This window comes from Rhineura floridana, chromosome 1 (genome assembly GCF_030035675.1).
Source record: "Rhineura floridana isolate rRhiFlo1 chromosome 1, rRhiFlo1.hap2, whole genome shotgun sequence".
Lineage (NCBI taxonomy): Eukaryota > Metazoa > Chordata > Lepidosauria > Squamata > Rhineuridae > Rhineura > Rhineura floridana.
The window spans coordinates 168,633,817-168,705,905 of NC_084480.1; the positions used below are offsets into that span (position 1 = coordinate 168,633,817).

The 72,089-nt window shown below is 44.2% G+C and overlaps 1 protein-coding gene across 7 annotated transcripts; it reads left to right on the forward strand.

Moving 5' to 3' along the window:
* Window positions 1–27,913: 27,913 nt before the first annotated feature.
* Window positions 27,914–54,390, forward strand: LOC133364462 (protein FAM78B). 7 transcript variants are annotated; one of them, XM_061585062.1, is made up of 4 exons: window positions 28,434–28,510; window positions 29,441–29,500; window positions 32,803–32,965; window positions 44,562–54,390. In XM_061585062.1, the coding sequence occupies exons 2-4, from the start codon at window positions 29,455–29,457 to the stop codon at window positions 45,082–45,084; spliced, it is 732 nt and encodes a 243-aa protein (XP_061441046.1). In that variant the 5' UTR covers window positions 28,434–28,510; window positions 29,441–29,454; the 3' UTR covers window positions 45,085–54,390. The 7 variants fall into 7 exon arrangements, with proteins under 7 accessions (XP_061441029.1, XP_061441046.1, XP_061441067.1 ...); XM_061585083.1 differs by lacking the exon at window positions 29,441–29,500 and having other exon boundaries at window positions 28,435–28,510; window positions 32,808–32,965; XM_061585034.1 differs by lacking the exon at window positions 28,434–28,510 and having other exon boundaries at window positions 28,529–29,500.
* The last annotated feature ends 17,699 nt before the right edge of the window (window positions 54,391–72,089 follow it).

The following is a 72,089-nucleotide window of genomic DNA, read 5'->3' on the forward strand; positions in this document are numbered from 1 at the left end:
ACTGATTAAGCTTCACATAAGCAGCTGTATATTTGGAAACAAAAGCAGCAAGTTAGTCAAAGAGACCAAACCCCATGTCTTTGTCAGAGTCTTCCAATTCTTTCATAGCATGTCATTGGGCTCTGATCCAGAACACCTGAGGAATCGGGCATCCTCTCCATGAGCAGGGGTCTGGAAGAGTTGTGGTCATGCTGCAGATGGCATGGTGCCTCTAGCTCTGGGACACACCACTGTCTCTGTAGGCACATGGTGGGTCTGAAGTGAGGGGTTAGGGTTAGGAGTTGTTCCTTCAACCTGTGGCCTTTTTGAGTGGGTATCTCCTCAAGTGGTAGTCTCGGGAGAGTTATTGGTCTCTGCTGTTTCCCTTGGAACTCTGTCAGTACTGGGGTCAGCAAGAGAGCCCTCCTCTTCTGAGGTGTCATGCAGTTAAAGGCTGGTCCTGCTAGGAAAGTGATGAGAGCTCTTTGCTGCAGAGGGGTGGTGCCCCATCAGCTTAGGTCAGGTGCACCAGTTTCATGCTCTGGTAATATATAGGATTGGCTGTTGAGGCTGCCTTTGAAAACTGTTTGGAAACTTCAGCTGTTACCTGGGGATGGGCCAGTGCAAACATCTTACTGTTTGAAATAAATTCACTGGCCTCTGGTCAATTTCCAAACACAATTCAAAGGGCTGGTGCTTCTCTTTAAAGTCCTACACAGCTTAGGACTCACATACCTGAAGGAAAGTCTACTCCCTTACTAATCTGCTCATCTATTGAGGTAATCTTTGTCAACTCTTCTCCAGGTGCCCCCACCATCTGAGATGAAGCAGGTGGCAATCAGAGAGTGAATCTTCTCAGTGGTGACACCCTGCTTGGGTAGTTTCCTCTCAAGACAGGCCCACCAGGTGCCAACATTTGTATCTTGTTGGCGATGGGCAATTATGTTTTTCTTAGCTGAGACTTTTGAATGTATTTTTTCTTTCTAAACATATGCTTTAACTTGTTTTTGTAAACTACCCTGGAAGGTAGCATATACTGTAACATATACTACTGACAGTCAGCATATAACTTTTTAAATTAAAAAAAAATGGGTTGTGAAGGGCTTGTTGAACCCCAGCCATGGATCCCTGGAAAGCAAGCCAACCATTTGCTGTGATGTTCTTGCTGATTTCGTTGCTTGCATTTTAGACCCATTTGGATCAACCAGCAGCATCACTGACAACCAGCCTCCCTACAGCAGCTGTGCTGCCATGCAACTGCAGGGCAATGCAGAGTGAATGGTGACTACGATTAGGGGCATAGGAAGCTGCCTTATACTGAATCAGACCATTGGCACATCTAGCTCAGTACCGTCTACACTGACTGACAGCAGCTCTCCAGGGTTTCAGGCAGGAGGCTCTCCCAGCCTTACCTGGAGATTCTGGGGGTTATTATTATTATTTATCACATTTGTATACCGCCCCATAGCCGAAGCTCTCTGGGCGGTTTACAACAATTAAATTGAACCTGGAACCTTCTGTATGCAAGACAGATGCTCTACCACTGAGCTATCGCCCTTCCCTTGCAAGGACTAGTATGGAAGGCTGTAGGGAAATGTAGGATGTCCAGCACTCCACTTCAGGCATGCTTGAAGGAAACTGAATATCTGGATCCATTTCAGTCTGGCTTTAGACCTGGTCAAGGCACTGAAACTGCCTTGGTCACCCTAGTTGATGACATTTGTCCGGAGAAAGATGGGGGAGTGCAACCCTGTTCTTCTTGATCTCTTGATGGCTTTTGATACCATTGACCACAGTATCCGTCTGGAGCAGCTCATGGAGGTCAGGACTGTGGGCACTGTACTTTAGTGGTTCTGATCTTACCTCCAGGGATGTTTCCAGAAAGTAGTTATGGGAGACTAATGTTCGACACCTTGGAGCTTTCCTGTGGTGTCCTGCACAATTCTATCTTCTTCCCCATGCTATTTAACATCTATAGGAAGCCACTGGGAGCTGTCATCAGGAATTTTGGAGTGAAGTGTAACCAATATGCAGATGAGCCCCAGGTCTACCTGTTCCATCTCAATTGGGTGAGGCAGTTGAGGTGTTTGGAGACAGTGATGGACTGGCTGTGGGCCAACAAACTGAAACTGAATCCTGAAAAGACAGAGGTGTTATGTGTTCCACGTTCTTGAATCCAGGAGATGGGAAGACAGCTTGTTCTGGATGGGGTTGCACTCCCCTGAAAGGAACAGGTTTGTAGTCTCGGATTACTCCTGGACCCAATGTTGTCACTTGAGGCCCAGGTGGCCTCAGTAGCTAGGAGTGCTTATTTCCAGCTATGGCTGGTTTGCCAACTATGGCCCCTTCTGGACAGAGATGACATGGCCACAGTACTCCATGCTCTGGTAACGTCCAGACTAGATTATTGCAGTGCACTGTATGCAGGGCTGCCCTTGAAGATGACTTTGAAACTTCAACTGGTCCAAAATGCAGCAGCCAGATTACTAGCTAGGGTTGCTTTTAGAACTCATCTAACCCTGTGCTAAAACAGTTGCACAGGTTTCCATTTTATTTCTGGGTCCAATTTAAGGTGCTCACACTAGTATTTAAAGACCTATATGACTTAGCCCCCAAACATTTGAGAGACCACCTCCTTCCCTACAGACCCTCTCAGGTGTTAAGATCAGTAGAGAGGGCCCTCAGAAGTTCAGGGGATGGTAGCCCAGGAGAGGGCATAAAGTTAAGGAATTTCCTCCCCACAGAGGTGTGTCTGGGTGTAGGCATCTTTACCGTACAGTCATCAGCGAATGCTGAAGACACACCTCTTTACCCTGGCCTTTGACACTTGAGGTGTATGTTTTCAGGACCCACCCTATTCCTGTGACTGTAATGCATTTTAATTGTTTTAACATTGAATTTTAAACTGTTGTAACCTACCCTGGGATCTGCTGGTGAAGGGCAGGTGGTCATCATCATCATCATCATCATCATCCAGCACTCCCTTCCTTCCTTTTACAGGATGGGCAGAAAGAGGAGGTAAAGGAAGCAGCAGTAGGGGCTGGCAACTGGAAGGGAGGAGCCTAAGTCCTCACCAGCTACAGGAGACAGGTGGGATAAAACTCATGCCCAACTGCCCTGAACAGTGGTGTTGCTTCAAGCATGGCAGTCACTTCCATGGCCAGAGACTCCCCTACTTGACCACAAAGGTGAAGGAACCACAGTCTGACACTTCATCAAACCCTGACAATAAACACTCTGAGTCAGCCTTTCCCAACCAGTGTGCCTCCAGATGTTGTTGGACCACAACTCCCATGAGCCTTAGCCAGCATTGCCAATGGTCAGGAAAGATGGGAGTTGTGGTCCAACTACATCTGGAGGCACACTGGTTGGGTAAGGCTGCTCTGAGTGATATTCCATGCTAGTCCTACTCAGAGTAGACCCATTGAAGTTAATGGACATGGCTAACTTAGGTTCATTAATTACAATGGGTCTACTCTGAGTAGGACTTATTTGAATATAACCCTTTATTTGTTCTGTTTAGACTCTTGGGATGAATGAGAAAACAATCCAGTACCTTTGTTATTGCCCTTTCCAACAAGGGACAGTAGTTGGCAACACTTTGCCAAAGGCTGCCACCACCCCTGCAAGGTGAGACCCCAAAGTCTCAAGCTTCATTGAAAACTTCCAGGTCACCCTCTCTGTGGCACACCTCTGTCAGTGAGGTATGCCAAGGGGCATAACAGGACTGTGAAAACCATGCTTGTCCATTATGGCTGGTGAAAGCCCTTTGGGTACAGCTTTGTGAGTTCTTGGTCAAAATTGTAAATACTTCTTTCAGAGAGGATAAGAGAGTGAAGGAAATGGTGAAGGAAGGTCAGCCTAACCCTATCAGTTTTGAACAGTCTCTAATTTTTCATTTCTAATGTACTGCAATGTCTTGTGGTTGAACAACTCCATATATTCTTGAATGACATATAAGGGTACAAAGCTAAGCACCTAGGTTAGAGAGACGGGTGCCACAGGAGAAACCAGGGTGCTTACGAACCCCACACTTATATAGGAAAGACACTGGAGCAGGATATCCTAGGCTTCTGATATCTATATATACTGCACAGAGTATGGAAAACAAGAGTTTGAGCTTGTAGTACACTGATGACTAGGTCACTGCCTGGTTTGAGTCCCCGCCCCTCTGTTGGCAAAATGCCCTGGGGGGCACACCTCTCCACCACTTCACAAGAAGAAAGAAAACAAAACTAAGTCCAACAACAAACTAACCCTAACAAAGGCCCAAGAGGGGCATTCTTCTTGCACATGGGGGAAGAATCTGGGGATTCAATGGGTGAAGATGCTGGCATGCCCTGTCCTGGATCAGCTGTGTGGGTTTTCTTCCCCTCTTCCTAAATACTCTGCAGCCTCTATTCTACTTTCTAGTCTTCTTGTTGTAAAATGCTTGTGTAGGAAAGTCATTACTGGTGAAAATTTGTACTTGGATGATGCAAGGCAGCACACTGGACTGGGACCCATGGGACCCATAGTCAGAAAGTAGGTATCTCACTGGAGAACCTCCTTTAAAAGTTTTTGGGTGTTGCTTCAAGGCCTCAGCCCCAGCTTGGTGGGGAGGCTGATGTGGCCACCACACTCCGAGGTTGCATGAGGTTCCTCTCAGGAGTGGTTTGTGCTAGCAGGTAGGAGAAAGGAGGATTGCACAACTTACTTTCCCAGCAGGTGGTTGGGATGGACCATCAGCCAGTAAATGGACTTGATGATCAGTCCCCTCTCATATGCCATGCCATACTCTGTGAGTTGTAACCAATAAAAGTTGTGGCCATTTTAACATTATGGCCACTGTAGTTACATGCTTCCCAGCACCACACCTTGATAGTCACTGCAGACACAGCACAATACAATACAGTACAGCCAGTGCTAGTAACAGTGCACAATGCTAGTCCTAGCATTTTATAGCTATTTGGTGTATCTATGAGGCCATTCCTCATGAAACATCCCTGTATAAGTACAGTGAGGAGTTTTTAAACCTTTTGACCTGCGTTCGAATGCTTCCGCTCCAGATATTTACTATAAGCTGTTAGTGGCATGAGTTGATGGATGAGCAACAGGTGGCAATTGGTTTAAAAAACCGCTGAGGTTGGTTTCAGCCCAGGTATGGAAACACTTGATGAAAATAATTCATTACTGGCATCTTACTCCAGTGTCATGAATAATTTTGCTCTCTTTCCCCCCTCTCCCAAAAGCTGAGTTGCTTGAGCTGCTAAAATAGCATTTAATGGCAGATGCATTAATTGATTAAATTGTAACTAGGACCATCCAGGAACCTTATTTGTTCTCTCTGTAATGAGAGACCATTACTGTAGAAGTCTCTCAGTTGATGCAGTCCAGCCCTGCATTTTCCCACCCTCCCAGTTCAAGAGATTGTCTGCTTGTTGGAACAGGGAATGGTTTCGCCATGGTCACAGGCAAGAGATTGGTGGAGATAATTTTTTAGACCATCCTTTCCATACCTACGAGGTCGCTGCAAACAGGGATTTGGAGACAGAGGGCACGAGTCTCGGCAAGAATGCCAAAGCCCCATATGCAGAGTTCAGCAAATTCCATACGTACCCATAAGGTTTGTCCCTCTGATTATGCACAAAGGTCTGAAGTTATTGCATTTAAAATGTTACATAATATGCATCCCAGTGGGGAACGCTTAAGCCACCGTTCTGAACATTTCCATACGGAATTTTAGCACAGACCTGGCCCCCTTTCTCACAGTGCATAAATTTGTTAAGTATCCGGTGCCATATTTTAAACTGCTTGGGTGGTATTATAACTGGTAACTCCTGAAACAAAAAAGGAACATTGGCAACACTGTCATTTTACAACATTGTTGTGCCCAGCCAGGACAAACTGCATCACTTCCAATATGTTCCTATTTTATTTGTTTTGGCAATGGGTCAAAATTTGCTTTTTTCAGGTAACACAAATTTGGGGGGATAAACAGCCCCAGGTATTTTAACTTCTTGGGGCATATTATGAATCCTGTTAACTTGTGGATAGCATTTTACAGACAAGGCTCAACTCCAGCATACATGATTGATGATTTGGCTTTGTTAATCTGTAGGCCCGCCATCCTTTCAAATCTGTCCAACTCTGTTAAGGTTTCTGGTTTTCCAGGTTTGTCAGCAGCAGGGCTACATCATCAGCAAACAAACTAACTCTGTGATGGTTATCCTTTACCTGTATCACACCCCTATTTCTGGAATTCGCTTGCAGCAAACTAGCCAACAGATCTATAGACAAGGTGAACAAAAGTGAGGCCTGTAGACAGCTTTGTTTCACATCTGGTTTGAGCATTTTTTTTATTATTTTTTGCATCCTGGTGTAACAGATTGAGTCAATCTTTTCCTTCGGTTTCCCTGGCTTAGGGAAGATCACTAGTTTAGAGTGGTGCCAAGAGCCCAGAATTTCCCCTCCATTCAAAATTTCATTAAATAAGTTTGTCAAGTGAGGCACTAAAAATTCACAATTTTTATTTAAAACAAATAAAGCCATCAATGATGGGAACTTTGTGATTTTTAAGTTTTTAATGACCTGGAACACCTCTTCACCACTTATTGCTTGATTCCTATGGCCATAATTCAGTGGGGCCATCTCTACATTTCATAAATATTCTTCTGTATCATGAGGGGATGAGTCATCTGATTTATAGAATGTGGCATAGAATGTCCTGAAAGCTCACAATTCTTCTTTTTGTTAAAGCATATTTTACCTTGTCAGTCCCAAATGCTAATCACCCTTCTTTTATCAATTTTTTTCTTAATTCTATTTGCCAATAATTTGGAGGTTTTGTCCCCAAATGCATAAAACTTCAAAATTTTAGATACCTTTAGCTCCTCTAATTCTATTCTTTTCTAAGTTGAGCTCTCAAAATGTCTAACAACCCATGCTGCTTATGCCTTTGCTCTAAGAGTGCTGTTTCATACATAAGATGACCCCATTTTTAATTGCTCAGTCCCTTGATAGCGACAGCTTCATTAATGCATACAACTCACGTGACAGTTTTCATTGCCTCCCATACCACTGGAGCAAGCAGTCCATCTGTTGTTGTTGTTGTTGTTAATAATAATAATAATAATAATAATTATTTATTTATTTATTTATTTTATTGCACTTTTAAACCGCCCTATAGCAACAGGCTCTCAGGGTGGTGTACAATATGATAAAACCACATTTAAAACCAGCGAATGTGGATAAAACATGTAAATATAAAAACACATTAAACCAGATTAAGACAAAAATAGAACATACAACTAATTAACTATAACATTAAAATTAAACACAAAACCAAAACTAAAACTAAAACTAAAATGCCTGAGCAAAGAGGTAGGTCTTTACCTGGCGCCGAAAAGATATCAAAGAAGGCGCCAGGCGTATCTCGTCAGGGAGGGCATTCCATAATTCGGGGGCCACCACCGAGAAGGCCCTAGATCTCGTTGTTGCTCTCCGGGCCTCCTTGTGAGTTGGAACCCGGAGAAGGGCCTTCGACGTCGAGCGCAGCGAACGGGTAGGTTCGTAGTGGGAGAGGCGCTCCATCAGGTATTGCGGTCCGGTGCCGTTAAGGGCTTTATAGGTAAGAACCAACACTTTGAATCTGGCCCGGAAACGTATTGGTAGCCAGTGCAGTTTGGCCAGGACAGGTGTTATATGATCAGATCTTTTAGTCCGAGTGAGGATTCTGGCCGCACCATTCTGCACCAGCTGAAGTTTCCGAACCGTCTTCAAAGGTAACCCTACGTAGAGTGCATTACAGTAATCCAGTCTAGAGGTTACCAGAGCATGGATAACTGAGGCAAGGTTCTCCCTGTCCAGATAGGGTCATAGTTGGGCTACCAGCCGAAGCTGGTAGAACGCATTCCGTGCCACCGAGGCTACCTGAGCCTCCAGAGACAGGAGCGGATCTAATAAGATCCCCAAACTACGGACCTGCTCCTTTAGGGGGAGTGTAACCCCATCTAGAGTAGGTCGGACATCAACCATCTGGTCAGAGAACCCCCCCACCAGCAGCATCTCAGTCTTGTCAGGATTGAGTCTCAGTTTATTAGCTCTCATCCAGACCATTATCGCGACCAGGCAGCGGTCTAGCGGTCTGTTGAATTGAGCTCAAAGTAAGAACTCAAGATAGAAACACACTCACTGTTTTGCCAGTTCCAGTGCGTCTCCACCTCTCTTTTCTGAAAATGGGGGCACATGACGCTAGTCAAACTTGGCCCTTTTTACTGTAAAACCTGGTGGGATCAGCTTGAGTGCATTTTTAAAAATTCATCTTCAAAGAGATTTTGCAACTGATTGGCAGATCAACCCATTCCTCCTCCCGGTGTGGTCAATGGAAATGCTTTGCTCTGATGACTAGCGAATTCATAGCCTTTGTTTCTTAGCTATGGACCACTCAGAACAGCATGGGAGGAAAGTGCCAGCAGGAAGTAGGTTGTACATTCTCCAGGACCCTCAGTTTTACACATACTGGGCATGATCAGAAACTCCCATGAAACCAGTTCCCACCTCCACCACTTCCTGTGCCCCAGTTGAAGATATAAAAATATAATCACTGTAAGGGTAGGTGGTGCAGGGTCTGGAGGAGAAAAAAAGTGTAATCACACATTGCCGGATGAATCAGTCTTCACCATGTATCAATTAGATTTTTTTCCACTCATCAACTTAAATGTATGCTGTCTGAAGTAGTGTTGGATTGATTCATCAGGCTAACCATGGAGCAGATGACTTTTGCCTGTTCCTGATGGAAAAAGGTCTCCGGTCTCTGAAACATCCTCTTCTCCATGGAGTTTTGCAGTCTGTACTTCTTTTGCCAAAATGTGTCAGTATTATCATCAGAACTGTCGGTGTCAGTCTAATGCGTCTGTCCACTAGAAGGAAGTTCAGTAAATAGAGGATTTTTCAAGCCTCTTTGTGCATGGTAGCCCAATGCACCATGTTGTCCACTGTCACTACAAGCTGGTGTGTGTTTTAGGAGCATTCAAAGTCGAGTACGACTTATGATGACCCTATGAATCAGTGTCCTCCAATAGCATCTGTTGTAAACTACCCTGTTCAGATCTTGTACGTTCAGGTCTGTGGCTTCCTTCATGGAATCAATCCATCTCTTGTTTGGTCTTCCTCTTTTTCTACTCCCTTCTGTTTTTCCCAGCATTATTGTCTTTTGTAATGAATTATGTCTTCTCATGATGTGTCCAAAGTATGATAACCTCCGTTTCATCATTTTAGCTTCTAATGATACTTCTGGTTTAATTTGTTCTAACACCCAGTTATTTGTCTTTTTCGCGGTCCATGGTATCTGCAAAACTTTCCTCCAACACCACATTTCAAATGAGTTGATTCTTCGTTTATCCATTTTTTTCACTGTCCAACTTTCACATCCGTACATAGAGATTCGGAATACTATGGTCTGAATGATCCTGAGTTTGATATTCAGTGATACATCTTTGCATTTGAAGATCTTTTCTAGTTCTCTCATAGCTGCCCTCCTCAGTCCTAGCCTTCTTCTGATTTCTTGACTATTGTCTCCCTTTTGGTTAATGATTGTGCCGAGGTATTGATAATCCTTGACAAGTTCAATGTCCTCATTGTCAACTTTAAAGTTACATAAATCTTCTGTTGTCATTACTTTAGTCTTCTTGACATTCAGCTGTAGTACTTTCCTCTTTTTCATCAGCATTTGTTTCAGATCATTACTAGTTTCTGCTAGCAGTATAGTATCGTCTGCATATCTTAAATATTGATATTTCTCCCTCCAATTTTCACACCTCCTTCATCTTGATCCAAACCCGCTTTCCGTATGATATGTTCCACATAAACAAACAGGGTGATAAAATACACCCCTGTCTCACACCCTTTCCGATTGGGAACCAATCAGTTTCTCCATATTCTGCCCTAACAGTCGCCTTTTGTCCAGACTATAGGTTGCACATCAGGAGAATCAGGTGCTGTGGCACCCCCATTTCTTTAAAGCATTACACAGTTTTTTATGACCTACACAGTCAAAGGCTTTGCTGTAATCTATAAAGCAAAGAGTCATTTCCTTCTGAAATTCCTTGGTCCATTCCATTATCCAACGTATGTTTGCGATATGATCCCTGTTACCTCTTCCCTTTCTAAATCCAGCTTGGACGTCTGACATTTCTCGCTCCGTATATGGTAAGAGCTGTTGTAGAATCTTGAGCATTACTTTACCTGCAAGGGATATTAAGGCAATAGTTCGATAATTACTGCATTCCCTGGGATTCCCTTTGTTTGTTTGTTTGTTTGTTTATTTGATTTATATCCTGCCCTTCCTCCCAGCAGGAGCCCAGGGTGGCAAACAAAGCGCTAAAAACACTTTAAAACATCATAAAAACAGACCTTAAAATACATTATTTCTTTGGAATTAGGATGTATATTGAACGCTTCCAGGTTGTGGGCCATTGTATTATTTTCCATATTTGTTGACAAATTTTTGTTAAAATTTGGACAGATTCCGTCTCAGTAACTTATAGCAACTCTACTGGTATGCCGTCTATTCCTGGTGATTTATTTCTTCCAAGTATTTTAAGAGCAGCTTCCATCTCACATTCTGAAATTTCTGGTTCTTCATCATACAGTTCCTCTGTGAATGAATCTGTCATTCTTGCATCTCTTTTATATAATTCTTCAGTGTATTGCTTCCATCTCCCTTTTATTTTATCTCAGTCAGTCAATGTGTTTCCCTGTTGATTATTCAACATCCCTACTTGTGGTTTGAATTTCCCTTTGATTTCTCTAATATTTGGAAGAGGGCTCTTGTTCTACCTTTTTTATTATCCTCTTCTATTACTGTACAATAATTATTGTAGTAGTTCTCTTTGTCCCTATGTACTAGCTGCTGTGTTATTGCATTTAGGTTGTAACTGTGTTTTTCTCCTTTTGCTTTTGCTTTCCTTCTCTCTTTAACCATTTAAAGAGTTTTATCAATCACCCAGTGAGATCTTTCTCTCTTTTTAATTAGAGGTATTGTCTTTTTGCATTCTTCTCTGATAATGTCTCTGATTTCACTCCATAGTTCTTCTGGTTCTCTATCACCTAGGTTTAAAGCCTCAAATCTGTTCCTTATTTGATCTATATATTCTTCTGGGATGTTATTTAGATTATGTTTTGGCATTATGATTGCTTTGTTGTTGTTCTTTAGCATTACTCTGATTTCCGATATGACCAGTTCATGATCTGTACCACCATCTGCTCTTGGTCTTGTTTTCACAGAAAGCATAGAACTTCTCCATCTTCTGCTTCCAATTATATAATCAATTTGATTCCTATATTAACCATTTGGTGAGGTCCATGTGTACAGTAGTCTTTTTGGTTGCTCAAAAAATGTATTTGCAAGAAACAAATTATTGGCTTCACACAATTCAATAAGTCTTTCTCCTGCTTCATTTCTATCTCCTAAGCCCCATTTCCCCACAATTCCTAGTTCTTCTCTGTTCCATACTTTTGCATTCCAGTCCCCCATGATTATCAGAACATCTTGTTTTGGTGTGTGAACAATTTCTTCCTGTACTTCTGCATAAAATCTCTCCATTTCCTCTTCTTCTGCGTTTGCCATTGGAGCATAGACTTGTATGATGGTTATGTTGACAGGTTTCCCATTAAATCTCATTGATATAATTTGCTCAGACCTTGTGTTACAGCTTCTAACTGCTTTTGCTACATCACTTCTCACTATTAAAGCAACCCTGTTTCTTCTTAATTTATCATTTCCTGCATACCATATTTTGTAGTTGCCTGACTGAAAGTGTCCCATTCCCATCCTTTTTAATGCACTCAGCCCCACCAATATTGGAGCCCCATTTTCCTACTTTTTTCCATTTATGCTTGTATTCCCATTCAGGTTTTTTCTATGCTGTGCAATTGTTTCAAAATGGCTTCCTTTGTGGAAAGGAATGTATGCATTACTCAGCTGTGGCCTGGGACTATTCCTAAAAAAATGGACTGCCTTCAAGTTGATCCCAGCTTATGGTGACCCTATGAATAGAGTTTTAATGGTAAGCGGTATTCAGAGGGGATTTACCATTGCCTCCCTCTGAGGCTGAGAGGCAGTGACTGGCCCAAGGTCACCCAGTGAGCTTCATGGCTGTGTGGGGATTCGAACCCTGGTCTCCCAGGTTGTAGTTCAACACTCTAACCACTACACCACACTGGCTCTCTGACTGTTCCTAAAGGCCTTTTCAAAATCTGCTCCCTCAGGCTGCAACTTTGGTAGATTTGTCTGAAATAGGTAACTGGGAATATTTCCTCCTTCCAAAACCTCTACTATCCTTCTCACCTTAACATTCCAACTGTCATAAATGTTCTCCAGCCACATCTGAATGTCCTTTAATTTCTCAGTGTTACTTGTCTGTTTCACACTAAGGTCCACAGCTTCACTTGCTATTTGAGATACATCTGTTATTAAAGTTTCTGTCTGTTCAGTTCAAGTTTCAATGTCAAGTCCTGGCTACACCTATCTAGCCAGGCTGTCATTTCTGTTAACAAAAAGCCTGCTATCACTTCATCATTTTTTAACATCTTTGCTGTCTTGGCTGCCATAATGGGGCCTTCTTCTTCTTCTGACAGCTTGAAGGTCACTAGCTAATCACTCTTTGCTGCATACTCTTTCCATAGTTTAAAAATAGTTCAAGGTTTTAAAGAGTTTTGACAGGTGGATTCGTTGCGATTAGTGTGGCGATTCATGGAAGACAAAGTTTTCTCCACCTTTTTATCCCTGCATTCTGCTGTTAAAAGCTTTGAAAATGTATTATCACATTAGTATCCCACTATTCCTCCAAGGAGCTCAAGGTGGTATCCGTTTTTTATCCCCATTTTATCCTCACAACAACTTTGTGAGGTAGGTTAGGCTAAGAGACAGTGACTCAGCTTCATGGTTGAGTGGGGATTTGAATCCTGGTGTCCCAGGCTGGTGTCTAACACTCTAGCACCACTGTAATTTCTCCTCTCCTCCACTCATACTTAACTTTCATCTTATCCCCTCCCTGCAAACTACCATTTCTGTCATCCCTCTTTTTTGTTTGTTTGTTTAAAAGGTTACCTCCTCCGACTCTTTTCCCTTAGAGGAGAGAGATCTCCCCCCTCTGAATCTCTCTGACTCTCATCCATCTTCATTCACCATGCATGGAACCATTGGTGCTGACACCTGGTCCAACCCAAAGTTTAGAGCTCAGCCAGCAGGCTCCATACAATCATTCCTCCTCGTTTCCACAAAGGAAAAGGGTAGAGATACATCTACTATTGTGCCAGTTCCAGTTCGTCTCTACCTCTGTTTTCTGAAAACAGGGTCACATGACACTAGTCAAATCCCACCCCTTTTTTATCTAAAACCTGGTCAGATAAGCTCTAGTTTGGTTGTTTTCTTTCTAATTCAGCTTCAGACAGATTTTGCAACTGATTGGTAGGTCAACTCATTGCCCCTCTGAGTGTGGCCAATGTATATGCTTTGCTGTAGGTTCAGGCAGACACAGTGATTGGCCCAACATTTGGCTGTGGGTGGTCCTGAAAGGTCTGAAGCCAGCAGTTGGGAAGGAAGATGTGTCGAGCTGAGGGCAGAGTCCCTTCAAAACACAGCCAGAAAGATCTGAGCATGGAAAGGGTTGCTCTTATGAATTCCCATTGATTAACACTGGTCACAAAATGCCTTTTTAATAAAAACTGCAAATCTGTTACACAACCATTAGACAAAAGCACATACTAGACATTCCCCTTGACCTAACACAACAACCCATTTCCCAAAAGACACAGTAAAAATGGAGAAATCTTTCTGGGGAAAAACACCCCAGCAAAGTTTATGGAAGAAAAATACACACACCCTGTCAATTTGACTCATTCAAAATAAGCCATTTCTTATCCTTTGTTCCCAAAATGTGGCATTGGTCATCCTCAATCTTACCTCTCCTACACTGCAAGTTTCAGATCAGTCCACTGAATTTCCAAATATAAGTCATAGGACTTACTGTCCCCAGTTTATTGTTATAAGAGTTGAATTCAGTTCAACCAACTCACCCTTGATATACAGCCATGACTGTAGCCCCATAATGAAATGTTTACTTTCCATATGCAACGCACTAACCAGAAGATGCCACCTATGAAATACCATGCCCTGTGTTAGTAACCTAGGATCAAGAGTTCAGGCTGGAGCAGGTGCAAAAGAGGACGACTACAAATCTTAGCCAGATCGTTTGTCTCTACATTGTAGCCTAATACTTCAGCTATTATGCAAGTTCTTAAGACAACATTGACTAGCCAGTCTCATTTCTTAGTTTATTTTATTTCTTAGCTTATTTCTAGATTTCCCACAGTTAGTGAAAACTAGGGCATCAGGACCTCTATCTGGTCATCAGTATGTACAAATATCACCAGAAAAGCTGTCTACTAGGAGTACTTCCAGATTCCCTTGCTGTGGTTTATGTGTACATACATAGTAAGTAGCAAGAAAATGCAGGACCAACCTGGCCTTAGAATCCTACTTCTGAGACATCTTGTGCTTCTCTCCACTATAGATGTGACTCACATAACAGACATCTTTTTGTGCCTATGCACTGATGCTCTCTGGATCCAAAAGATGCGTACTGTAGTCCAGCACTTGGAACAATGCCACAGTTGGGTTGCTGGCATCACACAGTCCATGGTTTTTGAGGTATACGGTACCAAAAAATGCTTCCCTCTGCTCCTGCCACTTCAAGATAAGCAGCAAGGAAAAAAAATACAAACTTGATGGCATATTCCTCCTAGGGTAGCCATAAATGACTAAGCAAAATGATCCTGCTTCTATAGCCTGCAATTAAGCACTTGACATTGGGATGACTCAAAGGGAAAGAATTAGGTCTCTGTGTATAATTGCAGCACTTGCCATTGCACTAAATACAACAAATGCTAGAGGGACTTTGGGGAAAGTAGATCTTTTGGCTACAAACCTACAAGAGGGTGTATTCGGTCCCCTGCCCATCCTTCTTCTGAGGAAGTCAGGATGGCATATATTGGGGGGAGGATTCCATTTTATACTCACAACAACCCTGGGAGGTAGACTAGGCTGATAGTAATTTGCCCATTTAGCCCATTTTGCTCACTGGAAACCCCAGTGAGCTTCAGAGATGAGGGCAGAACTATATGTTACTTTTGACATGGGACTGTCACCAAAAATGGTAGTGGCATGCTGAATTTTCTCTGTATGTTTGGGAGCAATTTCCAATGTGATAATCAACATATTGCTTGATTCCCTGCTCCTGCTCCATATCATTGGATGGAAAAGTAATGATGTCACAACAATGTGAGTAAAGAGGAGAACTTAATATGGGAGCAGTGCCATTTTCAATGTCAGCTTCATGTTAAGAGTAACATGTATTTCAGCCCTAAGCATCAGTTTGAACCCAGGTCTTCTTGGTCAAAGTTTGGCAGCCTGTTGACTACACCACTCTAGCACTGTAAGTAAATATGACTGGCACCTCAATCAATAACACATACATTTATTTACACATAAATGTGCTTTGGATTGCAGCACCATCCTACAATTGTTGTTTTTAGACAGCATGGTAAAAAGTGTAAAAATACATGTTGAGAGAAATTGTACACATGGGAATAATAACTAATGAGACAGCATTAAAGAGAATGGCATATCGACTTCAATACACCCATTCTACTCCATATCTGGCTCCCTACCTGAGCTGATATTATTCCATGGAATTTCATGGAGAGAAGCTGGCTCTTTCAGGTCAGCTCAGAATTGCATAGTTTCTATGAAAGTCATGAGCCTCTCACAAGAGGTCACGGGATGTGCACATAGCAAGATACTTTTTGGATGTAATGCACCGCACTAACTAGGTAACAGGGAGTTTAGGTACTGGAAGAATGGGGTAGAAATAACATTATTGCCATGGTTAGATCATTGTATTTTAAAGGCACAGATTCCTGCCCTCCAACATCTCTGTCAAGATGGCCATTTTGGTTGGTCCTCCTCTGAAGACTTAGAACTTTAGAAACAGTTGGAAACATTACAGAGACTTCCCAGGAGGATCCCTCCGCCTGTGCTGCCTCTGAGACGGGCTCCCGTTTTGGATGAAACTTATCCAGTTTTAAATTCAGTCAGAAGGGTTTTTTCTGACTGGGGATGATTTCTTCCGGATAAGGAAGAAGCGTGAGATCTGCCACATAGTTTTGTTTCGATTGTTGGAGCCTAGAATTCGTCAGAATTGTCTGTCTTCCAGCAGTTCAGACAGAGCGAGGATTTTATGCTAGCTCAGCTGGATAAGTGACCCGTTTTTTTTTAACGGACTAGCAGGCAAATCTCCTGTCTACATTTATCATTTTCTTATCTATATAGCTAAAGAGATTTGTCAAAGTAACAGCAATTAAGATAACCTAGATGAGGTAAGACTTTCCTTCTTTATTTACGGAACTAAGGGGGAAGAAAATATAAATAGCTTATCTTTTTTTTAATTGCAAAAAGCTGACATGGAAAATTGCGTTTTAAAGATTACAACGGATGAGAGCTTTCTGATTGGGAGAGATAAGAAATCTTTTTGATTTACAAGACTTTTGTGTAATATATATAAGGGACTATTTTTTCTGATCTACTTTTGTTGTTGTTGTTGTTGACGAATCTGCTTATTCTCTCTGCTACTAGTTATTTGAACGCTGTGAACTAAAAGCTGTTTTTGCACTTCTGGACATTTAAGAGATAAGGACTGTCTAGCGTGTGACGTTAGTTGGTTGGAAAGATTAACTCCTTTGTAACTGGATAAAGAAATAAACTGCTCTTTGCTTGGGACATTGAAAATTGAAGGAGTTTTGTTCTTTTGGTTTTAAGAATGGCAATTAAGAAGATCATGGATGTACAAGAAGGGACTTTATTTCTAGACATGCTTCAGAAAATAATGGATGGGATTAACTCAATAAAACAAGAACTGAGAAATAATAGACAAGCGTGGAGAACTGAATTTCATGAAATGAGACAGGAGCTGAAAGAAACTCAGGATTCTATGAGAAAGGAGAATAAAGATAGATCTGGAAAACAAAAAAAGGATGAAAGAGAAATTAAAGGCAAGGTTCAATCTATGGAGATTGGCTTAAATATGGACATGAAAAAAGATTTGGATTTCCTGGTTGTGACGGATCCTGGAGATAAATATTACAGTTTGGAATACAGTGCTGTTTCTGAAGGAATTGAAGAGATTGGAGATAAAGATATTATCGGTTCAAAAAAATTCCTGGACTGGAAGGATTTGATGGAACTTGAAATGGAGAAAGTTAATAGAATTAATCCCTGTTTTGTGTCAATGGAAAAACCTTCAAGAAATGTACTAGTGTATCATGTGGAAAAGAGGAGCAGAGATGCGGCTTTGAAACAATACTTCAGTGTTACGTTTGGATTTGATGGTAAGAAAATATCTGTGATGGAGGAAATTCCTATCAGACTTTTATTATATGACTATGACAGCAAGATTTTTGGGTGCGTAAAGATGGAAGATGGACCCAATATGGATAATGACAGAAGAGCGATTTGAAACTACTGGACTCAGTAGATTTGATGAGTTGGATTAATTGACATGTTTATTTAGAAAAAAAATTGATTGACATATATCTCAAGGATTGGAAACTTCTCTTTGACTTTTTGTGGAAGATTAAAATGGTATGTTGTTAATGAGATTTGAAACCAACTAAGATAACTGCTGGAGGAAGGTGATTTTATAATCTATTAAGAGGTCTGTTATATATTATAGATTTATAGTTGAATTATAGTGTTTTGAAATTACTGGATTTAGTAGATTTGATGAGCTGGATTAATTGGCATGTTTATTTAGAAAAAAAAATTGATTGATATATATCTCAAGGATTGGAAACTTCTCTTTGACTTTTTGTGGAATATTAAAATGATATGATGTTAATGAGATTTGAAACCAACTAAGATAACCTCTGGAGGAAGGTGATTTTATAATCTATTAAGAGATAGGTTTGTTATATATTATAGATTTATAGCTGAACTATGACAAATCGGAAGTCAATATTTATATATATATGTATTTTTTTTGTATTGTATTAGTTATTGATTTGTGTTGTTTTCTTTTTGTATTATTTTGGTTTTGAAAATTAGAATAAAAATTAATTGGAAAAAAAAAAAAGAAACAGTTGGAAACATTACCACTGACTTCAACTGCAATTCCTTTGACGGGATGAGAGTCAATACCAAACATTCTTTTCTGCTGATTTGCCACTGTGAATGTCTTGGTTTCCAGATCTATTTATTTAAATTATTTATTAGCCCTGGTGTGTGATGCAGTAAGGGAGACAAGAGCATATGATGACAGACTGATTGTAGCATAGATCATTCTCTACCTCGGCAACGGTAGTGGCAAAGTCATGTCAACAAAGTGCAATCAGGTGATAAATGGCCATTGAAACATCTTTGCCCACTGAGAAGTTTGCTTCTCCATCCACTTTCCAGTTTTTTTAAAAAAACTCAGATTCAGTTTGACTTGAGAGAAGTGACTTGAGATCTGTCAATAACACATAATCATGAATGAAGGATCATAAAGAACTACTATAAAATCCTAAGCAATGGCCTCAGAAATCATAAAATGTAAATGTACTGCCTTCAAGTTGATTCCAACTTATGGCGACCCTATGAATAGGGTTTTCATGAGGCTGAGAGGCAGTGACCGGCCCAAGGTTACCCAGTGAGCTTCATGGCTATGTGGGGATTTGAACCCTGGTCTCCCAGGTTGTAGTCCAACATCTTAACCACTATACAACACTGGCTCTCATTCAGAAATCATAAGATTACCTTAAGAAAAATATATTCCTGCAGGTCCTCATTGGCCACAACATGGGAAAACAAAGTAATGTATTACTGATAACTTATATCCTTTATAACTGGACAGGGTCAGGAAGGAGATACTGTAGGGAGATTGTAACATTTCACTAGGGCTAGCCAGCAGATATTCTGGAATACACTCCCATCATCCCTGATCATTGGCCAAACTGGGTAAGGCTCATGTGAGTCATAGTTCACAACATCTGGAGGCCACAAAGTTGGCTATCCCTGGGTTAGGGAACAGTGGACACAGGTTTTCCATGTGCTATATGCACCATTAGTGGCTAATGTTAAGATAGCCCTACTTAATGTTTCTAAAGACTGTACTGCAGGCAGGGAACTTGTTGGCTCCTTTATACTTGTGGCCAAACAGGAAATCTCAGTGCATTGGAAACAACAGCTGATGTTACGCATAAATCAAAGACGTTGGAAGTTAGCTTCAATGAACCAATTGACAGAATAAATCTACACATCAAATAACACTATACATAAAAGAGTGCTTTACTGAATCCTGGTGTCCTCTCATGTTACAAGCTAATTAGAATCACATCTCTCAAGTGAATTTCTAAAGGTCATACATTGTTCTGGTCAGACATGTTAGCTCATGAACACCTGATAACTTTAGATATGGCCTTTGTTTTGCTAGCTATTAGCTCATTGGTCTCCTTGATGTTGTCCTTGTGTCTTTTATTCTTTGATGCTGTACCTGTGCCTCTTATTCTTTGGTTGATGGATGGGCCTGGATTATCCTTCTCCCTAGTTTCTGCAGTCCTAAGGCACCTGGCAGTTGGAACCGATGGTTTTTTTTTGGGGGGGGGGTCAGGGAGAGAGAAACAAGCACCCTACAGCTGCTCCTTCTCTGGGTGATGGATTGAGCCAGGTAGGTGTTCCACCTATCCTAGGAGTTATCTTCTTGTGGCCTTGCTCCCTGGGTAGTGAGCATGTTTCCTTTCAGCTCTGCAGTTGCACTCAACTGGCAGCTGGAACTGAGTGCTCTGACTAGGAAAACATCTGGATGGCAGGTGTTTTATCATTAACTGACCAGGCATTCAGCAGCAGAACTTTCTGACCCAGGGGCTGTTGTTCGGTATTATAAAAATACACACAGAAATAGGAACTAATTTGGTGGGTCCTATTTCTTAGCAGAGTTGTAAAAATACAAGCAGCAGAATGAGAATGTAAACCAGCCCCACCTTTCTCTATATAAATAACAACAGACACAATCCTTTAGGTAACAGAAAAGAATATTTACTTACGACCTTTCATATGTTAGGAACATAGGCTCTATAGCTTAGAAGAAATAAAAAATAGTCTCAGTCCATCTTGGTCTTTATATTGATGCACTCAGCAGAGAGCATCTTGCCATGCGGCCTCTCTCAAAGGAAGGAAGATCAGCAATGGAGAATATTCAAAAATCCCCCAGGACAAAGGAGGAGGAAGCCAGGTAACTAAACCCCACCCATTAGGAAGTTACATCATGGTAAACAGGTACATGGGATATTTCCCAAATATCCCTTAAAGTGACCATGCAATATTTGCCTATTCCAACACTCCTCCTCGAATTTGCATGCATTAATCTAACAAGCCCATCTTGACACGAAGTCTCTGGAAACAGTCTCTTCGTAATGGCTTTGTCAAGATGTCAGCTGTCATCTCTGCAGTTGGACAGTAGTTCATCTTGATGAATCCTTTCTCTGTCAACTCACGTACAATATGATATTTTATAGCTATATGTTTAGTACGTAGACTGATTCTCTCAGTCTGAGAAAGTCTAATACAACTTTGGTTGTCTTCCATCACGTGGATAAGTCTGTGCACCCTTATTCCAAGGTCCTTTAGTAGTCTGTTGAGCCAAATGGCTTCTTTGCAGGCTTCTGCAGCATCTATATACTCAGATTCTGTGGAAGAAAATGCTATTATGTCTTGCTTGTGACTAGCCCAGGAGATAGGTCCATCTCCATACATAAACAGAAAGCCACTAGTTGGAGTCTGAGCTATCTCCAGCCCAGTCTGCATCAGTGTAACACACAAGCTTTGGATCACTATTAGCTGGCAATCTCAGCTTAAAGTCCATAGTCCCTGTCAAGTATCTAGCCACCCTTTTGACAGCAACCCAGTCCTTTTGTGTGGGTGTGCTAGTTTTCCTACATAGGATCCCTACTGCACTTGCTATGTCAGGTCTGGTGTTGGTGGTCAAGTACAAAAGCTTCCCTATTGCTGTTCTGTACTTGTTATTATTTGGTAAAGGTTCACCTACATCATTGTCTTTAAGAAAGTCTGGTGCCATAGGCGCTGCTACAGGATAGGCATCCTTGAGTTCTAGAGTCTCTAAAAGATCAACAATCTTTTGTTTTTGGTTGAGTAGGTAGGAGCCATCTGCTTCCCTTTCAATCTGGATGCCTAGGTAGTATGTTGCAGTGCCTAGCTCTCTGATTTCAACTTCTTTGTTCAAATGATGTACAACTTCTCTGTAGTCTTGATCTCTTCGCGTCACCACAATCATCGACATAAATCAGAATATAAGTCAAATGTCCATCTTTGCTTCTGGTGTACAGGCATTGGTTTACATCGCCTTGCTTGAAGCCTAGCTCCTTGAGCATTTTATCCAGTTTCTCGCTCCAGGCCCTTGCAGCTTGCTTGAGTCCATACAGGCCCTTTTTAAGCTTGCATACAAGATGTGCTTGCTTCTGGTTCACAAAACCTGGAGGTTGTTGCATGTACAACTCCTCTGTTATTTCTCCATGCAGAAAGGCAGTCTTGACATCGAGGTGTCTGACGTGCATCTGTTTGGAGGCTGCCACACTTAGTAGCATTCTTATTGTACTGTGTCGGACAACAGGAGCGAAAGTAGAATCATAGTCCTCTCCATATTTCTGCAGGAAACCTTTGGCAACTAGTCTTGCCTTGTAGTGTTCAATTTCTCCTCCTGCATCTTGCTTCACCTTTCTTGCCTGGTGGAAGCTCTGTCAGGGTCCAAGTCTTATTCCTGTGCAGTGCATCCATCTCCTCCTGAGCGGCCTTTCTCCACTGAGTGGCCTCGGATGCTGGCATCTGCTTGATCTCCTCCCAAGTCAATGGTTCTCTGGGTAGCACCGACTTTGTGAGGTAGGACAGGCGTAGAGGTGGTACACCTTTGTTGGTTCGCGATGAGGATCTGGGAGCTTGTTCTGGGATCTGTTCTGGCTCTACAGCATCTTCCAGTCCAGTCATCTCATCATTCTCATCTGCGTCTGTACCTCTCTCAGCTTCATCATCACTTTCTGAAATCTCTGCCTCTTCCTCTTGTTCAAGGCTTGGGTCAGATTGTGCAGACATCTGTGATGTCACTGGTATTTCGTATGTGGGTACTGGCATATCTATAAGAGATTGGACGTGGTGTCCTTGCTCTTTTGAGAAATCTAGCACAGTCCCTCTTTTGTCAGCTCTGCTTCGTTCATCGAAGTAGACATGTCTTGTGCTGACTTCACCTGTCTTTAGGTTCATAACTCTGTAGCCTTTGCTACCAGGAGCATATCCTATCAAAATAGTCTGTTCTGTTCTAGCATCTAGCTTCTGCCTCTTTTGTTTTGCTATGTAGGCAAAAGCAATGCTTCCAAACACTCTGATATGTGCCAGGTTTGGAATCCTGCCATGCCACAATTGGAATGGTGTGTGTGTGGTGCCCTTGGTTGGCAATCTGTTCTGGTTATACGTTGCAGCCACGATTGCGTCACCCCACAGCCTTTTGGGTAGATCAGCGTCAGCAAGCATGCATTTTGTCATTTCCAGAAGAGATCCAAGTCTCCTTTCAGAAATCCCATTCTGCCCTGGAGTATGACTGACAGTCTTCCTCTGCAAAATGCCTTGTTCCTCCAGGAAACTTTGTGTTTGGTGTGATATAAACGCACCACTGTTGTCCGTCTGTAGAGATTTCTGCTTCCTTTCAAATTTTGTGGACACCATGGAGATGTATTTCTTCAGCATCTCATGTGTTTGACTCTTGTCCTTCAATAAGTAAGTCACACAGTACCTTGAAAAATCATCCACAAAAATTAGAACATATCTATTCTGCCCAAGTGAGGGCACATTAAATGGTCCACAGAGGTCACTGTGTATGAGATCTAGCACCTTGGTGCTTCTCTTTTCAGTCCTTGGTGGAAATGAGGGCCTAACACCCTTTTCCTCAATGCAATTTACGCACCTGCTTGCTTTATCATGGTTCTGTTGGTTTACCTTGATACCTGTGGCAAGGTTCTGCTTTTGTACATAAGAACATAAGAAGAGCCTGCTCGATCAGGCCAGTGGCCCATCTAGTCCAGCATCCTGTTCTCACAGTGGCCAACCAGGTGCCTGGGGGAAGCCCGCAAGCAGGACCCGAGTGCAAGAACACTCTCCCCTCCTGAGGCTTCCGGCAACTGGTTTTCAGAAGCATGCTGCCTCTGACTAGGGTGGCACAGCACAGCCATTATGGCTAGTAGCCATTGATAGCCCTGTCCTCCATGAATTTGTCTAATCTTCTTTTAAAGCCATCCAAGCTAGTGGCCATTACTGCATCTTGTGGGAGCAAATTCCATAGTTTAACTATGCGCTGAGTAAAGAAGTACTTCCTTTTGTCTGTCCTGAATCTTCCAACATTCAGCTTCTTTGAATGTCCACGAGTTCTAGTATTATGAGAGAGGGAGAAGAACTTTTCTCTATCCACTTTCTCAATGCCATGCATAATTTTATACACTTCTATCATGTCTCCTCTGACCCGCCTTTTCTCTAAACTAAGAAGCCCCCAATGCTGCAACCTTTCCTCATAAGGGAGTCGCTCCATCCCCTTGATCATTCTGGTTGCCCTCTTCTGAACCTTTTCCAACTCTATAATATCCTTTTTGAGATGAGGCGACCAGAACTGTACACAGTATTCCAAATGCGGCTGCACCATAAATTTATACAATGGTATTATGATATCGGCTGTTTTATTTTCAATACCTTTCCTAATTATCGCTAGCATGGAATTTGCCTTTTTCACAGCTGCCACATACTGGGTTGACATTTTAATCGTGCTGTCCACTACAACCCTGAGGTCTCTCTCCTGGTCGGTCACCGCCAGTTCAGACCCCATGAGCGTATATGTGAAATTAAGATTTTTTGCTCCAATATGCATAATTGTACACTTGTTTATATTGAATTGCATTTGCCATTTTTCCGCCCATTCACTCAGTTTGGAGAGGTCTTTTTGGAGTTCTTTGCAATCCCTTTTTGTTGTAACAACCCTGAACAATTTAGTGTCGTCAGCAAACTTGGCCACTTGACTGCTCACTCCTAATTCTAGGTCATTAATGAACAAGTTGAAAAGTACAGGTCCCAATACCAATCCTTGAAGGACTCCACTTTCTACAGCCCTCCATCGGGAGAACTGTCCGTTTATTCCTACTCTCTGCTTTCTGCTTCTTAACCAATTCCTTATCCACAAGAGGACCTCTCCTCTTATTCCACTCCTCTTATTTTGTAGCTGTAGGATCGCCTTTGGATCATGGTGTCCCAGTCTTCTGTGCCAAAGTTCTAGGCTGGTCTCTTCCTTGTCCACCATGGCTGTGTTTGCTTGTTCAGCTGTAAGACTCAGTTCATAAACACCATCATTTTCATAAGCTAGTGCAAGCAATTCATCATCTTTGGTCACTGTACACTTTCCATCCTGGAAATGTATTGCAAATCCTTTCTTGTCTAAAGCTGAGACGCTCAGCATATTGCAATTTAAGTCTGGGACATATAAAACATGATCTGCCACATTTACTATGGTTTGATCAGATACCTTGCACCTAAGAGCAATGGATCCAGATCCATTAATGTTCATATATTGACCATTGGCAGTCTGGATTCTTCCTTCAGTATCACTGTTTATTTCATCAGCTAAATCTTCATTATAACAACTGTGGTTTGTACATCCACTGTCTAAAATCCAATTGTTTGATTTTTGTTTGTAATTATTAGCCACAAGACTTTTGTGCGTTAAAAGGAAATTTCTTCCTTTGGATCCCTCTCTCTGAGGTTCCTGCTTATCCTTAGATGAAGCATGCTGCCTTTGTTCTCTTTGTTTAAAATTGGGAGAGCTGCCATTGGCTGTTGAGCTTTTGGGTGAGTCACAGTCACAGCATTGTGATTGGGTCTTGGGAGGGGCTTTTCCCTTCCCTTTATCCCTGCTAGCCATGTAATTTGATCCATTATCATTTGTCTCTTTGGATCACACATTCCTCTCTTAGTTTCGCAACAGCTGACTCAAAAAGAATCTCAGGGTTGTGGTTTAGAAGAGAAATAAATGGATCAAATCTCTTTCCAAGAGATCCCAAAAGAAAACCTAATTTCTGTTTATCATTAAAATCAAGCCCAGCCAATCGCAATTTGTTAAAAATAAGCAACAAGGGAGTGATATGTTTTTCACAATTTTCCTTTGTGTGCAATTTTAAATTCACTATCTCTTTAATCAGCATGGTTTGGCATCTAAAGCTTTGAAATCTGAAAGCTGTTTCAAGTTTCTGTAGCATCTCTTTGGCACTTTTACAGTCACTCAGATACACAAGCTGTTCATCCCTCAGAGAATCAAATATTATAGCTTCTGCAAGAGAATCTTCGTCTTGCCAAACGCTTATTTGTTCAAGATCTTCCTCTCCCAGTTTAGGATCTTCAATAACTTTCTCTGCTGCTAAAATAATCATGATTCTACTCTTCCACTGGTCAAAATTATTAGCAGATAGTTCAGGCATTCTCCTTGAAAAGCCTCTATTGCCTTGCTGATACATGCTTCCTCGTCTGAGAAGAGCTTTGTTATGCAAAAATAACTCAAGGAAGTAACAGCAGCAAAAATAGTCTCTTTTTAAAGTCGGTGCCTGATACAGAGCAGAGGGGGAAACAAAACACGCAAAAATACTTAAAATAAAACCCAAAAAAATCTGGTTTAATTCTCAACTATTTGTGGGCAACATAACCTGCAGGGGCGTCACTACCGGGGTGCGGAGGGTGCGGACCGCACCCAGGTGACATATGAGGGGGGTGACACCCAGAGCTGCCCCGCCCCGCCCCGTTGCCCGGCAAAGGAGCCGAGAAGCGCTCCGGGTCGGCACAGCCAACTCCTCCTCGGAGGTGGGCGGGCGACACCGAAAGCAGGCGCCCGCTCGCTGGCGGTGAAGCCGGGACGGGCCTTCCACCGTCAGCCTGGAGCGTGTTGCGAGCAAGCGTGCGCGCGCATGCAAGGCCAGCCACCACTGTCCATGCACCTGGGAGGGCGTGCGCCGGAGGTCCACACACACACCCTGCACTCCCGCTAGTGACGCCGCTGATTACCTGTTCGGTATTATAAAAATACACACAGAAATAGGAACTAATTTGGTTGGTCCTATTTCTTAGCAGAGTTGTAAAAATACAAGCAGCGGAATGAGAATGTAAACCAGCCCCACCTTTCTCTATATAAATAACAACAGACACTATCCTTTAGGTAAAAGAAAAGAATGTTTACTTACGACCTCATATGTTAGGGACATAGTCTCTATGGCTTCGATGAAAGAAAAATAGTCTCAGTCCATCTTGGTCTTTAGTAATGGATGCTCTCAGAGAGAGCATCTGTGCCATGTGGCCTCTCTCAATGGTGGATAGATCAGCAATGGAGAATATTCAAAAATCCCCTAGGTCAAAGGAGGAGGAAGTCAGGTAACTAAACCCCACCCATTAGGAAGTTACATCATGGTAAACAGGTACATGGGATATTTCCCAAATATCCCTTAAAGTGAACATGCAATATTTGCCTATTCCAACAGCTGTCTCACATGCTGCCATAACACTTTTGGTTGTGAGATAAGGCAGAGTGACCATAGCCAGACCATCTTCTTCAGGAATTCTTTGCACACCAGCTTATCTGCCAAGAAGCACCACTACAGTGAAAAAGGTTCTAGGGCATGGTTTTAGCCCATCAGCGCCAGCGCTACCAGCAAGTTGTAGAGTGAGGCAGCAGCCCCAAGCAGCAGATTTGGGGTGTCATGAAAGGGCAGCAAATTCTTACATTATTTCATTTATCAATATAATATTGTTACTCCCAGGGAGGAGGAGAGATGTTTGTGGGCTTTTCTGACGCAGATTTATTTATTTATTTTATTTTATTAAGCTTATATACCGCCCGACTAGCAACAGCTGTCTGGGCGGTGAACATAACTTGACTAGTCTTGGGTACTGCACAGCTCTGAATATCAGTATGCCCCTAAGGGCCAGTTGCTGGGGGACATGAGCAGGAGAACACTATTGCACTTACGGGCTTCCCATAGGCATCTGGTTGGTCACTGAGAGAAATGAATCTGAACTAGATGGATCTTTGCCTGATCCAGTAGGGCTGTTATGACTGGGGGTGGCAGCGTGGGTGTCATTTGCTGCTCTGCTGGGAGCAGCAAAATGTCTTCGGCTAGTCCACACTTTTCAGTTCATTCAAAGCACTTGCCAAATGTGTTGCGTTGTGTTGCTCTGCATGACCTAAGAACTGTCCTAGCTCATATCCAGCACTCTTCTGTGGCTGCATATTGCAGTAGAAGGTCATGGGTCAATAAACTGAGGTCTGCCATTACTGTTGTTCCTGCTAAGCAACCACTCTTAGGCTACCCCGCCAGGAGTTTGAAGAAATGTGTGCAAAATTTAACAGTCCCACCCCCAAACTGCTTCGTTTAATTTTAAATCCACATTCATTTGGTGAGCATTTGCATTTGCAAATGGACGGTGTATTTCCAAAAGGATTTGGGAAGGAGAGATAGGCTTCTGACTAATATTTGAAGCTTAGCTGTGTACTAGCACTTGCTAAGCCACAAAGGTCGTTTTTCGCCACTGCAGGGGCGAGAGCTAAGGCATAATTTGGCAGTGCTCCTTTCATCCCCTCAGAGAACCCTTCCCCTCTGGGAAGACTTAGGCGCCGAGGATTCCCCCCCCGGGGTCATTCCACGTTTTGCTAGGGGAGACCCTGCTCTCTGTCACTTTTCTCCTGCCTGCCCTTCACGTGACTCCTTCCCTCACACGTGTCCCCGAGCCGATCCACCCTGCTAGGGGAAGGGGCTCAGTGAACAAGCCACCCAGCAAGCTGCTTGCCTTCGCCAACGGACCCCCCCCCCGCCGCGTGTCCCGCAATTCCCTTGCCGCCGCCCCAGCCTGCATTGCTCACGCAGACACTGCCGGGGAAGCTCGGAAGGCAGGAAGGAGGGGAGGGAGAGCCGCGCCGGCCTGGGAAGCGGGTAGAGTCCTCCGGTAGCCAGCCGTGCTTTGCGCTGCCGCCTCCGGCATCCATTGTCCAGCGCCCCCAGATGCTGCAATGAGCCGGAGCCGGGGCGGGGAGCCGGTGCTGGCTGACCCCGGGGCCGGACGGATGCGGGGCCCCGGCAGGGGGGGCTAGGGGGGCGGCGGGCCCCGCCTGGCCATGGGCTGCCTGCAGAGCGTGGCGTGCAAGGCGCGGGTGCGGAGAGAGAATATCGTGGTGTACGACGTGTCGGCCTCTATTGAACCGAGCGCCACCGCCATCGAGGAGACGTCGCCCATCGTGCTGCGCTACCGAACGCCCTATTTCCGCGCCGCCGCCCGCGTTCTCATGCCGCCCATCCCGCGCCGTCACACTTGGGTGGTGGGCTGGATCCAGGCCTGCAACCACATGGAGTTCTACAACACCTACAGCGACCTGGGCATGTAAGTGAGCGGGAGGGAGCCAAGGGCGGCGCCTGCCTGCGCGACGACGGCGCCGGGTCCCACCCGCCCAGGGAAGCGGGACACCTGGCAGAGGATACCATCCGGTCTCCATAGTAACCGATTAGCCGCCACGAGCGTTTCCTGCATTATGTTCCCGTGGCGTATAGGGCAGTTGTCCTCCAGGCAGATGAGGCGGCTCCCTGGCGCCGTGGGACGCCGAAGCAGACAGCCCGGAGAGGCGGCTCCCCGACGCTCATGGGCTCCAAAGGGAAAGGTTGGAGGGCAGCTTACGTGAGGAGAAGCAGCAGAGGCACCTTCAAGCGCCGCAGTCCTTTGTGTGGACTGACGAGGGAGGCAGACCTCGGGGCGAGACCAGCGCCACCCACCCCCAACTCCCGCCACTCTCCAGGGCCAAAGAGAAAGCCCGGGGCTCTTGTGTTGGGGGGGCGATGGAGGTGCACCTCGGGGTACAGCTGCCCTTCCTCACCTGACCCCAGCCTTCCCTTCCAGCGCCAAAGGGCTTGCTCTGGTGGCTGCACAGCAGTCTGCCTCCAGCTGGGGCTCATTTGTGCAGTGGATGATGGAGGCGCACCTCGGAGCACCGCCATCATTCGCTGCAACTCCTCACCCTCGCCAGAGGGCAGTGGGTCACTACTATGGCAAGGGGACAAACTGATTTGTTCCTACATACCCTTTCTGGCATTATTTGGGCCAGGCAACAGCAGCACAGCAAATCAATAAACTAAAATCTCCCAAATGCCCCAGTGGTACTACAGTTAAAATCAGAGCCTTCTGGGCTGCTTTCAACTAAAAGTGAAAATGTGAAAGATTTGAGAGATGATTGGAGCTTCTGTCATCTTGTGTTGCTTGGCCCTCTGTTGTTTATGTATGTGAATATGTCCTCCTCTTTTGATGCTCCAACACCTGCAGCAACATGGAGATTTATGAAGAGTGGGCCTTTAGCAGTCCTAACTGAAACTACCTGGGCAGGTGAGTGCACCGGTCATCATGTTACCAATCATCTTTTTCTCTCTCCTCCCACAAGGAAGTACCTTGGGCAGTGCCCTCCTGTAGCAACAACTACAGAAGTATGAATGTATCTCATGGCAACAAACACCCTCCTCTGTCGCCAGAACACTTAACAACACTTTGGCGCTCCTTTTCATGTATTCTCGTTGGACATTTGGGTTGACCATTTGATGCACCTGAACTCTTATCCTCCCCAGTGCACACCCTTTAATAATAATATTTGGCATTTAAATAGCACTTTATTTCAGTAATCCTTACAACAATCCTATAAGAGAGGTCAGTCTGATTATCCCCATTTGAGGGACTGAAGGATAGTAGCTTATCTAAGTCAGGTAGTAAGTTTGTGAGGGGTAAGATATGAACCAGGGACCTTGTGATTCACAGTTCAGTACGGCTTTGTATGTTACAATTACAGTTAAAATTACTGTGGGAAAGAATAAAGGTCCAGTCAGGGCAGATCCACATTTTTATCTGGAATACATGTTGCTCTGTAGAGTGGTGGTTAAAACCAGTATTTCCTGCAGCTGACTACATACACTTGTGACAAACGTCTGAGAATCCTGATTGAGTCAGAGTCCCAAGATGCAGGCACAAAGGTGTGTGTTATCTGTAATATCTGGGTTTTCTTGCAGTGCATATACACCAGAGGTGTTTTCATTGAAAGTCCAGAGCTGCCCTTAGCCAATATATAACAGTATTTTTACTATTTATTTTAAAATGTATACCTTGCTCCATGAAGCCCTTTCGGTGGATAGCAGCAGCAGCACAACAAAACATCAGTTTAATATACCACTAAATAGCACATCGGGTAAAGTCAGCAGCAGAGCAAAATATAAAAATCTGTATGACAGACTCCCCAAAAGAAAAGATAATGCCAGCTTGTTAGTCAGCACTCTTTCACCCTCACACACAAATGCCTTCTGGTAGCAAAGACTGTAGTAGACTGGTAGGCCTCTTTGTAGAAGGAGTTCCACACTGAGGCTGCCACTAGATAAAAAGCCCTGCATCTTCTTGTTTGTAGGGATCATTGCCTTTATAAGAAAGAGAGAGTTGATCCATAAATTGAATGAAGGATGTTTGTGGCTTTAAAGGTTAAGACCAGCATTTTGAATTGTTTTCTAAAACAGATTGGCAGTCAGTACTCACAATGGCTCATTCCTACTCACAGAATGCCCACCACATATTTGAACTCATCAAAGCTTTTGAAATGCTTTCAAAGACAGCTCAATACAGCACATATTATAGTAGGCTAATATGGAGGTTGCCATGGCATATAGCTAGATTGTCTTTTATTAGGAGCATTGCATTTGGCCAACCACCTGTTAAAATTTACTCCTAGTCAGTCTGCCACCTGTAAGTCCAAAAGCACGCCCAAAATGTGTACCTAGCCCTTTGTGTGGTGTGCTGTCCCATGCAGACCAGCACTCCACCAGCATCCAGATCAGTCAGGCCTCTCCCCATCAACATATCTCTTGTCTGGGCTTCTTTAGTTTTTGCACCTTCATTCAGTCTCTCAGTGACCCCAAGCTCCTGTTAGGACATCCTGTGTCTTATCTGCTTCTGTTGAAAATGAGATATAGAGAAAGGTTTCATTGTCATGTTTATGGCACCTTAACCTCCAGACAACCTTTCCTGGCAGTTCCATGTTTATATCTTATCTTTCACCAAATTGCCTTGAGGTAGCATATTTATAAAATAGAAATACAAGGACATAACTACATACAACAGCAAAATATGAAGCAGTGAGACAAGCAAGTAAAACCTAGATAGAAGAAGCAAGTTAAAGGGACCTTAAATATCACTAAAAGACACAGGACAGCAGGAAAGACTTCATCTGCCATCTCAAACATCTCTAGAGATGGAGTTCCATAATTTAGGCAGCATCACAGAAAAGGACCTCGTGTCTTGTAGCTGCCTGCCTACCTATGAATGGGGATACCTGGACGAGGTGGGCAGATTGATATGGGAGAAAACAATCCTTCACCTGGGTATGTGTAGCAAGAATAGGGACTGCAGGTTGCCCACCTGTGCTATAGAGGAAAAAAATGCCCATGAAATGCAAGAGGTACAATCTGTATCTATGTTCTGTAGAGCTTAATTTTTTTTAACCATTTAATGAATACATACAAGATGAGCCACAGTGTCAGTAACAATTCACAGTAGCAGCAATTGGTGATAGTACAGTCCTCCTAGCTTTGCTAGGTTATCACCTGTAGTGGGAGAGAAAACCATTGTCTCAGTTCAGGCTTTAATGGTCTGCACCAAACATTTATAGCACTAACAGTCATGGCTTTCTCCATAGAATCCTGGGAACTGTAGTTTATTCCACACAGATCTACAGTTTCCAGTGCCCTCAATAACCTACAGCTCCCAGGATTCTTTGGGGCAAGCCCTTTGCTTCAAATGTATGATGTTGATGTGACCTCTAATCAAAGTTCTTGATACTTTTTAATTGAGCCATTTCACACTGGAGTCTCCCTTTTGAGTTCCTTTGTCAAAAGATGGCAAGTTTCATAAGTGGTGGGTCCTGGGGGACTCAAATGTTCTTGCGCTAGTTTTTGATGTTGCTTTTTTTCATGTAAGATTTGTGTCCATTTTTTCTTTTGCATAGAGACTGACCTGTTTGTCCCATATAAAGAGCAGAAGGGCAGGTGGTAGCATATATTATGTATGTTGGGGGGGATGAGAAGGTGAGGGTATGTCTGGTATTATGAAGTCCTGTAATAATACTGACAGAGTGGGCATTGGCATCTGGGCTTGTTGCAGTGTCTGGTCCCTGTGTTTGTGTCTCTGTAATGTGCTGGTGAGTAATTGTGTTAGATAAAAGAGTTGTCTGTAAGCAAGGCCAGGCCTATCACCCAGCACCTATGTGAAGTATCATTATCGAGGATGGGCTGTAGATTCTTGATGATACATTGGTTTTAGCTTGAAGATAGAGGTGATAACGAGTGGTTATCACTTTCTCTGCCTGTGTGTGCCCTATAGTAGGGTAAGCTTGGGTACCAGTCTAGTCTCATCTTATTTTTTTTCCACTTCATTAGGTGGAAACTCTAGTTTTAAGAAAGTCTGATGAAAATCATTAAGATGTGAATCCTTGTCTAACAATCAGTAGCAAATGAAGTTGTATAGTGCTTGGGTATAGACTCTATGGATTGTGTGGTGTGTTCTGGATAGAAGCTAGGAGTGTGTAGGTATGTGCACTGATAGCAGCTGAGAGGTCCTGGAGAATCAGCTGGGTCACACTTGCCCTGTCTATCTCTCAGCACAGGCCGTTCACCAGGACAACCAGGGCAGTTTCATTCACCAAACCACTCTTGAAGCCACACTAACATGGATCAAGATAATCAGTATCATCCAGCACTCCATGGACCTGTGTTGCCACCACCCACTTGATCATCTTGCCCAAGAATGGTATATTAGAGACTGGTCAGTAATTTTTTTAGGTTCAAGGGTCTAAAAGGGATGTGTGTGTGTGTGTTTTTAAAAAAATCTTACAATTGCTTCATCAGTGGGGCTGGGACTACACCTTCCAGATCCTTCACTAACCCAGCCAGCCTCTGCCAGCTGGCAAGAATCAGCCAGGATGGGCAAGGGTCAAGTACGCATATGGTTGAGGACATGGTTTTTCAAGGATTCTACATCTTCAAGTACTATAAACTGAAACTTATCTAAGTGAACGCCTTCTTCATAGGATCTGCACTCAGCGTGACATCTAAGCTGGAAGGGGTACAAACTGTTGTATCCACAAATTGCCCCATATCCACCTCCCTGTGATACTCCTCTGTTACAAATTCTGGAAAGAGAGATAAAATGTTATCGTTCCTGTCATTTAGACTGCAACTCCCTAAGACTCCATTCCATCAGGGTAGAAATGCACATCTTCCCATTTCTTGCTGCTTTGGACCATACTAGATGTGATGTTTATCATGTAGCCTGCCCTTGTGGAATAGATGGCATGGGGGACTTCCATGACATGGATGACTTTCACCCTTTCTAGTATCATAGTCCTGATCAGAATTTCCACCCCCTCCCCCAGTGTATTGATAATGGGAAGACAGCTTCCATTGGCATGAATGGGAAATTTCCTCCCATCTTCCCATTGTTGCCAAAACTGATAAGGGCTTATCAGGTCACCGCAGGATTGATAGATCACCACCATGCTATTTCTTTTCTGTCTGACCTATATTGTATCTTAACATTCAAAAAGCTTTACCTGGGGATCCATTGTTTTCACTTCTGTAGCCCAAAGATGCTGCATTTACATCTCATTTTCTGCAGTTTCTGGATCCTGTGGTACAAGCAGTGAACAATTCAGGCATTTGTTTTTTCCCCAGTGATATCCAGCATGGACTTTGTTGTTGAAAACCAGGCCTGCACAACTTGTGATCCACCAACTTGAACATGGCCGCCTGTCAGACTTTAATGTCAAGCAACCTATCAGGCACTTTATAAATCTCCTGTTTTTCCTGTCCATCTGGGACTTCAGATGTGCAAGTCAGTGCTTACCTGGCAACCCACAATACAAGGCTGCTGGGTCATAAGTTATGCAGGCCTGTTAAGAAGTTTCAGTGTGAGTGCAAACTTGCTTAAGAACATCAGCTATTTATGTGCTATGGAATCTGTGACGATAGAGGCATCTTCCTTAAAGGCTATGTTGCTTGGCAATGCAGAGGCAATGTGGGATTTGGGCAATTTGTAAGGAGCAACTTGGGAAGGTTCACTGAAGATCTGGCATTTCTTTGAGTGCCAAGATAGTTGTGTAAAATCCACATTTTAATGTGTAATTGCAATGTAGTTGTGTGTACTTTCCCACTTGCTGTTGTGTACGTGTCCTGTAGGTGAGGTGATGACATGATCTAAAGCAGAGATAGTCAACATGGTTCCTTCCTCATGGTTATGGACTACAAATCCCATCCTCCCTAACCATTGTCCATGCTAGCAGGGGCTGATGGGAAATGTAGCCCAATAACATCTGGAGGGCACCACATTGGCCACCCCTGATCTAAAGTCTAAATCGGAGGGTAGGTTACGGCTAAATCTGGCCCTCCAGGCCTCTGGCTTCTCCCAAGGCCACACCTTTCACTGGCCCCATTCCACCCCTTCCTCCAATGCTTTTATTTGCCTGGAATGTGCCCTTGAACTTTGATAATACCTTTTGCTTATTGAAATGGGGGAATGTGTAAGTGTGTGTAGAGGTCCTTGACTTTTGCGTGGCTGGGACATAGTCTACCGTACAAGAGTAAGAGCTGTGTCTGTTGGTCTGCCCACATTTGCTTCTGGCTCTGCCCATCACAGGCATGTGTCCCACCCCCGAAGGCTGCCCATGAGAGAATTCAGTCTTCAGGCTGAAAAAGATTTCCCAACTCTAAACCTGCTAACCTGCTCAAGCCAGTCATTAAGCTGACATGCAGCACTTAAGAGTATAGAATTATACCCTAATTCTAGTGTAAGATTGGGATAGCTGGGCCAGATCATATAAGTCTTGACCTATATATAGTTTTATATGGCATAGATACTGTTTGTTCGTTGTTTAACCTGTTGTTCACCATAAGGCTCAGGGGAGGTTACAATAGCATTATCATACAATTATAAAAATGAGTAAAACAATTCAAAACAAACCAGCATGGTATAGATTAAAAAAAAGAGGTGGTTTTGGGGAGATGGTGGGCTCTCCTTTACTGCTCTGCTCCTGACCTCTCTTTAATCTTTTTTCTGTCACTCCCTGGAAGCTGACATGTTCTGGTCCTGGTGCTTTACCCTCATGAAATAAAAGTATTTCCTTTTTCAGTTGGGGTGCAAAACTCTTTGGCTGGTAGGGCTTGCCTGTCTGAAAAACACAGATTTGTGGTGAACTACTGATTGCTCACTGCTGATCTGTATCTTTCATTTGCGCAGATATTTGATGGCTGGTCAGTGTAAGTGAATCCAAGGTGACTTAATGATTGTTTCTACCCATTTGAACCAACTTTTTATAATCTATGGTAAGATGTTCTAATTATGGTTTGGCATTGAATGTTGTTCCTGTCTTTTTCTAGTACACTTGTAACCAAGTGTATAGTTTTTGCATAGGACTACAGTTCTGAGAGCTTTGCTTTTCATTGTTAGGGCTTTGTCAGACCGACCAGCAAGTACTTTTCTCTTTTGTGTGTGTGCTCATTAAGAACATAGGAAAGTGCCTTATACCAGATCAGACCATTGGGTCACCTAGCTCAGTACTGTTGACACTACCTGACAGACACTTTCAAGGATTTGAGACGGGAATCTCTCCCAGTCCTTTCTGGAGATGCCAAGGACTGGACCTGGGACATTCTGCATGCAAAGCAGATGCTCTGCCAGTGAGCACTGGCTACCAGTTGTTGTCCGGGCCCAATTCAAGGTGTTGGTGCTGACCTTTAAAGCCCTATACGGTTTCGGCCCAGTTTATCTGAAGGAGCGCCTCCAGCATCACCAATTATGCCGCCTGACGAGATCGGCCACACAAGACCTCCTCTCGGTCCCACCAGTCAAAACAGCCAGGCTGGTGCGGACCAGAGAGAGGGCATTTTCGATTGTGGCCTCCACCCTCTGCAATTCCCTTCCTTTTGACCTTCGGCATGCCCCCTCCCTGATGGGTTTCTGCCGGGCCTTGAAGACCTGGCTTTTCAGGCAGGCCTATAGGGTTTTTGGGGTTGATTAGTTTTATGATGTTATTAATTGAAAGGCTGGTTTTATATTAATGATTGACTGTTTTTGATCCATATATTGTATTTTATGTTATTGTACTTCGCCTAGAGTGGCCGTTAATTCGGCCAGATAGGCGACTCACAAATAAAATTTTATTATTATTATTAAGCAGATGCTGTGCCACTGAGCCACGGCCCTTCCCTTGACATGCCCAGATGCCAATATACGGTAACCATCAGATAAGGCAGCTGCGTAGTGTTTTGAGGGGGTGGGATACGAGTTAACTGAATAGTGGGGTGGCTTTTTATACACAGTCTTTATTAATGTCTTCAGGCACATGTGATCACAGAGCTGGAGGGGGCCTTGTAGTTCATCTAGTCTCAGACCCGGTTTGACATAGGAAACCTAGCGCTAGAGCATCCCCAACATCTCCAGCATCATGGCTGTCCAGCCTCTGCTTAAAGACCCAGTATAGGAGAGCTATCAGATAATGGGTTACGTTGCCAATCTGCTCTCACCATTAAGAGGTTTCTCCTAGTGTTCAACCAAAATCTCTTGGCCTGTAACTTAAGCACATTGGATCTAGTCCTGCCCTGTGGGGAAATGGAGAACAAGTTTTCTCTCTCTTCTGTGTGACAGCCCCTCAGGTATTTGAAGTGTGCTATCATGTCCCTGTCTGCCTCCCCACCAGCCCTCTCCTCCAGGCTAAATGTACCATACTTCTGCAACCTTTCCTCACAAGATTTGCTTTCCATACTGCTGACCCTCTGCCCTCTTCTGAACCCATTTCCAATTTGTCTACATGCTTCTTAAGTGTGGTGCCTAGAATTGGACACAGTACTGTAGACGAGGCGCATCTAAAGTGGAACTATAACTTCCCATGACTTGGAAATTATGGTTCGATTAATTATTTTATTTATTTATGTGAATATTTATATACAGAAATAAAGAGTATAAATAGAAAAGTATACCAAATTAAAACAACATAAAGGAGCAATATCATAAAACTGTACGACAGGAGTCAACTCAGCAGATTCACCAAAACCATTCTACCCCCACCCCACCAAAACGTTGGGAGGCACATCTTTACCTGTTGTCTAAAAGAATGGAATGAAGTAGCAAGACGCACCTCAGCGGGGAGGGAATTCCATGTATGCACAGCCACCACTGAAAAGTGGTCCAAATAAAGTCAGATTTAAACAGGCTGGGGCAGATATAAGAAAATTTAAAACTGACTCATTGTTGGAAAATAAGGGTTTCTAAAATATGTCAACTGTTGATAAAGAACCACCATAAAGAGAAACATAAAGAGAGCTTTGGCTATGGGGCGGTATACAAATGCAATAAACAAAGAAACAAACATAATTATTTTATAAAGTAAACTAGAGCTATGTAGAAGGAAGTGCCAAAAGGGGTGTGATGGTTTTTGTTTAGGAGTGGATGAAACTTTATAGCTTAAAATGAATTTGCCTTTTTTTTTGCAGCTGCATCACATTGCTTACTTGTATTCACCTTGTGATTGGCTACAAATGCAAGATTTATTTTATATGTGCTGCTGCCAAGCCAAGTATCCCCCATCCTATAACTGTGTTGTTGTTTTAATCTAAATGCAGAACATTTCATTTGTCTCTTGTGAATTTAATTTTGTTAGCTTTGGCTCAGTTTTCAGTTCTTTCAAAGTTGCCCTCCTCTGAACCTGGTCCAGATTGTGGGGATGCTCAAGTTGTATAGTCTTATAGTGTATTATGCAAAGTGGTATTGAAACCATCTTCCGTTTTTGTATTGCCCTTTGTGTTTGGGCAGAAAGGATATAAATGTGGACAAGTTATGGAAGTAGAATGTTGGGGTTTGGGGGAATCTACTGAATGTTGGCATTTCAAAATTGGATCAAAAATGGATATATGTGAATTTTCGGCTGCTGCCAGTGAAATTCTACTTACAGTGTTACTGTGTGTCAATTGTTAAGCTTCTTTCTGTTTTGATTGTAATTTTCCATAATGTGCTATATATACCAGTGGTATTCCTGAGTGACACAGAATAGTCATCTGATGCTGCAGAGGAGAAACTGTATCTGACTACACAGTATGATTCATCCATCCCATCATTTAATGTATGACTGGAAATGGTAAGTGTAGCAGAAACCTGTGTGTCATGGAGAGAAGGAAATGCAGCTAAGTCCCACAGATGTTTTCCAGGAGGCAGACCATGAGGAAAATAGGGTATGAGGGATGGCACCCACCTGATTAGAGGAATACCTCTATAATGCCAACCAAAATGTCACAAAATAGTGTGCAAGCTTTTGAGTTTTCCATAATTTTTCATCAGGCTAGAAAGTAAACAGAGTAAGGGGAAGGAGAGGGGGGAAACCATCCTGTTGGTGAGGGAACATCCTATGTCTGATGGTTTCAATTAAGGGGTTTCTCATATGCCCACTTCAAAGAGTTAGAAGCACTGTATGAACTTAACCCCGAAGGATTCTCCAAGGTTAAGCTTCACTTATTGATGGGATGAGTGCTGTAACAGGCCTCTAGTTGGGCAGCAAATAAAACTTCTAAAATCTGTTTCAAGACTGAGTCTAGTGATAAAGAATATTAGGACCACTTTGGGTTTATTTTCTGGTATAATTTCCTTAATAATCCTAAATTTGTGAGACAATTCAAGAAAGATAGCTTATATTAAGAACCCATTTGACTGTCCTGTTGATGAAAAGGAAGAAGCTGTGACCCCAGTGATAAGAGACAAAGTAACATAATAAAAGGGAGTGAGTGCAATGGCTGCTGCATGTAAACATCTGATGAAGTTCCATGATTAGAAACAAATGACAGACAATAGTGTCTTTCGGGATGTGATTCCTTAAGCTGGGATGTGAGAAATTCTGAGCTCTAGCACTTGTCATATTGTGCAAGTTATCTCCTGGCTTCATGCTAGTCTTGTTCCCACTACCCTTTGGAAAGCAAAAATTATAACTCCTTTGTTAGTTGCTTTGTTTCAGTGCTGTGTTTTGGTTCTTGATGGTTAAATCCTTGTCAGGCTGCACGTGATTTAAATATGGAAAGACAGTAATAGCAGCCCTTCCTGCATGTAGTGGGTGGCATTTGTATGCTCCCACATGTTAAATAAATAAATCCCAACAGGTGGAAAGCTAGTATAACAGAAAGAAAGCTAAGCTAAAACTCTTCATCCACATGTTTCTTTTTTCACATGAAAACCCCGTGGCTCAAGCCTTGGCATCCTGTTACCATGTGATTTCTGCACATTTGAATAGTTCTCAAATGTGCAGGAATCACATTATAATGTGTAGAAATCAATATAACCCAGTGTAGGTTGGGTTGCATGTGTGTCTGGGCCTCTTCTTGCAGGTTCCCAATGCACTGGTGGTATGAAGGTACCAGAGGTGTATGTAGGACTTTAGTAGATCTTGTGGGCTAAGCCACAGGAATCGCACAGGCTGGCTAGTAGTGAGAGACTGGGTGTGCCAGAGAGAGGCAGACATGCTAGCTTTCTGGCAGGAAGGAAAGCAGACACCGGGAGGGTAAGAGAAGGGAGGGAGGCAAGCTGTTTGGAGGTGAGTGGAGCCTGGAGGTCCCAGAGGGAGGGAGGCTGGCTTGCCAGGAGAGAGCCTGAGGAGTGTGGAAGGAAGAAGAAGAGAATGAATGGATTATTGACTTGTAAGGGTTTAATTTATATATAAACTGCCAACTTATAAGAAAAATGTTGTGGTAGTATACACCAAAAATACAGTAAAAATAATTAAAACATATAATATGGACCAAAATGAGCAACAGTGAACAGAATTAATTCTCTAAAAATGCTTGTCGAAACAAAAATGTTTTTAATATAACAATACATCCGAATTGTAGGTACTTATTTAATGTGCTATCCATGTAATGCATCCCATTAGCGCAAGGTTTTCTGCTAGCAAAACAGAACCTCTCCCTGCGCCCTCCCTAAGTCTGCTCAGAAGGGTTAGGAGAACCCTTAGAACAGATTTAGGGCAGGAGAAGGGGGAAGTCTTGTTGCCGAAGTGGAAATCCTTGCACTGATGGGACCGTGACTTTGCTTTGCCTGCAACCCCATAGTAACAGTGCTCCAAAGTACTGGTGCCACAAATAATGATGCATGAGTGAAGGGGAGAGGGAGAGAGATGAGTGCCCCTGCCCAATTTTGTCTTATATCTGCTGGTATGCAGCCTTAGTGGAAAAGAGCATAGTGTGGCATTATCAGCTTAGCTCAGCGTGTTGTGGGAGCAAAAAAGACTAGGGAGGAACAAAGTGGGTGCAAGATCCTCTCTGTGATCCCTCTGTTCTGCCGGGGGCGAGGGGGGCAGAGGTTCTTTTGGATTCAGATGAGGCACACCAGACTGATTCCTTTCCCAGGTTTTGTTTAGAGGGAGAGACAAGATGTTAACAATATAGACAAAAGAAGAAAGGAGCAGGTAGGTACAAGTACATCTTACATCCCTTCAGTTACTGGGAACCCTATTGCAGTAACAGATGCACTCCAAGGACCAGGCAGCCATGACACATACACAATCCTTGCTCATGGAGAGGTTCAAATGACTGATCTCCCCTGGGGCTGTTTATACTATTTGTCCACCTTTGGTCTCAATACAGTCTGCTGACTCATGCTGACATCATCTGCACTTACTGTGCACTTACCTGTGTCTTAATGGTGGTCTCACAGATCCAGCTGACCATCTTTAATCAGCTTATTGGTTGCATCCAGCTGCATGTGGGTGACCATCCTTGATTAACTTATTCAAAGCACTTGGCTGTCCTGTGCTCCCTGAACATTCGCACATAGGACAGTCAAGGGAGAGGCAAGCACATAAGGGAATAACTGCATACATCATACCTGCTATTTTGACTATATATCAGTGGCCTTGACAATGTTTATACATTTGCAAGGTCAAGATACCACTTATTCTATGGTAAGCAGGCAAGGTAGATAACTAACCATCTATGCAGCCTCATACTAGTACCAGGTGGACACCATGGGATTATGCTAGGCTTATCTTTGCAGAGACAGATGACCAACATTCTCAGGCTGTGCTCAGTGGTGCCATCTCCACATGTAACTACTATTATACAGAATAATAGGAACATAAGAATTAACCTGTTACAGGACTTGGGTCCAGAGGAATCTCTAGGCATGAAAGGAGCAAGTGTGGTTCACCAACATCTAGCTCTTTAGTGTACAATTCTCTTCTGCATATTCTAGTAAATCCTCACATTCATGTGGTCCCAGTAATTCATAGTTTGACTTTTGTGTCATGCTAACCAGGCCAGTGGGTTTGCACTTCAGAATGTTTGTTTTTACTCCTACACAAATTTAATAAAGTAATTCATTGACTAAAGCTGCAGCCCTATACCCACTTTACTTTGATAAGTCCCACTGAGTTCAGCTTCTGAGTAAACATGCATAGGACTGCATTGTAAAATTCATGGATTAATTGACTTAAGATTTCTCTAAATGGACGATAGCCCTGGTTAAATGGCATAGTGAGGACATGTTTCATGGTTATAGAGAATCCACAGATGGAACACTCTCCCATCAGAGGTTAGTTCTTGCAGGTGTCTAGATCACTGGTCAAGCAAGGTGTTTATGATCTACTATGTTTTTAAAAACCAGCCCTACTTATCTAAGGAAGCAGTTCTGTGATGTAGAGTTTGATGTTATTATTTATTTCTTTTAAAGTATTTATAAGCCACTTTTTAGGAAAAATGCCTTCACAAAAGTTTCCATAAAATGTGATTACAAATCAGAGAAATGTTAATAAAAACAATAATATACAACCATAAATATCAATCAGCATAATATTGTTTAAAACCAGCTGAGCTATAAAACTAGTAAAACACCATTTAGATACCCTTAAGACAATTTTAAATATCAGTAAAAATCAGTACAATCACAGCCCTTATTTAGAACATGCAAACTGAAATAAGTAACTGTTTTCTCCCACCTGAACACCTGTACAGAAAGGGCTACATGCAGTCTACCTGGGCAAGAGTTCTTTGCTTTACTGTTTTTTGCATTTTGTTTTTCAGTTGCATTAAATTTGAATTTGTATTTTTTTCAGGGCTTTATGTTGCAATAATAATAATAGTTTTTTGTGAGCCACTTTGAGATCCTACATATTGGTACATGTTTAATGTCTAATACGAAAACTTGAAAATGGATTTATTTTTTGACAAGTTTTGGAATAATCTTCGAGGACCCTATAAATTATAAAATATACATATGTACACAGAGAAGGGGATAGCAAACTTATAATACAGTCTCATACTAACCAAAATATGAAACAAAAGTTTTAAAATTGTCAGAATTATTTAGAAAAATACATATATGTCAAGAACAACAATTCTATCTGACAATTAAAAACAGAATGGGGTAGAAATGAATCAGGTTACTTGAGGGTGTGAGCATTTTTTCAGGCAGCAACATAGATTAACAGCTATTCATGTGGGAAAAATGACTTTCAAGCTGGGCACGTTTTTCACATGGCATGGTGCTGCTGCTAGAGACCGGAGTGGTGGTGGTTGCTTTGTCTCTCTCTTCCAACCCCAAGCTAATACTGCTGTGCCTGGAGTTCTTTCACACACCCTGTAAGCAATCTTTTCAATAGAGTGAGAGATTCCAATACTTTTTATTCAAGATGCAGCTAAAGCTTTCTATGACTTTGAAGACAATTTCAGGCTGTGCAGATGATCGTGAAAAAGCTGTACAGGCTTGATTCTGGCACTTCTAGTCGCAAAAGCCATTACCCATCCCCAGAGCCCTGCTTGGCTTCCAGAGGGACTTGTTTCTGGGGCACCTAACTGGACTGGGTGTGTGTGTGTGTGTGTGTAACTGCATTGTTTGAGTTCTTGCAGCTGCTCCCTACTGAACTCTCGGAGGTGGGTTGCTCACCCTTCTGGGGTCAGTGTCAGTGAGAATCAGGCCACCCAGTGTGAAGACCACGTTTTAGAGCAGGGATGGGAAACATGTGGCCCTCCAGATGTTAGCGAACTACAACTTCCATCATTCCTGACTGTTGGCCATATTGGCTTAGTCTGATGGGAGCTGCAGTCCAACAACATCAGGAGCGCCACAGATTCCATATCCCTATTTTAGGTAGGGCCTGCAATTGGGCCTCAAAGTGCTGCACTGTACTTTTCACCAGAGGAGTGATTGGTCGCAATTTACTTACAAGGAAAAAGGTTCAAGGATTAACTTGGGGCACCACGGGAATGAATGCTAAATCTGTTCCCTTCCTTCCTTGCCTATATGAGGACAAATTTATCCCACGCTCAACAGGGTTGGGTTTCACATTAGAGTGTGAGGGGATATTGTGATCTGATGTAGATAGATAAAAGTGGGCCCAAACCTGAATATATCCCTTGTAATGGAATATCTGAGGTTGATATTGTTGCGTGCCTCCCCAATCTCCAAGCGGTGAGATTTCGCGGGTCCCTGCACTCCTCCAGGGTTTGGTTTCCTTTGGGAAGACGGTCAGCGGAGACTGCAGTGTCTTTATGAAATATGGTTTATTTACACACATTCCAACCTGAGCTCAAGGATGGAGGGGTTCAATGCATCAGCAGTCCAATATTCAGCTTTCCGATCAAGGTTACAGGAGGCGCCCAAAACACCATGGTGCAGAGAGCCTGTCTCTCTCTGCCTGCCTGCAGCCCCAGCCATTCTCTAACCACACTAAAAACTACAAACACACTTCTACTAGCTGCCAGCAGTGGGGGAGAGGCTCTCCTCTAGAGTTTTAATGACAAAAGAGGTCTTCCTAGCCCATTCTCCGTTGCTAGGCAACTGATTGGCTCATTAGCTGGCCAATCTATTTGGTTAACAAAAGACTCATTTGACCAGCAGAGTTCCTCATTCCAAGGCACAGGATTCCAAATCAGAGGCTGGAAAGGGGACCCGCAGGAATCATCCATTCCAACCCCCCATGCTCATAACACTATATTAGCTCTCTTGAAGGTGCAGGCCACCGTCCGCTCACTACAGCCTGGTGAGAGTGCCGCAAACAGCGCCAGTGGGGAGATGTTGACTATGTGTGAAAGTTGTTTTGCAATTAACACATGCTAGCCAAATAGATTTGTTTAGGAAGATGCCTGCTGCAAAATTATTACTTCAACTCCTTTGCTATTTGCAATAGCAGTCTTCAATCTTTCCAGGCCTTGGAACTACCTTTAGACCCAGCCTGAAACACAGGACCCACATTTATTTATTTTTCTATATATGTTTTTATTGCATATACTCTGTTGTTTCCCCTTGCCCTCTTTCCCCCTCCCCTTTCTCTTAGACATTCTAAGTGACTATTACTATCACTTTCTTAACTTGTTTTTCTGCTTTGCCCCTCTAGGTCAAGCTGGGAACTTCCAGACTTGAGAGAAGGACGTGTAAAAGCCATCAGTGACTCTGATGGAGTGAGCTATCCCTGGTATGGGAACACCACAGAAACAGTTACCTTGATTGGCCCCACCAAAAGGGTCTCCAGGTTCTCAGTTAGTATGAATGACAATTTCTACCCTAGTGTGACATGGGCTGTTCCAGTGAGTGACAGCAATGTGCCACTATTAACCAGGATCAAACGGGACCAAAGCTTTACTACATGGCTAGTAGCCATGAATATGACCACCAAGGAAAAAATTATCTTGCAGACTATAAAATGGAGGATGCGAGTGGACATTGAGGTTGATCCCATGCAGCTCTTAGGCAAGCGAGCCCGGCTGGTGGGGAGGACTCAACAGGAGCAGCCAAAAGTTTTGAGCAGAATGGAACCCATCCCACCAAATGCACTTGTGAAACCCAATGCCAATGATGCCCAGGTCCTAATGTGGAGACCCAAGAGAGGACTGCCTTTGGTAGTGATACCACCCAAATAAAGGACATACTTGACTGTACGAGGGCTTTTGCCACCACTCTTGTGGATAACTGAGCTAAAGAAGACCTCTGTGTTCACCTGCCTTTTGCAACTGCAAATGAGAAGAGGGCTTCTTTAAGACAGTGTTAGGTGGCAATGGCCAGTGCTGTGCCACAGTAGAATAGCTCTGGACTTCGGAAGAAGAATTTCTCTCCGTGTGTGAAAAGAGATGTTCTTATCTTCACAGTGAGACACAATGATCAAGCATTTGATTTCCAGTGCCTGTGGCTATTGCTGCTTCCCAGCCTACTAGATGTCGTTATGGAGGCCATTCTTACCAGACATTCATGGACTTTCAGTATGTTGCCTGCTCTCTGGGTTAGGACAGGAAGAGATGGCATATTTTCACATGATACCTATGCATTTTTGATTGATAATCAAAGTTATCACCTGCTCATTGGAATGAAGAAAATGTTTACAGAAGGGGAATGCTAATGCTGTCTTGCTAAGTTTTGCTCTTGTAGAAAGAGCTGTTCTATTCAGAGGAAACTGTCCATGGTGCTGAACTAAAGCACAACTTGAACAACCAATAATCTCATCCACTCTCCCTCTTTCTGGGGATAATTTATTCAGACTAATGGAGTTAGGACCTTTTGCATGTTTCTCAGCGTGTTTCAAGTAGTTGTAAGTGGAGGAGTTCTGCCATAGTTTTCTATGCTCTGGGTGAATGCAAGGTCAATCAACTGGCTACACCTATTTTTTTAAAAAGCACCACATACCGCCCCCAACTCAAGAACAATTCATCTGTGTTTCAAAAGAAGGTCTGCGCATAGTACATTTGTACAGCTAAGGGGGAAAGGTTTATATTTGGCATGCTGGAAGATGATCTGAAAAGGCCTAGGTACAACATTGCTCAGTGCTGAAAAGAATTTATAACCATCTTGGTAGTGTTGCTTCTGCCACAGGAGGATTCAGACTGTCATTAATCAAGGAAAAGGGGGAATTTTAGAAACCCAGCTTGTCTCCATATCCTCCCTGTGTGTGGCATCTTTGCTCATGGGTGGGGAAAAGAGGCAGGAAAAGACAGGGAGGACAAGAGCAAAAGCATTGTCTTGTTACATGGACACTCAGAACTGGACAAAAAACTCAAAAAGTTAGATACCACCCATAGGCTATTTATTTTATTTATTATACAGTAGGGCCCCACTCATACAGCGGGTTACGTTCCGGATCCCCGCTGTAAAGCGGATCCCATTGACTTACATTGACCAAAATGGCTCCCGGCGGCAAAAAACCGCTGTAAAAGCGGAACAAGCACTGTAAAGCGGGGCCTTTCTACAATTCACAACCGCTGTATTAGTGGAACGCTGTAAAGCGAAGCGCTGTAAAGCGGGGCCCTACTGTATTGCTGCCCTGGGCTCCTACTGGGAGGAAGGGCGGGATATAAATCAAATAATAAATAAATAAAGAATATATTTATATCCCATCCTTCCTCCAAGAAACATAGGGTGATGTAGATGTCTCCCACATTTTATTCTCATAACCACCATGTGAGGTAGGTTAGGCTGAGAGCATGTGAGTGATCCAAGCACACCCAGTGAACTTCATGGCTGAGTTGTACCTGGATATCTCCAGTCCTTTTCCAACATTCTATATGAGCATCCCTGACTTAGAGGGAAATTGATATTGCCCTTTTTGCATCTTGAATGTAGCTTTAAAAAGTATTTTTAGATCTCCCCATATTTTGAGGAGGAATTTATGATCATATGTAGGGTAATGAAAATTGGAAAATAATGGGAGCTTACCTTCTCTTGCATCTTCTTGAGTGATTGCCAGAACCTCAGATTGGTAGCATCTTTGCTTATTGTGGTGATGGTGCCATAATAGGAAAAGGGAGCATACCTGTGGAGTTTAGCTCATGTGATATCTCTAGATACATGCTGTCAGCTTGTTTCTCTTTCCATGCTGTTGTTGACCCTTAATCAAGACCCATTTTGGAAAGGATGGAGAAGGAACATAGTGCAGTTGACTGTAGTTCCAAGATTTGCTTTTTGACCCTCCAGTAGTGTGAACTGAGCTTTAGAAGGCTTGTGAGCAAAAATGATACTGTATAAAACAGTGTAGAAGGTCAAAACTACTGCTGTGAACTTTCAGAATAATGTGGGGCATAGCACTTTTAATAGGGGCTGCTGTAAGAATGTGTAGGTGAGAAATGAACAGTAGATGGAGGTTTTTGTTGTGACTTTTAATAAACTGCTGGTTGCAGAATCCATAATAGCACACCATGTGTGGCATTCTTGTGAATTCCCACAAGAATTCTACAAGTAGTCAGCTGGTAGCATTAAGAATTGTCATTCTTGTGAGCAGAGATTGGCACTTCTAAAGGGAATGATGCATTTCCCATTGGGTTATTCATCACCTTTTCCCATATCTCTTTAGAGATATGATGCTTTAATGTAATTTATTTCCACATCTCTCTTCATTTTTGCCATCCTCATTCCATGTTGTTGATATCCTTCTTAAACTGTGATGTCTAGTGAGGTATGATCAAAGCAGAATACTCCAGCTGAGACCTGACCAAAACAGAATAGTGTGATGCCATTACTCCTCATAATCTGGACATTATACTCCTGTGGATGTAACTTAGAATTGCCTTAGCTTTTTAGCAGCCACACCATGCTGCTGAGTCATGTTTAAGTACTAAAACCCTAGATCCTTTTTATGTGTCCTGCTGTCAAACCAGGTATCACCCATCCTGTATTTGTGTACCTGAATTTGCCTACCTTAATGCAGAACTTTATTTTTATCTCTGCTGAATCATTTTGTTAGTTTTGGTTGTTAGTTTTGTCCCAAATCCTGTCAATATCATATAGAATCCTGTTTCTGTTTTCTCAGTATTACCTATCCTTCTAAGTTTGGTGGCATCTGGAAATTTGATGAGCAGATGTTGAAGGACACTGAATCCAGGGGAGAACCCCGCAACACACCACTTCTCACTTCTTTTTAGGATGATGACCCTCTGAAAAGCGCTATTTGGGAACAGTTCACCAAGAACCTACAAATCCACCTAACAGGAGTATTGTCTGGCCCACATTTTACCAGCCTTGCCAACATGAATATCATGGGGGACCTTGTTGAAAACCTTGCTGGAATTTTAAGATATCCTATGCCCACATCCCTGATGTATCAAGCCAGTAATTCTTACCCAAAAGAAGGAGATAAGAGTAGCTTGGCATGATTTGTTCTTGAAAAATCCATGCTAGCTATTTCTGCTTTTAACCACTGTGCTTTTGACTGATGGCTTAATGATCTGTTCTAGCATCTTTCCAGTTATCGATGTCATGCAAACTGGTCAGTGATTGCCTGGATCCTCTTGCTGTCTCCATCTTCAAAGGGGGGGGATTTGCCCAGTCACCCACTTTACCTGTTCTCCAAGAATTCTTAAAAATTACAGAGGCTCTGAGATTATATCTATAATGCAATTCACCTGGCCCTGAAGACTTGAATTCATTTAGAGCAACTGTGTTCCAGTACCACATCTTTACGTCTTGAGATGTAACTCCATTCCTTCATTATTTTATCTTATTTTTGTCAGGTTGAGCAGTTTCTCTTTTGGGAGAAGACTGAGGTAGTTGAGCAGTCCCACCTTCTCCCTGTCTCCTACTGACATTTTCCCATACAATTCACCTACTATTTTCTTCTTCCTCTTGCTCCAAATGTAGCCAAAGCATCCCTTTTTGTTATTTTTAACATCTCTCACAAGCCTCAGTTCATTCTGAGCTTTATTGTGACATTCTCCCCGCTAGCTTTGGCTACTTGTTTGTACCTTCTCATTTGTACTCATCCGTGGCCCATACTTTCATTTCTGATATATGTCCCTTTTAAACTTGTTACTTGAGCTCATCGAAAAGTTCCTTATGCAGCTATTCCATTTTCTTTATCTTAGTACTGAGATTCCTTGTTTTAAAATTAAATAGAAAATGAATGGGGATGATATTTGGGTGGTTAGTGACCAAAGCCTTCCTGCCTAGTTTGCCCAGATTCCAAATACCTGTGCCTTTGGCTGGGAGTAACTGCTCTTTCCATTACCTTAGCAATCCAGTGACTATGTTAGAAGCCCAAATGCTCTGGAAGAGTAGCACAAACTTCCTGGGAATGTTCTGGCCAAAGAATTATGTAATGACTTTCAAAAGACTGAATAGAGAGTTTCCTTATTTTCTGCAGTTTCTTTTTAATTTTACTTTTGTGGGACAGCTAGTGTAGTTGTCAGGCTATTTTTCTGGCAAAATATTTTAGGAACTCATTCAAAATTAATGATCTTAATTCTGGGTAAAGGAAAAGGAGAGAAACAGTGATGTTTAGTGTGGAACATCCCACCCCAAATACTTTAAATGTTGATACTTGAACATCTAACCTAAAGTTAAGGACAGCCAAGCTGATCAGGTGCTGGAGCAACTTCACTATGAGGAAGGGTTACAACATTTGGGGCTTTTTAGATTAAAAACAGACACGAGGGCCATGATAGAGATGCATAAAATTATGTGTGGTGTGGAGAAATTGAGGACAAGTTCTGTTTTGAGTGATGGCCTAAGCAGTACCGAGGAAAGGCTTCAGTGGAACCCTTCACAGCACCATGAGGAGCTCAGGCTGGAGACACAATAAACAGAAGTTGTTTCAGCAATAGTCATCCTCAGACTAAACTTTAAATAGGATCATCAGCTCTATTTCATTTTCCAGCATCATCTCCAGTGAAAGGAGCCTCTTCATTTAAAAGGACCCAGCTTGCTTTAGCAGTTGTTGACTCAGATGGAGTTGGAAGACTGGTATCCTTAGGGCTTCTGAGCTGGAGTCCTCTTAAGTCAGAGGAGAGCAATATAATGTCTTCAGTAGAGAGGTCCTGGCACAAACAGATCCTCTTTCATAGTTCCTTCTCCCACTTCAAAACTCTGGCCTAATCCCATGGAGATACTCATAATATTAGAATCCAAGGTCCATCCAATTAAGCTGAATAGTGTGAGATTCAGAACACACAATAGGTAGTACTACTTCAGCACACAGTTAAATTGTGGAATTCTGTGGGCTTCTCATAGACATCTGGCTGAAGACCAGTTGCTGGGAATCATGAGTCTGGGGAATGCTGTTGCCTTCGTGTTCCGCTTTGGGGCTTCCAATAGGCATCTGACTGGCTGCTGTGGAAAAAGAATGCTGGATTAAATGAGCCTTTAATCTGATCCAGGGAAGCTGCTGTTATGTGGCCTATTTGATGTATTATAGAAAGTCATTTGGACAGAGGTGTACAGGCACCCAGGCTCTACTTTCTAAATATAACGTACCTACTGACTCCCTCTATTTTAAAGCTTGTTGTTACATGGTCCTGACACCTAGGCATGAGCTGAATAACTTAGTCAGAATGCTACTTCCGGATAGTTGTTTCTTTTTGAAGTTGACCAACAATCTGTTAAGAGCAGTGTTAAAAGCCATATGTGAGAAACGAAAAGCTATCCCCATTGAGGATTGACTGGACAACCAATCTCCAAGCCGGAAACACAAGTTAGCAAACATGTCTTGATGGCAGCAAAATAGAGATTTGATTTGAGGACTGATACTGACATGTCCCATTACTTAGGTTTGGAAAAATGTATATAAAAAAAGGTTGAACCACATCTGAGAAGTATGGCAAGTGGTGTTGCGTGCAGTAGACAATTCCATTTGCCATGACAAGTGTAGTGCCACCTTCTGACATGATGGCCAGCCTTCCTCCAGGCTTGAACATGCAGAGGTGGGTAGAGATCAGCCTGCCAGTTTCACAATCCCCACCACTTCCAAAGTTGAGAAGAAAGTTAGGGATTGTTTGGCAGCTGTGTGACCAAAGCTCCCTAGAGAGCCTTGTCTGCCTACTGGGGGCTTTTCTGGAAAGGAGGGGTGCTAAAGTGGCTGCCAACAATTTTGGCTTGGCCAGCAAGAGTAGTCAAAAATGGTAGACCCCACTTACTGATACCAGTTCATATTGCAACTTTGACTTGATTTGAAGCTGTTTTATTGTTTGAGTTAGCTGAAGTGTGTGTGTGTGTGTGTGTTTATTTTAAGAACCATGTTGCTCAAGTGAAGTTAAATCAGTGGCGGTCAAGAAGTCACCTTTTGTGCACATCGCATGACCTCATTGGTGTGAGAGATGATGCTTCACAGGCCCAACTTAAGGTGTAGAGGAAAATCTCATTACGTAGGGTAAGAAGAATGGATGCAAGATGGTAAAGGTTTATTGTATGGACTAATATTATGGATACGAAGTATAGCTCTTCCAGTACAGTAAATACTGTAGCGAGTCTGTGTTGGAGGGTGGGGTACCTCTGTGAGGGAGTGCATATGTTTTCTTGAGCAGAGCCCACTGGCTAATTTCAGGCCCAAATCAAAACTGGTCCTGCATACCAGGGAAACCCATGAGACTGTTTTAATTCCCTTGGCTCACTGCATAGGGATTTATTTTTCATTGTTGATACTAAATGGACGCAAGCTATATTGTAATGTGCTAAGAGGTTTGATGAAATGTTTGGCAATGACTGGTTAAGATACAGGAACAGTGGGCAATCAGAAAGTTCTCTGACTACCGCTGGATAAGCTGTTCTGATCCTGGGCAGATAGGCAGACGATCCTAGGAAAGGAGAACATGTAGAAATGGGGACGGGGGTGTCTAGGACAGTAAGGCTGGAAAGTGTTCAAGGAGAATGAAGAGAAGGTAAGAGACTAAAATTACATGGCCCTCTTTATTGGCCCCTAGACTTCTGTTGTAAAAGACTGCATGAGACATGATTTGGCAGAAATTGGGATGACTTGAGGGGGATTTCATCATGGCTTCCTGCTTTTCCCCATATAACAAAATACGGGGAAGGAAAACCAGAAGAGACAAATGTACATGGCCAACAGTCAAAAAAGAGATGAGGGTTGAAATTCACATATTGATTTGAAATAACCAACTAAATCTTCAGCTGCAGGCATCAGCATCTTGTATGTCTACTAACGTAAAGAGTATACAAGGCTTTCAGTTAAACAGTGCCTCTTCTGAATTCTCAACTGTGCATAGGACAAAGTTATTTCTTGGAAGAGGGGTTTAACACTATACAATGGCTAAGATTTTGATGTTAAGATTGTGTGGGCTAGGAATTTAAATAGACATAAAATATTGGCTTCAACTTTTATATACTCGCCTTGTTTGCATATACCTTTAAATCCTAATTAAACAAACTATGGTTTAAAGATAAATGCTCAGCATGCTGGTGGACACTATTGAAATTATGGCTGTTTTGTGCCTCCCCCACTGTTGTGCTGCTGAGTGCTAAGCCATAGTTTAGCATTACATCTGAAACTGGGCTTGTAATTTATTTCCCCTAAACAAAGCATGAGTAAGTCAAGAACAACCCTTGATTAAAATTTGTGGTTTGTTTGGAGAGAAACAAACCATAAACCCAGTTTTGGTTGTAACACTAAGCCAAACTATGGCTTAGCTTCTGTCTATGTGGAAACATGAGTGGAGGAGGAAAAGCAAAGCATCGGCAATTTCAGCAGTGTGCACCAGCATGCGTGCGTTCACCTTTACGCCATAGTTTGGTTTAGGCCAATGAATCTGTGGCTTTTGAGTTTGATGATTAAGCCACTATCTGTTATCTACCTTAAGAGACTAAAACTATGGCTGAGAATGAGTTCTGCTCTGCCTGATAAGATTTGTTCACATCGTTCAGCAACAGGCGTTGGCATAATAAAAAATGCTGCCTTTACGGTTTCAACTTTCTTCTTGGGGGCTGACATAACAGCAGCGGTGCTTGTGGCCCTGGCAGTTCTTGCTTTCCTCACTTCTTCAGGCTATCTTGGAACATCTTATTCCAGCCCTACCACTCTAATTGTTCCCTGTACTAAATGTGTGCAATCTTATCAGTTAACCACGTACTCTTTTGAAACGGTTCCTCCTTTTAAGGCAGTCTTCCCCAACATGGTTCTCCTGATGTTTTGGACCACAACATCAGCCCCAGCCAGCAAGGCCAATAGTCAGGATGACAAGAGGAGTTGCAGACTAAAATATCTGAGGGGACCAGCTTAGGGAAGGCTGTCTAAAGAGTCCGGCATATTCTCAGGGACAAACATAGTGCCAGTTCACAGAATGGGAACTCATAAACTTTCTCCACCTGTGGAGCTAGACTTAAAGTTTCTCCAGTGTCTGACTCCCTTTTCTGTGAGTCCAATTCCACATCTCTGCCTGTACACTGCTGAGCTCTAGCCTAGTGGAGATGGCTGCATGGGATTCACATCCCAAAGACTCATCTTACAGCAGGCTAGACTCTTGGTCTTGTAAATACTGGAGTCATTTTTATGGAGTTTAACTTCCCATCATGGGATCTCAGGAGTACAGCAGCCTCTCATTGATCACAGAACTATGTGGTAGGATCTCTGAAGAAGAACCCCTTGCCCTTTTTACAGGAAAGCCTCATCCCTGCCAGACTTGGTATCACCCAGAGAAAGCAGCCCTCCCAAACTCTGTTCAGTGTAGCTCCACACCAAATGCTGTGCTTGTGTTAATGTCCTGCATCAGGGAAGCAAGCATTCACTGTGCTCTGGATTGTAACATGAACTGTTTTAAACTGAAGGCTATGTTACTTATTCAACGTCTTTATTTGATCTGTTTGTTTTAATTGAGTTTTCCCCATTTGCGGACACACTCATCCTACCTCAAGCAAGGTCCTGAGTACAAAAGATCTGTGCAGTGAACATGGGATGTTTGTATTGAAACATGCAGCTATAGTAGGGAGGGGGGATGGTTTTCTCACATATGCTGCTTATTGTTGCAAGCTTCCACCTTGTTTTTCATTCTCCTTTTGCAACAGAATTGGGAGCTATGAACAGAACTTCTCTTAAACCCGGTGAGGGAGGGGATGGAAAAGAATTTATCTGTTTTCTTCAGTGTGAGATTCTCCTTCTTTCCTAGCTGCTGCTTCTCTGTTCAGATCTCTCCGACATTCTCTTTTCTCCCTTTGTGTGTGTGTGTGTGTGTGAGTATGTATATGTTTTAAACTCCTGCAGTATTAGATGTTGCCATTTCCAGAGATACTGATGGGAGCAGGAGCATGTGGAAGTCACTTTGGAGAGAAAAATCAGGTATTCTGCTGTTTGGGAAGGAAGGAAGGAAGGAAGGAAGGAAGGAAGGAAGGAAGGAAGGAAGGAAGGAAGGGGAAAGTTGGCTCTGCAGAGTGCCTTAAAACAACACTGACTTTTATCGGAGAGGGAGGGGTATTGCTCTTCATCTCTGGGTTTTACAAAGGCTCAATCAATGTTGCATCCCACTTCTCTGGGATTTTAAGAAATTATCAAATACATGTATTGCAAACAGAAGACTGTTTCCTTTATTTATGGGGGATGGGGTAGGTTTAAAGCTCTCATTTTGCAGAACTTCTGGCAATAACATTTGGAACAGGAAAGAGGATTCCACTGAAGTTCACAGTGAAGTCAAGAGAAGCTGGCCAAAATAGAAAAGTTCCTATGGTTGACCTTTCAAAATGTCTGTTTCAAATCTGGAAAACCTTTGATTATCTTAGTCCTATGTTCTGCTTCAAAGTTTTTAATATGATGCCTAACCCTACATAACACAATTTGCCCTCTAATTTTGTTTTTTCCAGTGATTTCCTTGTTTTACAGATAGATACACACAAATGCTGAGTTTGAGGAACATTCAACCTTTCTTTAAAAAGGTATTAAAAATGAGCAGTGGCTTGCCATGGAAGAAGGCGGTATCTTTACTACTTTACTACAACTTTTTAAAGAAAAGAAGTGCTGGAGGATACAGCCCAGAAGAGGAGGATTTGCCTGCTCAGTCACTACTCATGTCAAAGAAGTGACTGAGACATTCATACAACCACATTTCTTGTGCTAGTCTCATTGCAAAGGCTGGGATATCAGAAGGAAGGATTTTGTAATACTAGATAAATATGTTTCTAGTGCTAAAAAATGCAGCATCCCCATAACAGCAATGCTGCTTATCAGGGAATGTGTCTGGAAGCTGCACAGCACATAATTTTTATTTTTATTTATTTATTTATTAGATTTCTAGACCGCCCGACTTGCAAAAGCTCTCTGGGCGGTGAACAACAGAAAATGCAATTACATCTCATAAAAATTACATGATAATACTACAAAACATATAAATACAAAGATCAAAATTTCATAATTTCTGTATAAAATTTAAGTTAAAAACGCCATAGAGAAGAGGCAGGTCTTAAGCTGGCGCCGAAAAGACAACAGCATCAGCGCCATACGCACCTCATCGGGGAGACTGTTCCAGAGTTCAGGGGCCACCATTGAGAAGGCCCTAGTTCTCGTCACCAGCCTCCGAGCCTCTCTATGAGTCGGGACTTGGAGGAGGGCCTTCGATGTAGAGCGCAGTGTATGGGCAGGTTCATATCTGGAGAGGCGTTCCGACAGGTATTGTGGTCCCGCGCCGTATAGGGCTTTATAGGTCAAAACCAACACTTTGAATCTGGCCCGGAAGCATATTGGCAGCCAATGCAAGTGAGCCAGAACAGGTGTTATGTGTTATATGTCCTCGTTATTAATCTGGCCGCCGCATTTTGGACCAGCTGTAGCTTCCGAACGGTCTTCAAAGGCAGCCCAACATAGAGCGCATTGCAGTAGTCTAATCGTGAGGTTACCAGAGCATGTACTACTGATGTGAGATCCTCTCTGCTCAGGAAGGGATGTAGCTGGGCTACCAACCGAAGTTGGTAGAACGCATTCCGTGCCACCGAGGCCACTTGAGCCTCAAGTGACAGGGAAGGATCTAGCAAAACTCCCAGACTACGAACCCGGTCTTTCAGGGGGAGTGTAACCCTGTCCAGAACAGGGTAACTATCCAACACTTGGTCAGAGAAACCATCCACGAACAGCATCTCAGTCTTGTCTGGATTGAGCCTCAGTTTGTTAGCTTCCATCCAGTCCATTATCGCGGCCAGGCAACAGTTCAGCACATTGACGGCCTCACCTGAAGAAGATGAAAAGGAGAAGTAGAACTGCGTGTTATCAGCATACTGATGACAACGCACCCCAAAACTCCTGATGACCGCACCCAACGGCTTCATGTAGATGTTGAAAAGCATGGGAGACAGAACCGACCCCTGTGGGACCCCATATTGGAGAACCCACGGTGTCGAGCATTGTTCCCCAAGCACTACCTTCTGGAGACGACCCGCCAAGTAGGAGCAGAACCACTGCCAAGCAGTGCCTCCGACTCCCAACTCCGCGAGCCTCTCCAGAAGGATACCATGGTCGATGGTATCGAAAGCCGCTGAGAGATCAAGGAGAATCAGCAGAGTTACACTCCCTCTGTCTTTCTCCCGACATAGGTCATCATACAGGGCGACCAAGGCTGTCTCAGTGCCGAAACCACGCCTGAAACCCGATTGAAATGGATCTAGATAATCAGTTTCATCCAAAAGCGCCTGGAGTTGGCCAGCAACCACTCGTTCCAAGATCTTGCCCAGGAATGGAACATTTGCTACCGGTCTGTAGCTGTTGAAATTTTCTGGGTCCAAGGAAGGTTTTTTCAGGAGTGGTCTTACTGCCGCCTTCTTCAGACAGCCAGGGACCACTCCCTCTCGTAAAGAGGCGTTTTATCACTTCCCTGGCCCAGACAGCTGTTCCATCCCTGCTGGCTTTTATAAGCCAGGAGGGGCAAGGATCTAGTACCGAAGTGGTTGCACGTGCCTGTCCAAGCACCTTGTCCACATCCTCGAGCTGAACCAACTGAAACTCATCCAATAAAACATGACAAGACTGTGCTCTGGACACCTCAATAGGGTCAACTGCTATAAACTGGGAGTCTAAGTCCCGACGGATGCATAAGATCTTATTCTGGAAGTGTCCAGCAAACTCATTACAGCGGGCCACTGATGACTCAACCAAGTCCTGAGGGCCAGAATGAAATAACCCTCGGACAACTTTAAAAAGCTCCGCTGGGCGGGAAAGGGATGACTTAATGGTGGCAGCAACGTATTGTTTCTTCGCCACCCTCACCGCTTCTAAATACAGCTTAGTGGAAGCACTTACCAGCGCATGATTGCATCCATCGGGAGTTCGCCTCCACTTCCGCTCAAGCTGTCTCCTATTTTGTTTCATCGCTCTCAGCTCTGGGGTATACCATGGAGCTGTATGAGCTCTACACAGGAGAGGGCGCGCAGGAGCAATCGTGTCAACAGCCCGAGTCATCTCTGCATTCCACAGTTGAACCAGGGCATCGACAGGGGCGCCAGTCTTCCCAGCCGGAAAGTCCCCCAGAGCCCTTTGAAAACCTTCAGGATTCATCAGTCTCCAGGGGCGGACCAATTTAATAGGTCCCCCACCCTTGCAGAGGGGAAAGGCCACTGTAAGTCTAAACTTCAGCAAGCGGTGATCTGTCCATGACAAAGGGAGAGATGTAAAACTCCCTACATCCAGATCACGATCCCCATGTCCAGTCGCAAATATAAGATCTAGAGTGTGCCCCGATACATGTGTTGGGCCACTAACATGTTGGGACAACCCCATGGTTGTCATGGAAGCCATGAAGTCCTGAGCCGCCCCGGATAAAATAGCCTCAGCGTGAATGTTAATATCCCCCAGAACCAATAGTCTGGGGGATCTCAACAACACCTCCGAGACCACCTCCGTCAGCTCAGTTAGGGAAGCCGTTGGGCAGCAGGGTGGGCAGTACACCAGCAAGATTCCCAGTCTGTCCCTCTGGCCCAACACAAGGTGCAAACACTCCAGACCAGTAACTACATGGACATGGTGCTTGATGAGTGAGATGGAACTCTTATAGACCACAGCGACCCCACCTCCCCGACCCTCGGATCTACCATGATGCTGAACCGAGTACCCCGGTGGGCAGAGCTGGGAAAGACTGACTCCTCCCTGTTCACCCACCCAGGTCTCGGTTATACATGCCAGATCGGCTGCCTCATCCACGATCAAGTCATGGACGAGGGAGGTTTTATTATGTACCGATCTGGCATTTAAAAGCAGCAACTGGAGATCCGAGAGTTGGCTGAGAGGACAACCAACAACCCTGCGGGTGTGAGAAGGACCGGAACAAGACACAGCCACAACATGTCTGGGCCGCGTTCCCCTTAACTGGCACGTCCTACGCACAACGCCATACCTCCCTCTGCCCATCACTACACTAATTGGGGCCCCCTCAAGTCCCCCCGATTGATGAGAGACCCTCTTCCCCACTGCACATCCATTCTGCAAAACTGGTGTAGTAAGGCCTCTCATTGCAAACAGGATGTTTACATTCACAAAACTATGGTGGCAAGCTAGGGGCCATCTGAGAAGTTGAGATTTCAGGTGCAAACCCAGATCTGAATTAGAGAGCTGGCCTGCTTAGCAAGTGAGCTCCTTGCTCTTCGGTGTAGTGTTGCATTATTTATTTATTTAATCAATTTATATCCTGCCCTTCTTCTCAGAAGGAGCCAGAGTGGCAAACAAAAACACTAAAAGCACTCTAAAACATCTTAAAAACAAGACTTTTAAAACATATTAAAACAAAATATCTAAACATCTTTTAAAAAAAATCTTAAAAAGCAATTCTAACACAGATGCAGACTGGGATAAGGTCTCTACTTAAAAAGCTTGTTGAAAGAGGATGGTCTGCAGTTGGCACCAAAAAGATAACGGAGATGGTGCCTGTCTCATATTTAAGGGGAGGGAATTCCACAGGGTAGGTGCCACCACGCTAAGGGTCTGTTTCCTATATTGTGGGGAACGGACCTACTGATAAGATGGTATCTGCAGGAGGCCCTCACCTGCAGAGTGCAGGCATCAACTGGGTATATAAGCAGGGCCAGGGCCAGAGGGTGGCCAGCTTGGACCCTGGCTGAGGGCCTCCTGAAGGGCCCCTCCTTAGGATGGATGGGTAGTGCTCCCATTCCGCGATCCACGGCAGCATAGGCCTCCGCCCCTGCCATGGATCGCAGAGAGGGAGCTCCCAGGCACCCTCCCTACAACAGTGCAGGCCCACAACGCCTGCCTGCATGCACCACCTACCTCTCCCATTAGGGTGAATGCTCAAGTGTGCTGCACGCAAGCCTGCCATCAACCAAGGTGGCAGCTGAGACTTCCCTATAGGGCTGGTGCCTCTGCCAACATCTTGGTTGATGGCAGGTGTGTGCATGCGTGCCATCAACCAAGATGGTGGCAGAGGCATCAGCTCCTTAGGGAAGCCTTGACTGCCATCTTGGTTGATGGCAGGCATGTGTGTGCAGTGAGCATTTACTGCAGCAAGCAAGAGGTAGGTGCAGGTGGGGCAGGCTGGTTCACAAGGTCCCAGTCATGCCTGGCATTGACCCTGTATATAAGGGGTAAGATGATCTTTCAGGTATCCCAAGCTGCTTAGCTTTTTGTACACCAAAACTGGAACCTTCAACTTGGCCCCTTGGCTAATTGTATCACATATTTTATTTGGTTGTGAGGAAACATGCCACCTGCTCTTAAAAATAATGTATTGGAATTGCACCCTGTCCAAACAACCAGGTTATTCAAAATCACTAGTTCTTCACTGCTCCTACTGATTGCTTTTGCAGCTAATTCTAGCCGTACCTCAGTTTGTCTTTAAATCTCCCTAGAATTTCACAATAGTAAATGTCCTCTGCTTTTTGTATTATGAATACAAATTCAGCCATTACTGCCCAAGGTCTAACTGATGTGAAAAATCCAGCAGCGGCTGCTACTGTTGTGGGTTTTATTTTTTCCTGAATTTCCACAATTCTGCAGCAGAAAAAAAGGAAAAAGTCACACCTGACCTTTCAAACAAATACAAGCAAGAGAGAGATTTTTCACATGGACATGTAGTCTTAACACGTTTTGCAGTGACTTGGCCCTCCAATTCAGTGCACTTCTCAAAGCTATACCTCTACATCCACCTCCGTTTCAGTATGTTGCTTGTGCATGCACACAGATTCCAAATGAGGTTTACAATACTTTCCTGAAAGGCTTTCCTGAACCTTTGAAACAAGTAACTCCATTTGTTTCAGAGCTCAGTTCAAAGGGTTGGTTATCACTTTAAATATCCCAAGTGGCTTAGGACCAGGCAGGATCATCTTCTACAGAAAAGCCTGACTGTCCATGGAGATCCTCACATGAAGCTTTGCTCTGTATCTCACATCTGCCAGAGACAGGTTGGTGTGGACCTGGGAGAGGTCCTTCTCCAGCTTGGTTCAAAGGAACTTCCTAGTGGATCAGATTGGCTCCATCCCTCCATCCTTTATAGTCTTTAGGTGCCAAACAGGTCTTTGTTTCAGTGGTCAAGTGGCTTGGCTGGCCCTGAAAAATAATCGTATTACCGATTTTCTTTCTTTTCTTTTTTTGGTTGCTTCTAGATGTTGCTATCACAATTTGTCTTTTAAAAGCCTTTGTAAGATGTGTCCGGCAAAGGTGCTGGGCAAGGCTTTGGGCTGGCATAGAATCTGTTGATCAAAGGCAGTAAGCTACCCACAGAGACCTTATACCTTTAACTAAACTCTTGACTAGAGCAGGATTTGCTCAAGCCCTACTGTTTAGATGTAAGCTCAAAGGATCTGAAAGCATTGACTTGGAACTATCTTCTAAAATGCTCTCTAGAGGAGCAAGGGATTTTGAATGGCAGATGGGGAAGAGGGTAAAGTCAGTTTCATCAGGGTATTCTGTGAGCTGAACCTTTTTTGTTGCTTTAGGTAGACTGCACTGCAGTCATTGTCCTAGGTGGCCAAAGGCTGATTTATGACATTAACATACTTAATTCTGCAAATTAAAATGAAAGCCAATTAAAAATAAAATGAATTAGTGTGGTGTGGTGTAGTGGTGTCTTTGACAGATGGAAAAGGACACTATTTATTAAATTTATTGCATTATTGCAATATTTATATATACTATATTTATATAGTGTTGCGTTATTTATTTATTTAATCAATTTATATCCTGCCCTTCCTCCCAAAGGAGCCCAGGGTAGCAAACATAAAACAATTTAACAAAAAGAAGGGGGGAAATACTAAAAACAGTTAACACTCTAAAAACACAATTACAATGAAAAACATTCTGAAATGCAGTTAAAATATAGTAAAACACAGTCAAAAATATTCTAAAACAGATTAAAAACAGTCGTCAGTGATCTTTAGGTTGCCAGGAACAGCCATCAAATGCTCAGGAATATTTTCAAATTTCTCCTGAAAGTTAATAGTGATGGAGACAAACACACCTCACTGAGGAGGGCATCCCACAAATAGCCACTACCCTGTCATGAGTCAATGTCAACTGGGCAATGCTCTGTGGCAGCACTACCAAAAAGCCTCACCTGCCGGCTGTAGGGTCTGAGTTGGCTGATATTGGGGAATGAACTCTTTTAGCTACTTGGTCCCAAGCCATTTAGGGCTTTATATGCTAGTAATAACACCTTGAATTGGGCCCGGAAGCTCACTGGCAGCCAGTGCCGCACTTTCAGGACCAGTGACACGTGGTTCCATTGGGCTGCTCCACTTAACAGGCTAGCCGCTGCATTCTACACTGGCTGCTGCTTCTAGATCATCTTCAAGGACAGTCTCATATCCAGAACATTACAGTAGTCTAAAAGGGAAGTCACCAGAGCATGGGCAACTGAGGCCAAGCTATCCTGGTCTGGAAATATCTGTAGCGGATGAATCAGCCTCAGCTGGGCATATGCACTCCTAGCCACAGGAGCCATTTGGGATTCTAGTGACAAGTTGGAATCCAAGAGTATTCCCAGACTATGAACTTGTTCTTTTAGGGGAGTACACCCCCTGCCAGAACAGGTCATACATCTAATTCCTGGGACATGGAAACCACCCATCCACAGAACTTCTTTCTTAATCAGGACTCAGCCTCATTTTGTTGACTCCCACTCACCCCATCACTGCCTTCAGACTCTTGACCAACGCTTTCACGGCCTCTCCTAATTCAGATGGAATGGAGAAACAGCTGCATATGTCATCAGCACAGTGATGACCCCGTGCTCCAAATCCTTGGATGACAGCTCCCAATGGTTTCATATGTTAAATAGCACAAGAGACAGAATGGGTCCTTGTGGTATCCCACAGTCCAAAAGCCATGGTGCTGAACAACCTCCTCGTATTATTTTCTGGTAGTGGCCCTGCAGGAAGGAGTGGAACAACTGAAATACAGTACCTCCAACTCCCACCTACCTCAATCACCCCAGAAGGACATCATGGTCAATGGTATCAAAAGCACTGAGAGACCAAGGAGACCCAACATAGTTGCATTGCCCCTGTATCTGATGAAAGTCATCATTCACCAAGGCTGTTCCTGTACTAATACCGGGCCAGAAGCCAGACTAGAATGGATCTATATTATCTATTTCCCCCAAGCATGCCTGCAACTGGCCAACTACCACTATCTCAGTCACCTTGCCCAAGGAATATTAGAGACTGGTTGGTAGTTTTCTGAAACCTCTGGATCCAGGGAGGGCCACTTCAAGAAGGGTTGCACCACCACCTCTTTCAAAGTGGTAGGCATAACTCCCTCCTGTAGTGAGGCACTGTCAATCCCCTGACTAGATTTTACCAGCCATGATGGGGACACAGTTGTCCTCGGTGCCACAAGCGTTCTGTCCACATCCTCGGGCTGCAACAACTGGAACTGATTCCACAAACTATGATTCAGTGGTGCTCTAGGGACCTCCATCAAGCCTGAACCAATTGTGGTATCAAGTTCAGCACAAATCTGAGTAATTTTTCCCTCAAAGTAATTCACAAATCTCTCACAACAGGTTATTAAGTGGTTCATTATTGATGATGCTACATTGGTCTGGACCAACTGGTTTACCACTCTAAAACAGCTCTGCTGGGCAATTCAATGAGGATGCAATAGTGGCTGTATACTCATAACACTCTTTGGTCAGATTCACATTGGGACTTGTGCCACCTGTGCTCTAGCCAATGTCTGGTCTGCTCCATCACCCAAAGCTCCTCAGTAAACCAAGGAGCCTCTTGGACTTCCCATGGCCAGATAGGGTGCTTAGGAGTGATTGTGATGATGTCTTTTTCCATTGCCCGATGCCACAGTCTTGACAGGAGCGCCAGCCAAGCTACCTGGAAAATCTCTCAGATTTCATCAGTCTCCAGGGGCAAACTGATCTAACTGGTCCTCCACCCCTGCAAGGGGGGGGGGAATCATTTGCAGCCAATCCAAACGTTACCAGGCTGTGATCCATCCATGACAATGCGGTAATATTCACCCCACCCCACCTCTGATCACCAGATCCTTCCCAATGCCCTCTGCAGTGAAAACCAGATCTAGGGTATGACCTGCAATATGTGTTGGGCACATGATGTATTGTGTCAGCCCCATGGTTGTTATGGCAGCCATGAAGTTCTGGGGTTCTCCAACTCCACACCAGACTGCATCCACTAGCTCAGTCAGGGAGGTTGTTGGGCAGCGGAGTGGAGGGTACACCAAGATCCTTGTTCTCTCTCTGCCTCCCAACACTGTCAGGCCCAGGATGCGACTCAGGAACCAGACCAGAGGTTGTAGTTAATTCGTGTTTTATTAGAGTAATGTCCAACAAAGACTGCGCTTTCTCATGAAGCAATACAGGGATACAGGTCCTGCGACATTGGGAGAAAGTTGACAGAGCAAGGGGCTGCTTCCCGCCTGTTCTTTAAGAAGGGGCTAAACGGGCGTGCAACCTTTCGCTCCTCCTTAACTCCCCCTCAGGTACTGCCCGCCTTCCCCCCTTCTCTCCTGTCTTTTCAACCGTCTGCGTGTGCGTGGTGAGGGGGGAGGCATCACCTCCTCCTCTTCTGAAGTGTCCGATTCCCCTATGGGTGATAAAGGAGGAGCTGAGGGTAAACCATCTCTCCGCCTTTCTGCTGTGATCAGCCCTCCCTCTTGCTCTGAGCTGCGGAGAAGGGAGGGCCTGGGAATGTCTGGGGGGTATTCTAAAACTTCAAGGCTCTCAGGCTCCCCGTTGCTAGGCGACCCTATCTCTGGCATGTCCTCTGTTTCGGCTTTGCTCCACAGAGGGTAAGTTCCTCCCTCCTCCCTCTGCCAGCCATTTGAATCCTCTTCTGACAACCCCCCAGGAGCCCAGCTCATCCTCCCGACACCATCCCCCTTCTCAAGCTGTGCCCCCCTCCCCCTGTCTGGCTTGGGGCGGTGAGGAAAACGTTGATGGAAAAGTTTTACTAACTCTGGAGCATGCACATCATCTGCATTTTCCCATGATCTGTCAGCCACTCCATAGCCCTTCCAGTGAATCAAATACTGCAGCTTGTGGCGTCTGATCCTGGAATCCAAGATTTCCTCAACTTCAAACTCAAGCTGCTCATTTATCAGGAGTGGGGACCCAGGAGGCTCCTCCGACCGCAGCTCACTGGGAGGGGCAGCTTTCGTCAAGAGGGATCAATGAAACACAGGATGTATTTTAAACGTGTCAGGTAGCTTCAGCCGGTACGCCACGGGATTAATTTGAGTTTCTATTTCAAAAGGACCCACCCTTTTGTCTTGTAATTTTCTACATTTGCCCGGCATCTGGAGGAAACGGGTGGACAGCCATACCTGGTCTCCTGGTTGAAGGGGGGGGGCTCCTTCCTGTGCAGGTCAGCAACTCACTTGTACTCTGTTTTGGCTTCGTTTAACTGCTGTTTCAGTATTTGTTGCGCCGCTTGCAATTCTTTTAGGAAGTCCTCAGCTGCCGGTACCAGCATTCCTTCTGAGCTGCTTGGAAAGACTTTAGGATGGAATCCATAATTCGCAAAGAATGGGGTTTGTTGAGTGCTGGAGTGTAGAGAATTGTTGTAGGCGAACTCTGCAAAATGCAAATATGATACCCAGTCAGTCTGTTGATAGGACACATAACTTCTTAAATATCTTTCCAAAACGGCGTTCAAGCGTTCCGTTTGCCCATCTGTCTGGGGATGATGGGCGGAGGAGAGTTTTAATTCCGTCTGCAACTGTTTCCACATTGCTCTCCAAAATTTGGCTGTGAACTGAGTTCCTCGGTCTGAGACTACACTGTTTGGCAACCCATGCAGTCGGTAGACTTCTTTGATGAATAACTTGGCCGTTTCCTTAGCCTCTAAGGCCCCTGCACAAGGGAGGAAATGCGCCATTTTGGTGAGTAGATCTACCACGACTAAAACGGCTGTCATTCCTTGGGATTTGGGTAGATCAGTTATAAAATCCATGGAGAGATCCTTCCAGGGTTCATGTGGGACAGGTAGCGGTTGTAACAGTCCTGCTGGTTTTCCTGTTTGTGTTTTTGTCCGCAGACAGACAGAACAGGACTTTACATAGCTTTCAATATCCCTACGCATTTTAGGCCACCAGAAGTCCTTGGCCACGTTCTGAATGGTCTTGTAAATCCCAAAGTGTCCCGCTGTGATGGAATCATGGCACTGGCATAGGATTCTGAGCCTTAATTCTCCTTCTGGCACATATCTGGCTGTTTTGAACCATAATAGTCCATTCCTCCAGTGAAAGGTTACTTCTGAGTCTTGACTTTGTCCCGTCTCCTGCCCATATTTTAGTACGTCTGCATCTTCTTGTTGTGCCTTTTTGAGTTCCTCTTCCCACGAAGACTGGCATGATCCCAACATTAATTTCTCTGGCGGGATCACATACTGAGGCTGGTTCTCGGATTCACTTTCTTTGTACTGTGGCTGTCTGGATAAGGCATCAGCTCTCTGGTTTTTGGCTTGGGCTTGGTAAGTGATCTTGAAGTTAAACCTGGTGAAGAACTGGGACCATCTTATTTGTCTCTGGTTCAGCTTTCTGGCAGTTTGGAGGCTTTCCAGGTTCTTGTGGTCGGAGCGCACTTCGATCTGATGAGGGGCCCCCTCTAGGTATTGTCTCCAGTTTTCAAAAGAGTCCTTGATGGCCAGCAGCTCCTTCTCCCAAACTGTGTAATTCTTCTCTGCAGGCTTTAACTTCCGAGAGAAGTACGCACAGGGGTGCAGCTCCTTTTCTTCTTGGTCTAATTGCAGAAGGACCCCCCCCGATAGCAAAATCTGAAGCATCTGCTTCCACGATGAAAGGGCGGGGCGGGTCAGCAAAGTGCAGAATGGGCTCGGAAGCGAACCTTCTCTTCAGCTCCTCAAAGGCCTGGGTGGCATTCTCTGTCCATTGAAACTTCTTCTTTCCCCTTAAACAGTCAGTCAGAGGAGCTGTCTATTTGGAAAACCCTGGAATGAACTTTCTGTAATAATTGGCAAACCCCAAAAACCGTTGTACATCCTTTTTGGTGACAGGTTGGCCCCAGTCCAATATGCAGCTTACTTTCCCTGGGTCCATCTCCACGCCTTCCGCTGAGATTCGATATCCAAGGAAGTCTAGAGACTTGAGGTCAAATCCACATTTCTCTAATTTAGCATACAGGTGATTTTCTCTCAGTCTCTGCAACACCGTCTTCACATGCTGGTCGTGGTCTTCCTGGTTCTTTGAGAACACCAGGATATCATCTAAGTAACAGATTACATATGTGTCCAACAAGTCTCTAAACACGTCGTTCATGAATTTTTGAAAAATTCCTGAACTTCCACAAAGCCCGAACGGCATGACCAGGTATTCATACTGTCCGTAAGCGGTCAAGAACCCTGTTTTCCATTCATCTCCCTGCTTCATCCTGATCAGATTGTACGCTCCTCTCAAATCCAACTTCGTGAAGATTTTTGCAGAGCACAGTCGGTCCAACAACTCTGAGATCAGGGGCAGCGGGTAGCTGTTGGGGATGGTGATCTGGTTCAATGCGCGATAGTCGTTACAGGGTCTGAGTTCCCCCCCTTCTTTTTCACAAACAATAGTGGCGCTCCAGCAGGGGATTGTGAGGGGCGTTTGAATCCTCGTCTCAGGTTTTTATCCAGGAATTCCTTCAGGGCCTCCCTCTCAATCTCTGTGAGAGAGTAGATTCTCCCTGATGGGATGCTGGCTCCTGGCACTAGGTCAATCGCACAGTCGTAAGGGCGGTGGGGGGGTAAAGTCTCTGCCTCTTTTTCATCAAACACATCTATGAATTCTTCATACTTTGGCAGCAGGGTCACTTGCTCGATCTCTTGCACTGCCCCCGCTAAGGTGTTCTTGATTCCTTCAGGTTGACAGTTCTCCTGGCAATACTGTGAGGTGAACCACACCACCGCCTCCTTCCAACTTATTGTGGGTTCATGCTTTGCTAGCCAGGGCATTCCCAGAATCACCTCAAAGTTCGAGAGATCTGACGCGTATAGCGAAATGAACTCTTCATGCCCGGGGATTTGAAGTTTCACTTCCTCCGTGGCTTGTGTCACCCCTCCTGACTTCAGGGGTCTCCCATTGATAGTCTCCACAGCTAGGGGAGCGTTCAGTTTCCACTGGGAAATTCCATGACGCTTGACTAACTTTACATCAATAAAATTTGTGGAGGCTCCACTGTCAATTAAGGCAGTGGAATTAAACACCACTCCTCTGGAAGTTGTAATCCGAATAGGCAAGACCAACACCCCCTTTGAGGGAGGTTGGATCATTGGGGGGCCTTTATACAACGCTGCCCCCAGTCCACCGGCCTGCACGTGGACTGGGTGTTCTAGTTTCCCGACAGCTCAGCTTTCCCCCCTTTTAGTCCACAGTCTCTGGCCACGTGGCCCAGCTTTGAACAATAAAAGCATAAACGTTCTCGGCGTCGTCTTTCCTTTTCTTCTTCCGACAGTCTTGGCCTAGCCCCTCCTTGTCCCTCAGCTGCATTACCTGCCATTCCTGCAGAGGGAAGGGTCTTGCTGCGAGATGCCGAGACTGAGTATCTCGGGACCTCCTGCTTCCTTTCCAGGCGCCTTCCTTCCATCCGGTGATCTATCTGTAGGCATAGCCGGATGAGCCCTGGTAGGTCAGCGGGGGGGAGGTCCTGGCCAACTCATCCAGGATTTCAGCATTTAATCCACTCCGGTACATAAACATCAGGGCGGCGTCATTGTAACCAGTTTCCTGGGACAGAATTTTAAAAGCGTTAGTGTACTCGGAAACAGTCCCTTTAGCTTGCTTCTGAGCGCCTAGTTGCCGCGCTACTGTTTCAGCTCTTTGAGGGTTTTGGAACATCTCGGTCATCTCCTGTATAAATCCTCTGTACCTTCTTAAGACAGTATCTTTTCTCACGAGATACGGAGTCACCCATTTTGCAGCTTCTCCCTCCAGGAGGCTAATCACGAAGGCCACTTTAGCCCCATCGTCTGGAAACTCCATGTGCCTGACATCCAGATATAACTCACATTGAGCCACGAAAGTTGCCAACTGATCACTTTGTCCCACGTATTTTGGGGGCAATCCAATGGGAACCATTACTGCGGCAGCTGGAGGGGCTGTTTGCATCTGGTCTATCGTGGCCTTCAAGGTTTGATTATCCGTCTTCAGCGCCTTGACTGCTGCTAGCAGGGCTTGGACATCTGTCTGCAATTCAGCTACCTTAGTCCTCAAGAGTTTCACTTCTTCCGTCTCAGAAGTGGGGTTCGTCCCCCCCGCTGCTCCCTTTGACATCTTGTCCCAGTCAAGTGAAGAGAGCGTTGAGGGTGATTTAGGTGGCTCTGTCAAGCTGTCAGGCCCAGGATGCGACTCAGGAACCAGACCAGAGGTTGTAGTTAATTCGTGTTTTATTAGAGTAATGTCCAACAAAGACTGCGCTTTCTCATGAAGCAATACAGGGATACAGGTCCTGCGACATTGGGAGAAAGTTGACAGAGCAAGGGGCTGCTTCCCGCCTGTTCTTTAAGAAGGGGCTAAATGGGCGCGCAACCTTTCGCTCCTCCTTAACTCCCCCTCAGGTACTGCCCGCCTTTCCCCCCTTCTCTCCTGTCTTTTCAACCGTCTGCGTGTGCGTGGTGAGGGGGGAGGCATCACCTCCTCCTCTTCTGAAGTGTCCGATTCCCCTATGGGTGATAAAGGAGGAGCTGAGGGTAAACCATCTCTCTGCCTTTCTGCTGTGATCAGCCCTCCCTCTTGCTCTGAGCTGCGGAGAAGGGAGGGCCTGGGAATGTCTGGGGGGTATTCTAAAACTTCAAGGCTCTCAGGCTCCCCGTTGCTAGGCGACCCTATCTCTGGCATGTCCTCTGTTTCGGCTTCGCTCCACAGAGGGTAAGTTCCTCCCTCTGCCAGCCATTTGAATCCTCTTCTGACAACCCCCCAGGAGCCCAGCTCATCCTCCCGACAAACACAAAGTACAAACCCTCACATCCAGCTCCCAAATGCACCAGCCTCCTGCTAAGAATGATGGGATTTTTATGGATCACTGCCATGCCTCCTCCCCATCCTTCTGATCTTGATTGATGCTGCACTGAACAGCCAGGTAGGCAAAGCTGGGTAAGCTGCTCACCCACCCAGGTCTCTGTAATAGACACCAGATCAGCCACTTCATCCATAACCAGATTGTGGATAAGAGTTGTTTCATTGTGGACTGATCTAGCATTAATTAAGAGCACCACTAGTAGAAGGGCAGGTCAACATGGCAGCCCAAGTCTCTGATGGGGGGGGGGGAGATTGAACAAGGGCAACAGGTGTCAAGTGTCTACTCCCCAGTCTTTTACAATAATATTGCCTACCCCCTATTCCATACCTCCCCCTCCCAAGAACCCTGGTAATAGCAGCCCTCTAAACCTCCCTCACCAACTCCCTCTGATGCAGGTACATGATGCTATTACTGATTTCCCCCTCTATCCCAAGGCAACTGCTCAGTCCCCAAACAGGAGAGCTCAATATCATGTTAAGCACCCACCAAGCATTCTGCATATGTGCCCATGAATGATTTCCCTGCTCTCACCCTCCCAGTTGTACCTGGCTTTCACGCAGGTGTCAACCCAATTAGCAATCAAACATACCAGGGGGTGGTGGATAGCACCCTCGCCTGGGTGGCAACCCCACCACCAACGACCCCGTGGCCAAGACAGCATTTTTTATAAGCCCTTGTGGAGCTGCTGGTAAAGGCAGTGATACCGGCAAGGCTGGCCCTCTTTCCTATGACCACACAGGGATGAGGGTTCTTGCTTTCTCCCTTTACCCATATCTACTCAGAGTCCTTATATATTGAATGTTAGTTCACCTAAGCTCACAGGTTTCCAAGAGCAGTTGTAAAAAAAAGCAGGTAGATCTTATATAGAGACCCCACCCAAGGATTCTTGGGTCTTGGGAGGTACCAGAAATTTTCTAATTGGGAGTCAGACTTCAGATAGCAGAATGTTCATTATATGCTGCTTATTCATATTTTGCACACTATTAAAATGCATTTAACTGGCTTTAGCCATCATAGCAGAAACAGAAACAAATTTAACATCAGCATATATTTATTTTATTTTTATTTATTTATAGAATTTATTAGTTGCCCATCTGGCTGGCTGTCCAGCCACTCTGGGCAACGTACAACATAGGCATATAATATCTAGACATTGAAAATCTAAAAACAATGAAGATAAAATCTAGCCCACCCCAAAAGCCTGCCTGAAGAGCCTGGTCTTCAAGGCCCGGTGGAAACTCATCATAGAAGGGGCATGGTGGAGATCATTTGGGAGGGAGTTCCACAGGGTGGGGGCCACAATTGAAAAAGCCCTCTCTCTAGTCCTCACCAGTTTGGCTGTTTTGACTGATGGGATGGAGAGAAGGTCTTTTGGGCAGCATAGCTGATGATGCTGGAGGCGCTCCTTTAGATAGACTGGGCCGAAATCGTATAGGGATTTAAAGGTCAAAACCAACACCTTGAATTGGGCCCGGCAAGCAACTGGTAACCAGTGCAGCTCTTTTAGCACTGGAGTTATATGATCTCGCCGGCGGCTGCCTTTAATCAGGCGCGCCGCTGCGTTCTGTACCAGTTGCAGCTTCCAGACCATTTTCAAGGGTAGCCCCACGTAGAGCGCATTACAGTAGTCTAGGCGAGAGGAGAACAGGGCATGTACCACCGATGGGAGCAGATGATTGGGAAGGTAGGGGCGTAGCCTCCGTATCAGATGGAGTTGATACAGCGCTGCCCGGCTCACAGCCGAAACTTGAGCTTCCATGGACAGTTGGGAGTCAAGAATGACCCCGAGGCTACAGACCTGGTCTTTTAGGGGCAATTGTACCCCATTGAGCACCAGGTCCAAATCCCCTAACCTTCCCTTGTCTCCCACAAACAGTACCTCGGTTTTGTCAGGGTTCAACTTCAGCTTATTCCTTCCCTTCCAGCCACTCACCAATTCCAGGCAGTTGGATAGGGTTTCTACAGCCAACCTCGGTGAAGATTTTAATGAGAGATAGAGCTGCATGTCATCCGTATATTGGTGACACTGCAGCCCAAATCTCCTGATGATAGTCCCCAGCGGCTTTATATAGATGTTAAATATCATCGGGGAGAGGATGGAGCCCTGCCTGGGTAGATGGTCCAGGCTTCCTCTCCCTCTGCTGATGCTGAAGGTAGGTGGATGCTAATACCCACAAGACTGAAAAACTTGTTTATTTTATTTATTCACTTACATTCTGCTTCCTGACTCCTAACAGAGCAAAGCAGAGCAGAACAGAGCAGAGGGAGCTGTCTCAGCTGGTCTACAGGTGAGGACATATAAGCAAGCCAGCTTCCAGAGAGCGAGTGAACAGAGCGAGTGAACAGGGAGAGCAAACAGGAGTTTGACAAAGGAGTTCGACAGGGGAGGTCAAGGGGGAGGTCCCTAAAAAAAACCCAACCAAACAAATTACTAATTCTCCTTGTACAGCGCACTGCATACTAGTGGGACTCTCAAGTTTACCCTGTAGTAGGAGAGGACAAAGCACAGGCCACTCCAAAACAAGTAGTTAGAAAGAAAAAAAAGATAGGAGAGTATGAACGGGAAGGATACTCCAGTGGTTGTGACCTGCAAGGTGTGTGCCATGTTTGTTTTCTTGCCTGAGAACAACATGGCGTACACGTGCAACAAGTGCAACCTCGTGGCACTGTTGGAAGAAAAAGTGAGAGGCCAGGAACGGCGGGTGGCCACACTGAGGACTATAAGAGAAGATGAAGAGTTCTTAGACAGAACGCTGGAACAACAG

Coding starts and splice junctions, on each gene's coding strand:
- LOC133364462 (XM_061585034.1), top strand. CDS start 29,395: ATGTATGTGAATATGTCCTCCTCTTTTGATGCTCCAACACCTGCAGCA. Junction 29,501..32,802: donor AACTGAAACTACCTGGGCAG/GTGAGTGCACCG, acceptor TCTATCTCTCAG/CACAGGCCGTTCACCAGGAC. Junction 32,966..44,561: donor GAATGGTATATTAGAGACTG/GTCAGTAATTTT, acceptor TTGCCCCTCTAG/GTCAAGCTGGGAACTTCCAG.